This window comes from Cetorhinus maximus, chromosome 8 (genome assembly GCF_964194155.1).
Source record: "Cetorhinus maximus chromosome 8, sCetMax3.hap1.1, whole genome shotgun sequence".
In the NCBI taxonomy this organism is placed as follows: Eukaryota; Metazoa; Chordata; class Chondrichthyes; order Lamniformes; family Cetorhinidae; genus Cetorhinus; species Cetorhinus maximus.
Window position 1 is genome coordinate 3,279,116 of NC_135886.1, and position 64,224 is coordinate 3,343,339.

A 64,224-nucleotide genomic window follows, 5' to 3' on the forward strand; every position below is an offset into this window, starting at 1 on the left:
ATCACCTGATATAATTACTCTATTGTTAATGTTTTTACACACCTCCAAAAATTGTGCACATATTTGCTCCTCAATTTCCCACTGACTATCTCGGGGTCTATAATAAACACCTAACAATGTGGCTGCCCCTTTTTTATTCCTAAGCTCTACCCACATAGCTTCATTCGATGCCTCCTCCAAGATATCATCTTTCCTTACTGCAGTAACTGACTCCTTAACTAATAATGCAAAGCCTCCTCCACTTTTACTCCCTCCCCTGTCTCGCCTGAGCAGGGGGAGGTGCCAGGGGACTGAGAGCAGCTAATGTGGCTCCGCTGTTTAAGAAGGGTTATATTGATAAGCCAAGGAACTACAGACCAGTGATTCCCACGTCAGTGGTAGGGAAACTATTGGAGAAAATCCTGAAGGAGAGAATCTATCTCCACTTGGAGAGGCAAGGTTTGATCAGGGATAGCAGCATGGCTTTGTCAGAGGGAGGTCATGCCCCACCAATTTGATTGAATTTTTTGAGGAGGTGACCAGGTGTGTAGATGAGTCTAGTGCATTTGATGTAGTTTATATGGATTTTAGCAAAACCTTTGACAAGGTCCCACATGGGAGACTTATAAGGAAGGCAAATGCACAGGGGACACAGGGTAATTTGATAAGGTGGATTCAAAATTGGTTTCATTGTAGGAGACAGGGTGATGACAGAAGGTTGCTTTAGTGACTGGAGGCCAGTGTCCAGTGGTGTACCACAGGGATCTGTGCTGGGTCCCCTTTTATTTGTCATTTACATAAATGACATAGATGACTATGTGGAGGGTAGGGTTAGTAAGTTTGTGGATGACACAAAGATTGGCCGGGTGGTTAACAGTGAGGTTAAGTATCTTGGGCTACAGGAAGATATAGACGGGATGGTCAAATGGGCAGATAAATGGCAAATGGAATTTAACCCTGAAAAGTGTGAGGTGATACACTTTGGAAGGAGTAATTTGACAATGAAGTATTCAGTGAACGGCATGACACTAGGAAGTTCTGAGGAACAAAGGGACCTTGGTGTGTGTGTCCATAGATCTCTGAAGGTGGAGGGGCATGTTCGTGGGGTGATGAAAAAGGCATATGGGACACTTGCCTTTATCAATTGAGGCATAGATTACAAAAGTAGGGAGGTCATGTTGGAGTTGTATAGAACCTTGGTGAGGCCACAGCTGGAGTAGTGTGTGCAGTTCTGGTCGCCACATTACAGGAAGGATGTGATTGCACTGGAGGGGGTGCAGAGGAGATTCACCAGGATGTTGCCTGGGATGAAACATTTAAGTTATGAAGAGAGGTTGGGTAGACTTGGGTTGTTTTCAGTGAAGCAGATAAGACTGAGGGGCGACCTGATCGAGGTGTAGATGATTATGAGGAGCATGGACAGGGTGGATAGGGAGCAGCTGTTCCCCTTAGTTGAAGGATCAGTCACAAGGGGACATAAGTTCAAGGTGAGGGGCAGGAGGTTTAGGAGGGATGTGAGGAAACACTTTTTTACACAGAGGGTGGTGAAAGTCTGGAATGCATTGCCTGGAAGGGTGGTGGAATCAGGTTGCCTCACATCCTTTAAAAAGTATCTGGATGAGCACTTGGCATGTCATAACATTCCAGGTTATGGGCCAAGTGCTGGTAAATGGGATTAGGTAGGTAGCTCAGGTGTTTCTCACGTGTCGGTGTAGACTCGATGGGCCGAAGGACCTCTTCTGCACTGTGTGATTCTGTGATTCTGTGATTCTATCTCCCCCACTAATAGGCTGGGCTCCATCAGCAATAAGAATGTGAATGTTCATGGAGCCTCATCCTCCTGTTCAATATTTAGCTGCCCACCAGCATTCATGGCTGGATGTGGCAGGACTTCAAAACTTTGATCTCATATGCTGGTTGTGGTATTGCTTAGCCCTGGCCATGGCGTAGTTCTTCTGAGGTTTAGCATGTGTAAAATCCTGCCTTGTAGCTTCACCAGATTTGGCACTTTATTTAAGGCATGTCTGGTTCTGCAGGTGACATCCTATTCTACACTTCTTGTGTCAATTCTGGCAGTTATATCATTCTGGACTTGGCCAGCCCAGCCTGGAGCAGTGCTACAAGCCACTCTTGCTGATGGACATTGAAATCCCTCACCCAATGCCCGGTCTGAGTTCTTGCCACCATGAGTGCCTTTTTTTTCTGAAAGTGATTTTGATTTTCTTAAATTTGCTGAACTATGGGGAAAGAGCAGGGGAGTTGGCTCAACTAGACTCTGGGCGGGAGGGCTGACCACCACCTTCCCCATTGCTTTTGAAAATCCAGCACCAGCGCAATGAACGAAACAGCCCCTTTCTATGCTGTATGAGTCTATGGTACAGTTGAGTGGCTTTCTAGGCTACTTCAGAGGTCTATTAACAGTCAACCATATTAGTGTGGGACTGGAGTTACATATAACACAGAGAGGTTTCCTTCCCTAAGGGAGATTAGTGAACATGCTGAATTTTTGTGACAGTTCCATAACTTTGTGATCACTTTCACTGACACCAGCTTCTTATGTCCAGCTTCTTTTCAAATTGAATTCAAATTCTCAAACTTACAATGCTGGGATTTGAAAGCACACTCTCTGAATTATTAGTCTAGGCCTTTGTGTTACGAGTCCAGTCACACAGCACCACTGCACTTCAGTGCCCAATTATCCAGATGCTTTAAAACAGAAGCCAAAATTAACTTGTCCAGGTATTTTTATTTTTGTTTTGGGTTTCCAGCATCCGCAGTTTTTTGCTTTTATCTTAGCCAAAATGAAACTTGTCCAAGGTGTGAACTTATCACAAATGGGCACGTGCAGTAAAAATGATTATGAAATTAAGTTGAATTTAATTGGCCGGTTGAATTTTATTGCAAATTAGATCATTTTTTCAGCAAACAGTATATTGGGATACAGCATAGAAGCATTTTGAGTCATAACATGATAAGCGTAGAAATGTTGCACAGGAACAGGTGACTTTAGACTCATGAGAATAGAAATTAGGCCACATTACATCCACTTTACAGGCAAAAAATGGATGCAAAGAGGACTAATTTCAGCCACTAACATTCTGTGCCCCAAGGGGGTCTGAATAAATGTGCCGCCTGATATTGGGACTGGCCATTTATTCAGCTATTCCTGGTGGTCACTTAAAACAAGTGATAAGCTCCTTACATGTGAAAATGAGGTGGGACAAACTCACATTATTCAGACGAGGCCCGAGAACTAATGCGTTTGTAACTGAAGTGAAGTGCGGCCCACCATCAGATCGAGCAAAAACATTAACAACGGACAATAAGCTTGCAATGCATCAAAGTTTATTGTCATTATATTTGCTAATAAAGAAATAAAAGATTCTCAGTAAGGATAAAACAAGCCTGGCGTTCACCAACAAGATGCAACCTCACTGCATGATCTTAGTAAAATTCACAATGGTGATAATTGTCACAAGTTCGACTTAGGCAGTAAACCAGCAGGTTCTATAATGATGGGCAATGGCATGTGCCAATTTACCAAGCAATCTGTGTAGGTAAAGGCCATGAGAACATGTGGAGATGCTTCATCTACTACTTTAAGAATGGCTCACACTTCTGTTCATAATGGACAGAGACATTTCATACATTACGCATTTAAAGTCATGATGGTCTGGACAGAGTAGGTAGGCAGAAACTGTCCCCACATGTGAAAGGATCGAGAGTGAGAGGGCTCAGGTTAAAGTAATTGGCAAAAGAAACAAAAGCAACATGAGAAAAACTTCTTTATGCCGAAGTGGCTAAGATCTGGAATGCACTGCCTGAGACTGTGATGGGGGAATGTTCAATTGAAGCATTCAAAAGGGAAGCAGACTGTTATCTGAGAAGGAAGCATGGGCGAGGTCACAGGGAGAAGGCGGGAGAATGGCACTAAGGGAATTGCTCATCCAGAGAGCAGGTGCACAAAGGGGCTGAATGGCCTCCTTCTGTGCTCTAACAATTCTATGATTCTGTAATTTGTTTTACTAACTTCATCTAGCGTGCTTTCCATGCACAAGCCTAGATTAAGGCAAAACATTTCGACAGTTTAAGGCTCCGGAATAGATCATTGCACATACGATCTAATGTACATAGCAATTAATCCAAAGCACAGACAGGTCTTCATTTAGGATTATGGGCTACTGAAAGTAGAAGGAAAATCTTAGTGTATCCACAAAGCGGTTTATCATCCAAGGTTGACTTTGCAAGATTAAGCATTTAAAGCACATTTTATCAAGCCATTTTGTTGAAAGTGTGGGTCAGTGTGGTGAGGATTCGTCCAGATGTAATTAAAAGGTTCCAGCTCATTGACTTTATTTTAAAGTTCCTCCTTGCTGCATCTCATGCATAATCAGATGACCTTGAGCACTCATGAACTGGAGGCTTCCTAGGTTTTCACCTTGTGTTACCTTATGGCCCACTGCTTCAATCATTGCCAATGAATGAGCAAAACCTCAAAATGGGATCAGAATGTGCTTTAAATTAAATCCTGGAAGATTAAATTAGGTAGATTTGGCGAAGCCCATACGGTTGTTTCCTCTGTCAAAGATGGAATAATATGGTCCAATGAAGACATCTCCCAGAATCCAGAGCCCTCCAGAAGAGCTTGGAAGATACATGCCATCAAATCCACTTATGCATTCACCTTGTAACTGGAAGGAATGCAAAGTGTGAGAGTTAGTTCCCCAGAATACTTCATAGCAAATACTGATCCTTGTGTAAGTATAGTAATAAAAAATGAAAATACCTGCCATGTTTTACTCTTTTGTCATTACTCTATGTTTACTCAAATCAAACTAATGAACTGAAAACAATTTATCTCTGCTCTTGATTCTGCTTTGTCAGCCGTAACCAACTTTACCAGTCAATTATCACCCACTAACTTTCCAGGTTAAAGGAGTAAAATAAATTTCCATTAGAAACACTAGAAAAATAAATAAATTGGCAATGTTTCACCATCGAGAGTGAAGATTTGGTGAAACTTAATAATGGATGAATTATGTTTAATCACTGACGAATCAAAACTGGATAATTGAGAAACATTGTGTCTCACACAGGGATAATGGGCTGAAATAAAATTGGCTGATGTTTCTATTTAATGGAGCAAAGACAAATGTAAATCATTTGGTCCATCAGTCTCTGGTCCACTGCTGTGCTGCAGATACAATTCTACACTACACGTTTATAGATGCAGTTGTACACCAACAAGGATAAAGCAGTCCACATGATTGATAGCCCATCCACCCCCTTAGGCACTCACTCCCTCCGCCACCAGCGCACCATGACTGCAGTGTGCACCATCTACAAGATTTACTGCAGCAACTTGTCAAGTTATCTTCAATAAGGCGATTCAAAGCTGAAACCTCGGCCATCTAGAAGGACAAGAGTAGCAGGTGCATGAGAACACCATCACCTCCAAGTCACATGCCATCTGGCTCGGACATATATCACCATTCCTTCATCGCTGCTGGATCAAAATCTTGGAACTCCTTTCCCAACAACACTGTGGGAATACATTCACAACAGGTGCTGCAGTGGTTGAAGAAAGCAGCTCACCACCACCTTCCCAAGGGCAATTGAGGATGGGGCAATAAGTGCCGGCCTTGACAATGACACCCATCTCCAAAGAATTCATGAACAAAAGACCCTCCCTTGCATTATTAATTGATATGAACATTTATCTTTTTCACTAACTGTAATATATTTACTTCACCCTATCATTTTGTACATTTTCATTCATTTTCTGCTTAATTTCTCTTGAAGTGAGCTGACAAGCAATTTTACTGGATACTGAAGTCAGAGAACACAGCCAAGCTATTCAAACTCAGGTTTATCAAATTCATCCAATAACATACCTTGAGTGCGTATTCAGATGGAGAAAGGGGATAGTCAATTCCATTGATTGTGAAGACTACATCAGGCATGAAGGGCAAATTGTTACAGTTGATGGATGACTGTAAAACAGGCAAAGAATTTGAGAATGATTGTGAGCAGAGTGTTCTCGGAGAAGCACTTGCAAGAAATATTTGTATAACTTGTAAAATCAGAGATGCCATTATTGGACGTGCAGTTGGTCATGTTTAAAAGTAGGTGTGGTTTACATTGCAGCACACGTGCTGAGATGCTCCTGTTAGTGAACTTGCTGAGGTTATGGGAACTCCCTGCAACCTATTGACAGGAAACCTGACCACTAAGGGTTTGTCGATGAATCCTACTTGGCCCTGAAGACTGGAAAATTAGCTCTTAGTTGCTAGGCTTATGAAGGACGAGGCGCTGGGAAACCCAACCCCACCGCCTCCATATAGAAAACTTTCTTTAGGGTTTCAATGTTAATTGTAAAATAATGAATTCAATGTATTCAGGTGGTGGCTATAAACTGGGGAATTCACTTGTGCTCCTATATATAGGAGACTGAAACTGAGGTTGTCGGGTGTTGAGGTGCATGTTTATAATGTTTAAGCATGTTTAGTTCTATAAACAGAAGCTTGTAAAGTTTGTAATGGTAAGGTTCAGTTCTATCTTTCACCACATGGCTTCCTGCAGTGGAACAGGCAGGCTACCAACCAGGTCACGAGGTGGGACTCACACCCATCATTTACCAGATTGGTTTCTCCTGGTGTCCTAGCATTGCCGATCCATTTGCGAGGTTGGAATTACTGGATGCAAATGGACCCCTAGCATGGTGAATCTCCATCTCTCTTCAAAATCCTCCTATATCAATGTTCCGGTTTGAAATTGCTGGAAGATCCACATTCACAAGGTCCTGAGCACCAAATGGGGACCAGCCAAATTTGTAGCCTTACTGTTATACTTCCTCTGCCTTACAATGGAAATTCTATGGACCTTTGTCCTATGTATTAATTTCAATGGGTGTTAAACTGAAATCCTTTTGGAGCTTGCAGCTATCTACGGAAGTTGGATACCAGGGCACCACTGTAAATCTTTGATGTTAATAGTCATGCTTATTGAGATGAGAGATGTTAGTGTTGGGAAATGGGAGGTTTTCAGGTACCTGTCAGCATCCAAGCGCTCCATGGTCAGGAAGAGCAGAGTTAAAAGCCCCTCTACTCTACCCCAACAAGGTGCCTGAGCCCTAACCTCAGTAGAGCAGCAAATACTGCACTAATGTGGCACACACCAAATATCCTGTGGCCTCCCAGATTTATAATTTACAATTTATTTATAACTTACCAATTATTGCTAAATTAGAGCAAGGCTTGCGCTGACATGCAATGTCCATTAAGGAATTTGATCCAGACTGCCAAAACTCCTTTCACATAGGGTCCTTACAGCAAAGGCTGGAAATTTTTATCCCTTTAGTGTAGGCTACCTTCAAATGCAAATATGAAAGTGAAAGGCAGGAGGCAAATCCATATCATTACCCGTTCTCCCACTATTGTGCCTCTAAAGAGTGTTCTGTGATACTAAGGAATAATGGAAGAACAATATATCTATTTAGGTTTTCAAACTTTTTCAAAAAAATTGAACTCTTAAATAAAGCATCATCTTATAAATGCTACAAAATGAAAAGTATATCAATAGAATCTCCTTTGGTTGATTATAAAAGCTGATGTGTTCCAGGGAAGCTTACCAGGCCACTGTAACCTTGAGTTGCACCGATGAATAGCTGGATGATGCTGATGGCTTCTTTGGGGCCCATGAGCAGAGAAGTACCAGTGTCAACGATGGCCTGACAGCCTTCACTACAGGCCACAAGCTGCCCATTGATTGACACTCTGAAAGAGGAAAAGGCGGTTAGAATTAATTGAACCCAATCCATCCCTAAACCTCTACTTCTCTCGCCCCCTTTAACCTACTCCTGAAACTCTACCTTCTTGACCAAGGTTTTGATCACCTGTCCCACCTCCTTACAATGACATAAGACCATAAAAAATAGGAGCAGGAGTAGGCAGTACTACCCTTCGTAACTGCTCAGCCATTCAGTAAGATCATAGCAAATCTTTGACCTCAATTCCACCTTCTCACACTATTCCCACAACCATAATTCTCTTAGTATACAAAAACATACCAATCTCACTCTTCAATATACCCAATGACTGAGCATATGCAACTCTTTGGGTTAACGCCAAAGATCCTCCACTCTTCGAGTGAAGAAATTTCTCTTCCAGTCCAATTTGGCCGACTACTTATTCTGAGGCATTAACCTCTAATTTTGTACTTTCTAGAAGTACAGAAACATCTGCCTAGCATCGACTCTGCCAAGCCCCTTAAAAATTTTAGATGTTCCAATGACATCACGGGCAGGATTTTCCAGCCCCGCCTGCTGCCAGGATTGTCCGGTCCCACCGAAAATCATTGGGATTTTGGCTGGTTTGCTGCATCCCCCGATACAAATCGGACCATAGTGGGCACACAAAACCCTGGCCCACCTCTCCATCTGCCAAACTCTAGGAGGTATCAGCCCAGTCTACTCAATCACTCCTCAGAGGACAATCCTCTCTTATGTGGCTCCATCTGAAATCTGGTATGGTATCACTGCTGTGAAGTGTTTGGAATGCAAGTGACTGCCTTTTTAGCCCCCAACCTAACTTATTCATGAAACATGAGCAGAGCTGAACCAGGCAAGTGAATCTAAAATTAAATAAAACATCAGGGTTGGTCTCCTGAGACATTGGGCAGGATTTTCCGATTTGGTGATAAAGTCAATGGTGAACCTGCCCTCTGGTCCGACCGGTTGCCCCACAGGCATTTAACCCTCGGAGGGGTGTTAAATGACTCAGGGCAAGAGTTCCACCCCCTCACCGCACCCCCCCCCACTCCGCTATAGGCTTGTCTCCCAAGAACTGGTAGCCAATCAAATGGTCATCGGGAGCAGTGGTCACTGCTGGGACTGCATCTAGTTCCAAGTGGAGATCAGCAATGGGGCTAGAAGGGGAGACACGTTGCCTGTGTTTTGGGGGGGCTAGGATAGGTGGCCCCAGTGATGGGAAATGGGGGCTGGAGTGCGCAGAATGGAGGAGGGAGGAAACCTGAGAGTGTTTGGTTTGCGGGTGGTGGGGTGAGGTGGCATCTGATTTTAGGGGGAACCCCACCCCCCCCATGGACCCAAGCAGCTGGTAAAGGAGGAATGCCACCCGTCACCCCTTCCCTTCCAATAGCCTGAGGAGTGGGACCTGGTGACCTTCAAACTTCACTCAGACCTCCGCCCGCCCTGGGAAAATTTGCAGTGAGGTGGAAAGGGGCCCTTAATGAGGATTTCAATTGGCCCAAGGGTGGGTGGGTTACCCACTGCCTCCACTGATGTGTAAAATTACGGTGGGTTTGGGGGTGGGTAGGTGGGTGCCGGGAAAGGCAGCAATTTTACGCGCCCCTTCCCACCACCTCCCGCCCACCCCCCGCCCACCTGCCGGCCGGACCCCATCATTCAGCCCATTGTTTACATTCTTGTGAGGGGTTCAGCTTAAACTTTGTCACCTGGGTTATAACATGGCAGCAGGGACCAGCAGCTGACTGTAGAAAACACCAGGATATTTTCCTGACAGTTTGTACCCTCACACATGAATAGGCAGCAGACCCAATTCCCTGTTCCTTACTGTTAATCGATTCATTTTAATGGGCAGCAAATCATGCCGGTTCAATAATTGGCACATGATTTGCCAAGATCTCTGTGAGAGTGCGGTTTTGTAACGTTCTGCAATAAGTTTACCCTGAGATGCATTAAGATTTTGCTTGCTCAGGCTGGATTTAAACAATGGTCTAATTGTGATGTGGAAGTTATCCATTAGTTGGCTCGTTCCCTGTGTTTTTTCCTGAATGCTGAATGCTGTTACACAGTAACTCGACAACTACTCTGATATTTCCACATCAAAGACATGATTGGCAATGTTGAGTGCAATGTGATTGTTACAGAATCTATGCTAGTTGTAAAATGGATTGGTCATTTACCCGTCCAAGCTGATTTGCCAGTAGGTTTGATGAGTGACGGGCACCCAGTTAATTTGACCTGTGTAGTGGCTTGGATCGACTCCACCAAATACAACTTCACTTCCGAACCCACCAGGCTGTCTGTAAAACAATTCAACTAGAATGTTAATTTCTGCAAAGGCCTGTCTGACATTGAAATGAGCATAAACGGAACTTCCGAAAATCCTGAGCAGCGACATCTTTTCTTTCGAGGTTGCACAATGTGGTATCATTAACCATTGAGAATCAGAACAAAGTCAATATTTTCCTAAAGAAAAGAAAACACACACTTGATCTACAGTGTGTTGGTTGGAATTCAACATTGTTCTCTCCAAATTCCCTGAACGAGATTGCAATTATCCAGTTCCCATCTATAACTGGAAAGGAGTTGAATTTGCCCACTGGGATCGAGTTGGACATGCTCAGAACCTTGCTAGAAGACGAAGAGGCTGCCTGATATGAAAACGGTTCATTAGGTCACTGGAAAAATGCAAAGAAGGGTAGGGAAAGACCATTGTACTCATCAGCTTTAAAGAAAGAATGTTCTGTTGTGACCTTAAGTAAATCCCCCATACCATGCAGGGTGCTACTGAGATGGAAGTACCTGTAAGGTCAGAAAACCTACCTGGTCAAGTAAAAAGCAAACAGGTCCTGACTCACTAGGTCCTGAGACATCATGTTATCAAACACGGGTGTGACGCCAGATGATGCAATGCTTGGATAGGCCAGCCCCAGGATCCCATCAAATAGAGAATTGGCGAATGAGCGTCCAGGCTCAGTCTTACTTAACCCAAATTCCTGATGTCTGACTCTTATGCTTGATACCTAGAAGAAAGAGGAAAGTTAACTTGTTCTGAAGAATTATTCTAAAGAGAATCATCAATAAACCATGTTGTTAGCCAGCTCACACATGGGTTTAATTTAATGAATACAACAGTAATGAGAAAGTCTAACATGATGGGATGGTTGGTTTTCCTTGGACTGACACTTTACAAAGCTACAAAATTCAATTTTAACTGAGCAGCAGCTTTTATTGATATAAGGGTAGAAAATCCACAGCTGCTTCTGAAAACCCCTAACCTCACAGGAACCTGATGTATCTTTGGCTATGTAGCAAACAGTGCATGTGTACCCCACCTGGGGTCCCGGGTGAGTGTGAGACTCGAACCCTGAAAGATATTAGAATTAAAAAAAACTGTTGGTAACATCCTTGAAGCTATTGAAATCCTCCTGTAGTTTATCATGTTCATGTCATCGGAGACCACCATCTTCATTAGCCTTGTTATCATCTGCAATTTCATAAATGTTGAAAATGATAGGCCAATGGTTTTTAGCTCTTTGTTACAGGACATAGTACTGCTGGACAAAAGGAATTTTCTGTTTTTTTATTCATGGGTATCGCTGGCAAGGCCAGCATTCATTGGACACCCCTAATTGCCTTTGAGAAGCTCGTGTTGAGCTGCCTTCCCGAGCTGCTGCAGTCTTCATGGTGTAGGTACACCCATAGTGCAGTTTGGGAGGGAGTTAGGGAGGATTTTTACCCAACAACAGTGAAGGAACAGTGATGTAGCTCAAGCCAGGATGGCCTGTGACTTACAGGGGAACCTGCAGGTGATGATGTTCCCATGCGTCTGCGGATGGTAGAGGTTGAGGGTATGGAAGTTGCTGTTGAAGGAGCCTTGGTGAGTTGCTAAGAGTCATCTTATAGATGGTATGCATTATTGCCTCTGTGTACCAGTAGTGCGGGGAGTGAATGTTTAAGGTGACGAATGGGGAGCTGATAAATAGGCTTCAGTTTCTTGAGTGTTGCTGGAGCTGCACTCATCCAGGCAAGTGGACAGTATTCCATCACACTCCTGACTTGCGCCTTGTAGATGGTGGACAGGCTTTGGGGAGTCAGAGGGTGAGTTACTCACTGCAGAATTCCCAGTCTCTGACCTGCTCTTGTAGCCACAGTATTCATGTGGCTGGTTCAGTTAAGTTTCTGGTCAGTCTGAAGACTGGGATCTGATAGTAGAAGATATTAATATTCAGCGAACCCACACTTGAATGGGCAATTGAAGAATTTTGACATTGTTTTGTTATAACATTAATGGTAAAAGTTACAATGTACTTACAGTGACTGTGTCATAGCCCAGGATCCCAGTCATACTGCCTGAACCATACTGAATGGAAAGTGGTTGGTTTGTTGCCTGATAAGTTGATGATTTCCTTGGTGCAAATTCCCTGTGGTTTTCTGTAAAAATAGTATTCAATTTAATGGTTTGGTTATTTTATTCCACTACTGGGTCGAGCATAGATCCTACCAAAAATATTTTTTCTAATTCTTCGTTTGTAGTACTATTTGTTTCTGTTGAATTTTACACTCATTTACGTGAGGGATATTGGTGCTGGTGAATGAACCACGTTACATATCAGGCAACCAGCATTATCATCAAGTGCTCACAGGGTCAAGTTACACGGGTTAGCTGTAGAGGAAAGATACCAACAATGGGACTCTGCTGCAATGCGCTATTGTATCATTTTATATTTCTTGACACTGTCATCATATGGCTTCTCTGTGTGAGATTGCCAATTAATTTCATACTTGGGGAGTGTTATCCCGTGTGTTCATGATCACTAAGAAACTACTTAGACTAGCCAAGTTGATTTCATGTAGGAGGCTTTTGTCCCATCAATGCGAATTTATACAATGCCTTTCACAACCACAGGACATGCCAAATTGCTTTACAACCAATGAAGTATTTTTGAAATGTTGTCACTGTTGTAATGTAGGAAACACAACAGCCAATTTATACACAGCAAGCTCTCACATAATGCAATATGGTAATGACCTGATAATGACCTGATAATCTGTTTTGGTGGTTTTGGTTAAAGGTTTAATATTGAACAACACACTGGGAAGAACACCCTTGCTCTTCTTTGGAACACTGCTCTGTGATCTTTTACTTCTGCCTGAGAAGGGCGTATGAGGCCTCGTTTTAAGTCTCATCCAGAAGATGGCACCTCCAACACTGCAGCAATCCCTCAGGACTGCACTGGAGTGTCAGCCAGATTTTTCTGTTCAAATCCCTGGAATGGGACTTGAAGCCACAGCCTTTTGTTGTAGAAGAGCAAATGCTACGCGTTGATTATGGCTGATCCTGCGTGTGCTGTATTCAAACTCAATTCTCTGGGTGGATGCCCATGAGTCACATAATTCCAGAACATTTATTGAAGCATTAGTTTCTTTTATTAAGCATCCTTCGTAGGTGACATGCTGCTGCTGCTTGTTACTATTCCTACCAGGAGATCTGCTGTCATTGTATGTCACACTTGTCAAGTCTTGTACCATCCTCACACACACTATAGTTCATCTGCAATTGCCCTGTGATGCCTGATGTCCAACTGCACCTAGGTCAACCCCTGTTTCTTACGATTGGCGGGCAGGCGAAAAGGCCAAGCGGCCTTTGCACTTTTTAGGAAACTTCATCCACGGGCGGGATGAGGTTTCCAAAAGCAAATGAAAATAAAATAAAAATTGTCAAATTTAATTAATGACATGTCCCTGCTCGTGTGACAGAGTCACAGGAGGGGACATGTTTTATCACATTTTATGTGCCTTTATTTATTTGTCTGAAAAGTCTTCATCTCCCTGAGGCAGCTCTGTGCCTGAGCGAGATTTGCAAGTGCGCACTCGTGCACATGTGAGATGTTCGTGCTCGCAGTCCCTGCCCTGGCACACACAGGCAGCGCTGTGCACTGCCACTCACACTTCACACTGGGTGAGCCTTACTTGGCTCTGGCTTCCAGCCCTCTCCCACCCGCCCCCGCTGAGCCCACCCAACAAGGGCTAAATTCTGCCCTATGAATACTCACTGCATGATGGGCTGGTGCAGTAAACTGATGCGATCCAAAGATTGGATGAACCAGTGTCAAAGATGACGGTGAAGCTCTGTGGTGGGGTTCCAATGCTGATTGCTCCATAATAAGACATCTGTAGGAATATTTTAATACATGAAATAAGATAAGTTAGAATTGACTAAATTCTGCATTTCTGTACATGTAGACACATTGGGGAGATTTTCCCATTCCTGTGTTGAGGTGTATTGGAGAGTCTAGGTGAAGTTCATAGAAACAAATGAGTTTGGAAGGACCTTTGTGTGAACTGTATAGGAATCTGCCTGATTTTCCTCCCTATGCTGTATCTGGCAATCCTGGACACTCTGTCACAGGAACAAAAAGACCCGTGTAATTGAGGACGGGGGCAGTTTTGGTCCTCTGTATGAGCACAGCGTTAGTTTGCATGTGTACACCAATGACACCCATTGCTCTGGCACGATTACCCAGTTCAGGCTGTTGCTGTCTTGTGCAGCCACAGGCCCACCATCAGGCCTTGGATTTGGCAAAGTGATTTCTTCGATTCATGCTGTCAAATCTAACTCAAATCTTTCAGCTTTCTCAACTGTCCAGCCAGGCTGAATCAGGGGGTGTACAACTTCGAGTTATGCTCAACTTTGACCTGATTTTCTTATGCTTATCACCAAGACAGCTCATGGTTCCCACTTCACCCGGCCTGTCTCTCCCATAGGCACAAAATCCCTCATCAATGCCTTCATCACCTTAAGTATCCAATTCTCAAATGTCTCTATTGCCATCTTCACAAGCTTTAATTAATTTAGTGCTCTGTAGCTGAACTTTTGCTTCCAAGTTCCTGAATGCTCACATCTCTTGCCCTTGCCATAACTACACTGCCTCCCAGCTGACAGCTTCCCCATTCACATTTCCAAACCACTTCTATCTCGCCCCACCCTATCTGAGTGATCTTCACTAGTCGTATATCCCAGACCAGAATCTCCACTCCTTGGAACAAACGATGCTTCCAAATTCAGTGATGGGCGAGTGTTAGCTCTCCCTGGTTGATGGAGCAGCTAAAATGGAGTGGCTTTATTTGCCACTCTGTTCTCATTAATCTGCCATATTTGTTCTTTCATTCGCTGCCACCATTTAATATTGTTGGCATTGTTGTGCTAACAAAGAACATTTCGAGAGATTGACGAAGTAAGGAAAACACTGACTTTTATTGCAACACATCTTACTGTGACTACACTACACCTTATCACAAGGTTGCACAAGAGAGAGAATAAGATCATGTGATGTTACATCACTTTCTGTGATAATGTCTACAGTATCTGATTAATGTATTACACAGTTGGAATTAACCCCTTATACTCTGCCACCAACCTGTTGCTGCTTATTGCCAGAAATGGCTGAGAAGCTGTGCATCATCTAAATGTAAACCAGCAGTTCAAATTCGCCTGGCCCCCAATTCAAAAATTCATGCAGAACTGCTCTCTATCCCCACTGGTTTCCTGCTGAGAGTTAAAATCAGCCCTAAAGGCTCTTCTTTTGGTCATTTTACTCCAATTCTTTGATGTTCTTTGCCCACAAACCTCTTCGTCCCACTAACCTATCACCCGCGCCTCCCTCCATCCCCAACACACAGCCCGGAAAAGATCAGCTCTTCCATTGTGATTTGTGCTCCCCTGCTTAATCTATGCTGTTTCTCTCCCTAACTAAATTGTTCATCAATGTTCTTCTACATCTGGGGTGTTATATTAAAGAAAACTAATGTCACTGCATTGATTTTCCATTTCTAGAGAGAAATATATAGATATAGATTAAAGACCGCTTATCTCGTAGAAGCAGGACGTCTTCCAACAGAAATTAAAAGCTGTTTACCTACTTTTCTTATTTTCTTTAGGAATTTTTACAATGCCAACTATTAATTTCAATTATATTAACGTAGTGTTTTATCCATAATGACACATAACCTAAGCTCTGTGAGCATGGAGAGTCTCTCTATATTGACACATGCCTTGACTATCACATAATGTGGTGGTAGTCGGGTGGCTGAGTGGCAGGGGCAATAATTTTAACATTGGCTGATAGTCCCAATTTTAATTTCCATTGCCTTCAGCAGATTCAAAAATTAGAAGAGCTGTATAACCGGTCACCAATTTAATAGGTAAAAATAAACCCAATGCTTCGAATAACATGTGTAAAGCTATAGAGGCCTATTGACATGGGGAGTGGTGATCTGAAGTTAGGGCTAATACTTTGCAGCATTGAATCTCTAAGCTTCCTTTGATAAGATATGAACATACGAATTAGGAGCAGGAGTAGGCCATTCGGCACTTCAAGCCTGCTCTGCCGTTCAATAAGATCATGGCTGATCTGACTGTAACCTCAAATCCACATTCCTGCCTACCCCCGATAACCTTTCACCCCCTTGCTTGCCAAGAGTCCATCTACTTCTGCCTTCAATATATTCAAAGACTCTGCTTCCTCTGCCTCTTCAGAAAGAGAGTTCCAAAGACTCACAACCCTCTGAGGGAGAAAAAATCACCTCACCTCTGTCCTAAATGGGTGACTCCCTACTTTTAAACAGTGGCTCTAGTCTTAGATTCCCGCACAAGAGGAAATATCCTCTCCACATCCACCCTGTCAAGGCCCCTCAGGATCTTATATATCATATGACATGATCATATGTCATGTCCTATATGGTCTTGACTCCCACTGCAATTGATGAAGCTGTCGCTAGATTTCCCCCTGAATTTGTTCCTTTTGCTTCAGCAAAAATGAAAAAGATTACTTACGTCAAGGTAATTTATAAGAGGGTCCGTAGCCATGGACTGGGTGTTGAAGGGCGCTGCATATTTGGAATAGGGATTGTAATGGTTGTTCTTCAGAAATTCCTCGAGAAGCCCACGTTCTTGAAGGACTTGGCGGGTAGATTTATCTTTCCTCAAGGGAACCCTGTGAAGATAAACAGGTCACACAGTAAGAATTGAATCAACTTTGTGAACAACATGTCTAGGCCTTTTAATCAAACTAGAGGTTGTGAACCAGCATTGTAATAACGGTTAAAAATATCAGAGTTGCAAAATACTTGCTTCAAAACAGCTCGTCAACTGTAATGTTTGCATATGGAACAATAACTCGGTGTAGGTTCAGTGCATTGGATTGGGGGAACCTGTGGAGGGTGGCAAACTCACATGCCGAGGCCTGGAAAGATTCGAACTCTTGGGCCTCAGTTCCAAATTAAAACTCGGACTGCTATTCAACTCCAGCAGGAATCGCTTCCTGGCCAACAGCAGCAATTGGGGAGGCAGGAAGCTTTGCTAGGGGCCCGCAGGGATGCTCCCCGGAAGTCAGGTAGGCATTGTGTGGTGGGGGGATAGGGGTGGGGTAGTGGAGGGGCTGGGGGCAGCGATCGAGTAGTGATCACAATCTGGGGAAGGGGTTTGCAAAAGCCCAGCGCAAGGGTCAAGATTTCTTTGTGGGACCTGGAAGGGAAAGTATAGAAAATTTAGACTGACCAAGAAAATATGAAGTTGCTGTATTTGTTAGTCAAGTGCATGTCATACAATTCAAAGCTGAGGACGGTTTTGATTATTTCGTGCTGATGTTATATTATTCTCTGCAATATGCTTGGAAGGAGATTGTCAAGAGCAGGTAAACAATCACCAGATTAAAGGTATGTTGATAAAAATATGTTGAATTATCTAACAGAACATAACAACGCATAGGGAAATATTTCATCTAGAAATGTTTAAAAGGAAAGAGAACCAAATACCATCACCCACTGATCTAATATAAAATCAAAATACTGCAGATGCCGGAATTCTGAAATAAAATTGTTTGCGTAAAAATGTTTCTAGAAAATGCAGGACAAAGAAACAATACATAAGAATATAAATTTAGATGCAAGAAATGAGTGTTCAAAATCTTCCATTCTCCGGATTGTCAGAGTCAGAACATACGACCAAAGATGCACTTCGGGACTCTGTAGAAGTCCTCATGCGCTGAGCTAGTGGGAATTGCCTGGAAAGTTTCAACTTCCAATGTGAAATTCCCCTGCTCTCTGTGACTCTCCACGAATGTCTCCAACTCTGAGCTAGCGTTGAGACTCCGGACAGTTGCACGGAACATACCTGACCTTTCATCAGAACTGCCTATTGTCCTACCTGACTAAACATTCAGAGAGCTGAATGCAGGCGAGTGTAATGAGCAGCCACTTCATCTTGTCAGGCGCTTGTCAGGACGTCTGTGAGATTTGTGAATGCTCTGGGTGTTTTTATACTATTCTGTATCAGCCTATTTCATTGTTCAAAAAGTCAAATAATGTAGATTGTTAAAAATATCACCGTTATCATTGTAACTATGTCCTTATGGAAGGGCACACTCAGATTATACATGTTATTTAATAATCAGCTGATGTTTTCACAGTTAGACATTTGATATGTCAAGTTTAAAAAGTAAGACTTTAGAACTGATAAGAAGGCCACATGTATATTTTAAAAACAAGATCACTTTTAATTCTTGCGGTTTGAGCTTGTACCATTGGTTGGTCACGTTGAGTACTTGGAGCATTCTACGATTATAGAAACCTAGAACATCTTTCAAGCATAAAGAAGTTGGGTGGCAGGTGGTTCCTTTATAAGAGGTTTAGTAAAAGAAAAAGGCCTGCATTTTTATAGCACCAATTTGCCTCAAAAGTGCTTTACGGCCAATAAAGTACATTTAAGCATATTCACTATCGTAATACAGAAAACATCGCAGTCAATTTGTACACAGCAAGCTCCCAGAAAGAAATGTAAGAATGAGCAGATAATCTATTTTTGTGATGCTGATTGAGGGATGACTATTGGCCTGAACACCAGGGGTAACATACACTTTACATGCATGTTGTAGCCTGGAGCTATGGATAGTGATGGTTAGAGGCTCCAATTTCTTTCCACCACATGATTGACATAGAATCTCTCCCGCTCTTACCACCTGCCTTTGGCATGTGTCAGAAAGATTTACAAGTTGGTACTCAACCTGTTTGGCCATGTTATGAATGCACCTTTCTTGGCCATTAAGTCCTGTGTGGGCCTTAAACCCAGAGCTTCAGGCTCAGAAGCAGGGATACTATCCATTGCGTCACAAGACCTCCATCCCTCATCATTCACCAGGAGTTATTTCCAACTCTAAAGTTCCCCTAAAGGAGCAACTGATTTTTCATGAGGATGTGGGTGGATTATTCATGACCAAAATTGTCCTTCAACAGTTATTCCACCAATTATTCACTGACGTTTTCCTTGCACCTCGGGGTTCATCTTTGAGAATAATTCACAGTTCTCTTTTACATGTCCCCATTCTAATTAATTTTGTTCATTTTAATTTCACTTGGTAATCACTCATCTGTGTGAATTAAAGCAAATGGAGCCCAGAAAGGAAGGATTGATTATATCTATCAATAGACTTTTCAATGACATGTCAAACCAAAGTTCTATCCACCCATAAGTAAATTAAAGATATATGACAAGGTGTGAGAAGGGTATGATGTCCTCCTGGAGGCTTGACCAACATTCTTCCCTCAACCATCACTGCTAAAAGAAGATCGGTCATTCATTCTTTTGCTGTCTATGGGGCCTTCCTGTGGAGAGAGTCTGCAAGGCTGCAACTGGCATCCATGATAAACAACAGTTATAGCACTTTAAAAGGACATTAATAGCTGTGAAGCATTTTGCAATGTAATGAGCTTGTGAAAAGTGCTATACTATGGTGAATTCTTTCTTATAAATTTCTATGATTTGATGGTAGAAAATTACATTGAAATAATAAGATAAATCATTAAGCTGATATCATTATTGTTGGAAAGTGTTTTGTTTCCATTGTTGCTTTAACTCTCTCATGTCCCCATATGTCTCAATTTAAAATGTACAAACCTGCTAATGAAAAAGGTCATGCTTCATGCACAATGCCTTATCAAATAGAGAGGCGATAAGGAGTATTTATTAATGATTACAATTTGATGACTGATAAAGCATCCATTAATTGAACTTACAAAAACTTTTTGATTAGGCATTCCTAGTGGATTGAATACCCTTGAGACTGCGGTCAGTTTAAAATAATTAATTCTTTAGCTGACTCAGTATTAATTTGGATTTTCAAAAGCCTTGATTGGTTTAACGGAATTCTTTGAGGAAGGTAATGTGGTCAACTTTGGCTAAATTGGCATGGAAGGAGGACCAGAATTTGTGGAAGATGCTAAACTAAGGGGAGGGTTTCACCATGAGACTTGTAGAGAACAGTACATTTTATTGGGCATTCTGGGTTAGAGGCCACATAGTGACAAACTCGGGGCAACGCAGTTTCGAGGAAAGAAGCAGAAAATGGAAATACACCTTTAATTGTAAATTCTCATTGGAGTACAGGAACAGAAGGATTTCAGATAAATGGATCTTTAGAAACTAGCTCACAAGTGGAAAAACTGTCATGAGAGGAAATATGATTCTGAATTTTATACATATGGCAACATTGAATACAAAAGCAAGGAAATGACAAATCTGTCCAAAATATCAGTTAGGCGACAGTTGGGAAAAAGTTTTGAGATCTCCATTATAGAGAAGTATTTGGAGACATGGCTAAGATACAACATAGATCCAGGAGAATAGCACCAGAGATGAGAAGATCTCGGACAGAATTTTACAGGCCCTCACCAATGGGTTTTCAGGAGTGGGGTCTGTTAAATTCCCTGGGTAGCCTTTCCGCCACCTACCAGCCTGTCCCTGACCTGCCTGCAAATTTATGGTGCACGGATGAGGTCCTGGGTGGTCCTTATTCACTTTGCTCATCAGAATTGAAAAGCAGAATATTTTTTAAAAAGGCATCAATGTTGTAAATATTGATGTTCAGAGAGATTTGTGTGTGTGCGCACACAAGCAACACCTAATGTCAGCATGCAGGTACAAAGCAATTAAGAAGGGAGCACATGTTGGTCTTTATTGCAATGGGATTGGAGTATAAGAACCACAAAGTTTTGCTACAATTGTACTGGGTTTTGGTGAGACCAAACCTGGAAAACTGTGTGCAGTTGAATTCTCCATGTTTAAGGAGATGTATAGTTGTATTGGAGGCAGTGCAGCAAAGATTCACTAGATTGGTCCCTGGGATGAGAGGACTGTCGAATGATGAGAGGCTGAGTAAACTGGACCTATATTCCCTGGAGTTTAGAAGAACGAGAGGTGAAACATACAAAATTCTGAAGGGGCTTGTTAGGATAGTCAGTGAGAGGCTGTTTCCATTGGCTGGGGGATCTAAAACACAGGAAACAGTCTCAGGATAAAAGGTGGATCACTTAGGACTGAAATAAGGAGAAATTTTCACCTTTGAGGGTTGTGAATCTTTGCAATTCTCTACCCCAGAGAATTGTGGATGCTCCATCGTTGAATATATCTAAGGCTGAACTAGTTGGATTTTTGGCCTAGCAAAAAATCAAGGGATATGAGGAATGGCTGGGAAAATGGAGTTGAAGCCCAAGATCAGCCATGATCATATGGAATGGCGGAGCAGGCTCAATGGGCCATAAAGTCTACTCCTGCTCCTATCTGTTATTATCTAGGAAGATGGTAACTACACTCTGCAGCCAAAGCTGTCCGTGTGTCAACTATGGACAGAAGCATCATGCAGGTAAAGCGAAACATATGCTAAAGTCAGAATGATTAGAAAACATCACATGGCATCTTGAAACACCATGTCTGGACCAATCATCTCCCTCTCCGCAGAAAGACATTCTCCCTCTGATCACTCTCAATTAATTGGCCCTGGTGCATCACCATCTGATTAGGTATCGCTATCTGACTACATAATGGGTCTTGAAAATGAGGCGGGCCAAGTAGGTCAAGTGTCAGTGGGGGAGCATTTAAAGACAGTGATCATTTTATTGTATGTTTTAGAAATGATGATAGAAAAGGACGATAGACAATCCAGAATAAAAATAATTAACTGGACAAGAGCCAACTTCGATGGGGCAAGAATGGTGCTGGGCGAAATAGACTGGAACGAAAGATTGGCAGGAAAAACTGTAACTGAACAATGGGCTACCTTCAAAAAAAAATTGGTTCGGGCACAGGCAAGGTATATTCCATCGAAAGGGAAAGGTAGGGAAAAATAATCCAAAGCTCCCTGGATGAAAAAGGAGATTGAAATTAAGATAAAGAATAAAAAGTGTGCTTATGACAGATGTCAGGTAGAAAATACAATTGAGAAGGTTCAGGGTGGAGGTGAAAAAGCATATTAGAGAGGCGAAGAGGGATTATGAGAAAAGACTGGCAGCCAACATAATGGGGAATCCCAAAGTCTTCTATAGACATATAAATAGTAAAAGGGTGGTAAAAGGAGGAGTAGGGCCGATTAGGGGCCTAAAAGGGAATTTACACATGGACGAAGGGGCCATGGCTGAGATATTAAATGAATACTTTGCATCCTTTACCAAGGAGGTAGATGTTACCCAGACCATGGTGACAGATGAGGAAACTCTGTCACTAGAAGGGTTCAAAATTGATAAGGAGGAAGTGCTGAATGGACTGTCGGTACTTAAAGTTGACAAAGCACTGGGACCAGGTGAGATGCATTCAAGGATATTGATGGAAGTGAGAGTAGAAATTGCAGGGGCACGAACCATAATATTTCAGTCTTCCCTGGACTCAGGGGTGGTGCTAGAGGACTGGAGAATTACAAACATTATACCCTTGTTCTATACAGACCAGTCAGTTTAATTACAGTGGTGGGCAAGATTCTAGAACAATTACCTGGGATAGAATTAGGAGTCTCATGAAAAAATATGGGTTGATAAGGAAGAGCCAGCATGGATTTCTAAAGGGGAAATCGTGTTTAACTAACTTGCTGGAGTTTTTTGAAGAGGTAACAGAAAAGGTCGATGAGGGTAATTCTGTTGATGTGGTATACATGAACTTTCAAAAGGTATTTGACACAGTGCCACACAACAGACTTGTGAGAAAAGTTATTGCTTATGGAATAAAAGGGACAGTGGCAGTGTGGATACAAAATGGGCTGAAAAATAGGAAGTAGAGAGTAATGGTCAATGGATTTTTTTTGGGCTGGAGGAGAGTTTGTAGTGGAGTTTCTCAGGGGTCGGCATTGGGACCCTTGCTTTTCCTGATACATATTAATGATCTAGATCTTGATCTGCAGGAGATTATTTCAAAATTTGCGGATGATACAAAGCTTGGGAATGTTATGAACTGTGAGGAGGACGGTGTAGAATTTCGAGAGGTCCTAGATAAGTTGGTGGAGTGGGCAGATAGGTGGCAGATGAAGTTCAATGTGGAGAAATGTGAGTTGATGCATTTTGGTAGGAAGAACATGAACAGACAATATAAAATAAGGGCTGAAATTTTGAAGGGGGTGCAGGAGCAGAAAGACTTGGGTGCATATGTGCATAGATCATTGAAGGTGGCAGGACAGGTGGAGAGAGCAGTTAATAAAGCATAAAGTATCCTGGGCTTTATTAATAGGGGCATAGAGTACAAGAACAAGGAGGTTAAGCTGAATTTACATAAGACGCTCGTCAGACCTCAGCTGGAATATTGTGTACAGTTCTGGGCAACCTATTATAGGAAGGATGTGAACATATTGGAGAAAGTGCAGAAGAGGTTTACAAGAATGGTTCCAGGGATGAGAAACTTCAGCTTTGAGGATAGATTGGAAAGGATGGGACTGTTCTCCTTGGAGAGAAGGCAGCTGAGAGGAGATTTGATAGAGATGTTCAAAATCATGAGGGGGCTGGACAGAGTAGATCGGGAGAAGCTGTTCCCACTCATAAAAGGATCAAGAGCAAGAGGGCACAGATTTCAAGTGATTTGCAAAAGAAGCAAGTGTGACGTGAGAAAAAGCTTTTTCACACAACGAGTAGTTAGGGTTTGGAATGCACTGCCTGGAAGTGTAGTGGAGGCAGGTTCAATCGAGGCATTCAAGAGGGCATTAGATGATTATTTGAATAGAAATGATATGCAGGGGTACGGGGAAAAGGCAGGGCCATGGCACTAGGTCATAATGCTCATTTGGAGAGCTGGTGCAGGCATGGTGGGCTGAAAGGCCTCCTTCTGTGCTGTTAAGATTCGGTGATTCTGGGATAAGTCTCCTGCACCTTGGAAGGAAATTAGTGAGGGACCCATGCAGTTGAAATGGTCTTTTCTTTCCAGGGAGCTATTTCTGGACATTGGAAATGTTACAGATTTGATGTGAAAAGAAGTAATTTAATCATTCATGCAAATGAATGATGATGGAGGGTTGATCTTTGAAATTTAAAAGCCTTTTATATTTGTTTGAATTTTATCACACTATTGTTATTACCAATCTCTCCACTAGGTGGTGAGATCATTGGTCATACATTTTATCCATGAAATCTGCACTGACGCACATTATACAATATAAGTATTTACTCTTACCCTACGTATTCAAATGTCTGTACATCCAGTACTCTGAGATGTGTTGCAATAGTTTTGTATTTACTTGAATTTCTCCAAAATTATTCCTTGAATACATAATTTAACATCAGCAAACGTGTATCATTTCTATGAAGTATTATAGTGAATAATTGTTCTTATATTTTGTTCACTGGAGAAATTAGATAGCAGGCCTTCTACTGTAAATATAAAATGTTTTTTATTTATTTGTTCATAGGATTTGTGCATCTCTGGCTAGGCCAGCATTTATTGCCCATCCCTAATTACCCTTGAGAATATGGTGTGAACTGCTGCAGTCCCTGTGGTGTAGGTACACCCACAGTGCTGTTAGGAAGGGAGTTCCAGGATTTTGACACAGCGACAGTGAAGGAACGGCGATATATTTCCAAGTCATGACATTGTGTGGCTCGGGAGCGGGGAGGGGAGGGAACTTGCAGGTGGTGGAGTTCCCATGCACTGCTGCCCTATCCGTCTAGATGGTAGAGTTCATGGATTTGGAAGGTGCTGCCTAAGGAGCTTTGGCGAGTTGCTGCAGTGCATCTTGTAGTTGGTACACACTGCTGCCACTGAGTGCCAGTGGTGGAGGGTATGAATATTTAAGTTGGTAAATGGGGTGCTGATCAAGTGGGCTGCTTTGATCTGGATGGTTTGCTTCATCAAGTTGCGAGCTGCAGCACGAGCCTCATTATACCGTCGCTCTGCTGCAGTCTGAGGCCACTGCACAGGCGTCATCAGCCACGGCCTCTGTGGGTAGCCCTTGTCCCCGAGGAGCCATCCCTGCAGCCTCTGTGGTCCCTGGAAGATTCTAGGGATCTGTGATTCACTAAGAATGTAGGAGTGATGCACACTCCCTGGGAACTGTGTGCACACCTGCAGGATGCATTTGTGGTGGTCACACACCAGCTGTATATTCAGCGAATGGAATCCCTTGCGGTTGACATAGTTGACCATGTGTTATGATGGAGATCTGAGCGCCACGGGAGTGCAGTTGATCGCACCCTGCACCTTTGGGAAACCTGAGATCTGGGAAAATCCGATCGCTCTTGCATCCTGGCTGTCCTGGCCCCGGGAGAAATACACAAAGTGTGTGGCCCTCGCGAAGATGGCATTTGTGACCTCATGGGTGCATTTGTGGGTGGAAATTTGTGATATCCCACAGAAGTCACCCGTGGAGCCCTGAAATGGACCACTAGCATTGAAATTGAGCACCGCTGTCACTTTCACAGCCACTGACAGTGGATGCCCTCCATGTCCCCAGGGTTCCAAATCCTGCAGTAACTGGCAGATGTGACCGACCAGTCCCCTAGACATTTGAAGTCTTCGGCGACGCTGGTTGTTGGTCATCTGCAGGAATGAAAGGCAGAGTCTAAAGACCCAGCGACGATTCTCCGGTGGTTTGTGCCAGAGCCCCAGCCGCCCCTTTTTCCTGAGGCTGCTGCTCCTCGCTCTGCACAGCCAGACGCCTCAGTCACTCTCTCCTCCTTTGTCTTCACTCTCTGCATGCAACAAGGCATACAGCTAGTTCACCAGGCTCCATGATCCTGATGTGCTCCTCCTGCAGGACAAAAGAGAGAGGTAGGTATACTAACAACCTGTCTTGGTTAAGTCTGAAGGCCCCTTAATGCACCTCAGAGAGTGCTGGCCACCACTTTGAAGGACAGGGATTAGTGCACTGCATGGCTGCCTGAAATCCCACCCACCTCTGCCCCATTCCACCTGACCGATTGGCAGCAGCTTTGCTTATTGGACGGCAGGCTGTGCTCTCAGCTCAGGCACAGGCATTCTCCTAACCCACACTGCCAGGATGCACTGTTAGCTTGAACCATCGGGGAGGCTGGTCCAAACCGGGATGATGACATTGTAAGGTGCAATGAGCGCCTCCACCAGTGACTGCTCCATGGCCAGATTTAGCAAGGAGATTGTACAATGTGCCCGGTCATCCTAAAGGTTCTGCAGTTGACTAAAACACTCATTACTTTGCAGTCTGTGCCCGAGGAGTGAAAAGCTCTGGGGCACTTTGATGCCTCTGTGCTGCTTGACTGGGCAGATAAGCTAGAGGCCTGACTCCAACCATATCAATGTGGCTGCGCCTGAACTGTCTCAGCTGCAGAGGAATGGTCACTTTATACAAGGTGTCCCTAATGTGTGGCCGCTTCCCTCACCCACCCCACCCCCCCTCCCACCACCCACCCCTCCAACCCCAAATGATTATGCAAAACCTTCAACCACAGGGCAGCCTTTTCCCCCCCTCCCCACCAATGCTCCTCAACCTTGAAGTCCAACAGGAATCCCTCGCAAGTGCTCTGCAACGTTACTGTGCACTCACCTCCGAGTTCCTCTCAAAGTGCAGCCCACCAAATGCATGCTTTTTGTACGCTGTTGTGAAACATGTCTGCATGCAATCACACTGACGTGGGCGGACGATCCAGCAGTGGGAGGGTGAGTCCGGCGGGCTAGACTTATAATGACCTGCTGATGTATTACAATGAGTTCCCCGTGTCCGATGGCGGGAAATGCGGCCCACCGTCGACAGGCTGAGCGGACGGTTGCAAACTGGTTTCACGATGTCCTGCTCTGTTCTGGACGGTATTGAGCTTCTTGAGTGTTGCTGGAGCTGCACTCCCCAGGGCATGTAGAGAGTATTCCATCACACTCCTCACTTGTGCCATGTAGATGGTGGACAGGCTTTGGGGAGTCAGGGGGTGAGTTGCTCACTGCACAATTCCCAGCTTCTGACCTGCTGCTGTAGCCACAGTATTTATATGGCTGGTCCAGTTCAGTTTCTGGTCAATGGTAACACCCAGGATATTGATTGTGGAGGATTCAATGATGGTAATGCCATTGAAAGTCAAGGGGATATGGTTAGATTCTCACTCGTTTGAGATGGTCATTGCCTGGCATGTGTGTGGCACGAATGTTACTTGCTGCTTAACAGCCTAAGACTGAATATTGTCCAGGCCTTGCTGCATTTGGACATGGACGGCATTAAATGCTCCTGAACATTGTGCAATCATCGGTAAGTATCCCCACTTCTGACCTTATGATGCAAGGAAGGTTATTGATGAAGTAAGGATGGTTGGGCCTAGGACACTAGCCCAAGGACCTCCTGTAGCGATGTCCCAGGACTGAGATGACTGACCTCCAACAACCACAACCATCTTCTCTTGTGCTGGGTATGACTCCAACCAGCGGAGAGATTTCCACCTGATTCCCATTGACTCCAGTTTGGCTGGGACTTCTTGATGTCACACTTGGCGAAATGCTGCCTTCATGTCAAGGGCAGTTACTCTCACCTCGCCTCTTGAGTTCAGCTCTTTAGTCCATGTTTTGATCACGGCTGTAATAAGGTCAGGAGCTGAGTGGTCCTAGCAGAGCCCAAACTGAGGGCAGAATTTTGCCGTCGGCGAGCAGGGGGCGGGGCCCACTCGCCGACGCATAAAATGACGCAGGATGATGTCGGGTGGAACCCCCGATGTCATCCCGCCCCATTTAAATTTTCAGGAAGGCGGGAGCGCAGCAAAATCAGCTGTGGGCCCACCGACCTGTCAATGGCCAATTGAGGCCATTGACAAGATCATTGAAACAATTAAAGGACCTGCCCGTCCAACCTTAATGTTGGCGGGTCGGCCAGGAGCCCCAGCGGGCAATAGAGAAAACATCAAACCTCATCCAGCAGCGGGATGAGGCTTCATGTAGGGATTTAAAAAGTTTAATAAACTTATAATGTAAATTATGAACATGTCCCATCTCATGTAACATGGTCACCTGAGGGGAACATGTTAGGGAATTTTTTTTTCTTATTTTCACATTTTTAAAACTGTCAGCGATCTCCCTGAGGCTGCACTTAGCCTCGGGGAGATGTGCACTTTTTCGTGCACATGCGTAAAAGAGCGCACTCTCGCTTTTGGTGAATACCCCCCCCCGCCCGCATAGTGCTTCCCGGCGGACGTCACGCTGGGTGGGCCTTAATTGCCCCATCCATGTAAAATGGCGGCGGGGCCCACTTCTCCAGCGGGGATCGACTCCCCGCCCGCCGGAGATTGGGTCGGACCCGCCCGCCCGACAGGCAGTAAATTCTGCCCTGAGTGTCAGTGAGCAGGCTGTCGCTGAGTGAGTGCCACTGATCGCACTGTCTGTCACCTCTTCCATCATTTTGCTGATGATTGAGAGTGGACTGATGGGACGGTAACTGGCCTGGATTGGATTTGTCCTACTTTTTGTGGATGTTTTAAACTGTATCTATGCCCTTAGACTATGTTGCTTGATCCTATAATAAATTTGCTACATATTTTTTGAGCGTAAGGCAAGGTAACTCTAGCGAACTTTGCACTGTACATGCCCATCCATTCATAGCAGCTTTGAGAAGCCCTAAAGGAACCGGCTTGAGGACAGTCAGAAAATAGTCATTGTTTTAAGCGAAGTTGCTGTGCGACCTGGTGGGGTGGGAGGGCGATTGGTGTGGCACTTGGAGGTGATGCCATTCACATGCACCAACTGCACCCCACCTTTTAGATGGTGGGGGTCACGGGTTTGGAAGATGCTGTCGAGAAACCCCATTCTCTGCTGCTGCTCATATTTTTATTATTTTTCTATCAGATAGACTGGAATGGAAGTAATTTAACTCTTCCAATCACTCAGAAAACGTTACAAAAAATGAAGCAATGTTAAATTTCAAATGCAAAGTTTTATTTCTTAAACAATCATTGACAAGAGACATGCTCAGCAAACATTGCTGATATCCTAGATTTTCATAACGTATTAAAAAAAACTTGCACTTGGTGATCGAGGAGAGCGTATCCACATTTGCATGTGAGGTCTATTAATTGGTGAAGAAAAGAGCATAAAATTGCAAAAGAGCACAGATAGTTTATTTGAGTGTGTAGACAATGGCAGGTGCAGTTTAACGTATCAAAGTCTCTATGGCAATATTTTGGACATAAGAATATTAGATTGAAGTGTAATATGAATAAGAAAGCACTGGGACAAGGTTAAGGAATAAAAAGGTTTAGGGATCTAGGTTCTTATTTCTAAGTTATTCAGATGTTGTAAGAGTTTGTTGTATGTTTCAAAAACTGATCAAAGAGACCAATGCAATGCAGGGATATAAACATTTAAAAGAGTCTCACCTGCCCTCGCTAGTTTACAGTCAGCTGTAATCCTGGGCAATTGAGTTGCATGTTGCATCTCCAGGTTGATATGCATTAAAATAAATGGGAGAACCATGACCAGTCTCTCAGCCACTCCGCTTAGTCCAGAATATCTTCTATCCTGGAAAAGAGATCCACCATCTAGGATCAATGGGGGTTCTATTGGAAGTATTCAAATTCCTCAATCATAGCCAGAACTGGACTTCACCAGCTCTTGGTCCAGAAGCAATCACTTCTCATGTGATGTGCAAATTCCTTGCTTGTGTTTTGCAACTTTGCAATGAGTTATTTGCAGCTTACAGCAATGCAAATGTGAAATGACGCATAAAGTGAGCAAACATTTTCTGGTGATTGTAAGGTTTGGTCTGAGAATCACAGGTTACCCAAAAAAGGGACTCAAAATCACAAGTGGTTTAAAGCAGTTTATTAAGAAGCAACAGTTTAGATACATAAGTTAATTAGACAAAATAGACATATAACCAGTGACAGGCACTAACAGTTTACCTGTCCCAGAGGGACTATTGGACGGATGAAGTGAAGTAATGCTGATCTCCTCAGCTGGTGATGATCGTCTTTTCTGCTCTCAGCCCTGTTGAGATAACCAGGCGGGGCAAAGCCAGCATGGATCCACCTCAGAAAGCTCTTCTTTCTCCTACCTAACCTTTCCCTTCCCAGTGTCTGTTCTTATATATTATTTCTAGGATGCTGGTTGGTGACTCATCTTCCTGAAGTCCAGTGCCCAGCCCATGAGGTCACCCTTCCACTCATCTCTTGGTCAGACATTTTATTAACCTTACTCAGTCAATTTGTTTAGATCACAGGTATAAGATCCCACCTTATCAGGCTTAGGAACGTCTTGTATCAGGGCCTTTGCTATGTCTTTGACTAGATAATAGCCCTTGTAAAATCTAATCTATCTTGACTGCTGTGCTATCTCTAGTAGGCAGCCACAGAATCCCTTGAAGTGGGGGAAAGAGAAATCTATTGTTAAAAACCAGAGCCCCAACATTCCTTCCACAAATGCCATTTCTAGCAATTCTGTAATATTCTCATAATTGCCATTTCTTATAGAATTAAGATTGGCTACATCATAAGAAAGGTCAGTGATTTTGCACTCACGGGACCTTCCCACAATGAAGATTGTTGACTATTATTTACCAGGTTGCCATGCAGGTAATTATAACTGATCATGTTGTTTTAAATATTACTGATGTAAAACCATCTGTAGTTTCACAGTTAAAACTTTCAACAGTACTGAACATGGGTACTATTCTGCATCATTTTGAAAACCGTGGGTTCTGCCTATAACACTTCCCTGGTGACTTAGCATTTTATAAATCTCATTCCTTAGCTCTTTTTGTATCCTGGGAGTTGTTTGTTATCAGCAATTTAGGCCTGTGTAGAATTTCCATCGCATTAATGGTGATGTCCATCAGCATTATTGGATTATTGGGTTGGATGATATTGTACGATAAACAATTGTACAATATATATCAAGGAAGTATAAGTAACATTAATTTATTTTTCAGACATTGACCTACTTTATATTTCAAAACTATCCACCTTATTAAATTTAGTGACACATTAACCCTCAGAACATTTTAAGATCCAGGATGCGTCCATTAAAATACAATCTATTCTGGAAATGAGATCCACCATCTTGAATCAATGAGAGTTTCCACTGGAATTATTCAGAATCCTCAATTACAACCCAAACTAGACTTCATCAGCCCCGGTCCCAAATTTCAGAGAACATTATTCAGCAATCGCTTCTCATGTGAGCTGCAAATTCCTCGTCAGTGTTTTGCAACTGTTGCAGTGAGGTAACTGCCCATGTGAAATGAATGATGCTCCCAGTGTACACAGACATGAAAGGAACAAAAGATGGGAAAACTGGGAGTGTGCATTTCATGATTCTATTTTACTGAACAGTTTTAGGAAATATTGTATTGACGATATTCCAAAGAACAGAAAAAGCCGCTATGTGAGGTTAGGATCACATTTACATCAAATCTGTGCAGAGATCATCCAGCTTCAAGAGAAATGTGTATGTTTCTGAGGTGAATCACTGCACCGATAATGTGTCACGGCTGAATGTCAGAACCAAGCAATAACTGAGTGGAGCAGCTGCACAATCAGAGAGGGAATATAATTAGACTGGATCAACATTCTCATTTCCAATCCAGGACCAGTTTCTTAGTCTGTTCCTTTAAAAGCCCACCCTGACAAGGCATTTATTTTATTGTTCTTTTCATTTTCATCGCTTTTTATTGTAGCTCCATGCAAACCAATGCTGAGCACAAACCGCAGCCAGGCAGCCAATAGCATATCTTTGTTTATAGTCATTCAAGAGCCTTCATGTATCTGTGGGCGACGTACTGCTCATGTCACTGGACCAGATGCCCTAAATGCTTTGGGGGCATGGTTTTCAATCCTACCTCTGCTGGTGGAATTCAAATTCAATTAATTATCTCTTAAAAAATCTGGAATTGAAAGCTAGTCTTGGTAAGAGTGACCATGAAACTCTCATTAATGGTTATAAGAACCCATCTGGCTCATTAATGTCCTTTAGGGAAGGAAATCTGCCAACCTTACCTGGTCTGGCCTACTCGTGACTCCAGATTCACAGCAATGTGATTGACTCTTAACATTTCTGAAGGGCAATTAAAGATGGCAACAAATGCTGGCATTTCCAGTGATGCCTACATGTATTCTAGCACCCTATTGGTGTCCAATAACATACCTGTATTGTGTAAGTCTGTGCAGGAAGAGGAAAGTCAACTCGATTGATTGTGAAGACCACATGGGGCATGTTGTGCAGATTGTTACAGTTTACGTGGCGCTGCAAGAAAATAGAAACAATATTCAGCCACTGGCCGGAATTTTCCAGCCCCTCAGGTCAGTGGGATCTTCCATCGATGTGCACGGAGATTCCAATTGCTCTCCGGCCCCGCCATGGGGGAGCCCACTTCAGGGGGGCTGGAAAATTCCGGCCATTGTGTCAGAGGTGGGATTTGCAATAACCCTCACTTATAGTGCAATAGCATTACTAATTCATCATTACTGAAATTAATCTGAAGTGAAAGTGGAAAATACAAACAGGCTAGAAGGAAATGGTTATGGAGACACATTGACTATAGGTCAGTGTGTGGTTAATACCATCTTTTTAGATTTGTTCAAAGGATGTGAGTGTTGTTGGCACATCCAGCATTTACTGTCTAACCCTAATTACTCTTGTTGAGGTGGTGGAGGTGGTCATAGAGTCATAGAGTTCTACAGCACAGAAAAAGGCCCTTTGGCCCATCGAGTCTACGCCAGTCAAACAAGTACCTAAATATTCTAATCCCATTTTCCAGCACTAGGCCCATAGCCTTGTATGCCCTGGCATCACAAGTGCACATCCAAATACTCCTTAAATGTTATGAGGGTTTCTGCCTCTACCACCCCTTCAGGCAGTGAGTTCCAGATTCCCACCACCCTCTGGTTGGTGATGAGCCGCCTTCTTGAACTGCTGCAGTCCATGTGGTGCAGATATGCCCACGGTGCCATTAGGGAGGGAGTACCAGGACAGTAAAGGAATGATGAACATGTTCCAAATGAGGATGGTGTATAACTTTGAGGGGATCTTGAAAGTGTTGGTGTTCCCATGTGTCTGCTGCCCTTCTCCTTCTATGTGTTAGACATCACAGGTTTGGAAGGTGATGTTGAAGGAGCATTGGTGAGTTGCACAGCTCTTGCATGGCACACACTGCTGCCAGTGATGAAAGGAGCAAATTTTAAGTGGTGGTGCCCTGATCAAGTTGTCTGCTTTGTTCTGGAGGGTATAGAGTTTCTTGGGCATTGTTGGAGCCACGCTCGTCCAGGCATGCGGACAGTATTCTATCAAGCTCCTGGCTTGTGGCTTGTAGATGGTGGACCGGCTTTGGGAAGTCAGGAGGTGAGTGGCTCGTTGCAGAATTCCCAGCCTATGAGCTGCTCGTGTAGTCACAGTATTTATATGACTGGTTCAGTTAAGTTTCTGGCCAATGGCAACCCCTCAAGACATTGATAGTGGAGGATTCTGCAATGGTAAACGCATCGAACGTCAAGGGGAGAATGTTAGATTTTCCCTTGTTGATGATGGTCACTGCCTGGCACTTGTGTGGCACACATGTTACCTGCCACTTATCAGCCTAAGCCTAAATGTTGCTAAGGTCTTGCTGCTGTGAACATGAACTGCTTCAGTGTCTGAGGAGTTGAAGAATGTACTGAACACTGTGCATTCCATTGGTTGTTGTAAAAACCCATCCGGTTCACAGATATCTTTTAGGGAAGGAAATCTGCCATTCTTATCTGGTCTGACCTAAATGTGACTCCAGACCCACAGTAATGTGGTTTATTCTTAACTGCCCTCTGAAATGGCCTAGCAAGCCACTCAGTTCAAGGGCAATTAGGATCGGCAACAAATGCTGGCCTTGCCAGTGACACCCACACAAAGAAAAAGAAAATCATCAGCAAACATCTCCACTTCTGATGTTATGATGGTGGGAAGGTCATTGATGAAGCAGTTGAAGCTGGTTGGGCCTTGGACACTACCCTGAGGAACTCCTGCAGCAATGACCTGGGGTTGGGATGATTGGCCTCCATCAGTCACGGCCATCTTCCTTTGTGCTAGGTATGATCCAACCAGTTTAGAAACATCACACTAAAATATCTCTAAATATTGTTGCCCATCTAAATTTTAAAGCAAGAATGAAAGTGCAGTTTGTGCATTTCTTCTTCTGACACAGGCACCGATGTATTACATTTTGTCTTTGAATAAGGGAGTTCAGCAATATCAAGATTCTTCACCTTGAATTTGCTACTAATGGTGATGCAATTCCTATTATTTCTGGGGCAGTGTGTCCACACTGCACTCGTTGTTGCTTCACATTCATCGGATTTAATTTAACAAGTGAAGGGTTCTCAAAATTCCCACATTTTTCAAATCATCAGCAAGGATATGACTTTTGGACTTTTATGGCAGAGGACCCAACTGCTGAGTTAAGTGTAGAACCCGGCAGACAGGAGGCTACAATGAGAGAAGACAGAATGCACATTCTTCCCTTTAAAACAATCAACCCAGAGAAAGACTTCATCTTACATGAAACTAAAACCCATCAAAACCTTGCATAAATAATCGCTACTAACTATTAAGGCAGGAAGGCCGCAATCAATGCAATTATGCGAACCTATCAATACTCCACATATACAATGGCTTTCAGTTCAAGACTAGTTACGGGGACAGGAAGACAACGATAAACATCATGCTAACCCATTAAAAACAACGAGACAACAATCACCTGAAGAAGCCCAAATCAGACAAAGAACTAACCTTGATTTGGTTTCAGATAAGAAATTCAAAAAAACAGTATAACTGGGCCACCAGTTACAAAAGGGGGCAGATCTGAAAGGTGAGCAGTTTTTGGAGCGGTTGAAGCAGAGTTTAAGCAGGGAAGGTAGCTGAGCGAAGCAGAGGGAGGAGATCTGGAGGTTTGCAGGCCCGCAGGCAACATCACGGCGAGAGGCACGGGGTGGCAGGCTCAGCCGAAGACAACAAGGCCGCAACCACAGCCCTCCAAGAAGATCGACCACCCACAACTGCGCCCTCCACCCAAGTGAAGAATCTTCGCAGATTCCACAGATCAGGACCATGTGGGGACGGCAGGCACCAGGATCAAGAGCGTACCCCAAAACTGCAACCAGCTTACCTGCTGGATTTCGAACTGTCAAGGAACCCTGGTTGGTGAGCATGATCCCTGACCTCTCCCAGTTCAATTTAGTTAGGTTTTGGGGGTGGGACAAGGGTAAGGGGATTGGAGCGTGATTTTCCCTCGTTATGCCGTGTGTTCCCTATTCTTAGCTAAGTGTACTTTGTAGGTCTGTATAATCTCAGTGTAATCCTAATGTTATAAGTTCATTTGTGGCTTCAATAAACCCAGTTTTCTTTTTCTTGCACCAAAACCAGTTGTCTGCTGCACTTTGTCACAACCCCCAAATAAGTCCAAGGTCTAGGACCCAGGGAGTGGGAGCGATTTGAACCACTCAGAAGTCAGAGGTGAAGCTGACACACACATACCACCCCCTACACAAGTAAACAGATCCCCCAAAAATATGATCTCAGGGAATATTTACAATGAGAATTTGCAAAATTATTATGGATACCGTAAATCTTGGTGTATAAGTTGACCCGTTGTATAAGATGACCCAAAATATCCGGCCCCCAAAATCATACTTTTGCATATACACAGCATATAAATTGACCCCTTTTCAGCAACAACATGATATACTTATATTGGCAGTAAGGCTCACTTTTTCACCTCACAAATGAACAGTTTACTTACTGGTACCTTATAACTGGGTCGAAGGGATCAAGAGGGCGATACGGTCTGTGTTGTGAAGATGTGCGAGAGTTTAAGACATGCCCACTCTTTACATCGGATGCTGATAACATTTCAAAATGCCACCTACCACACCCTCACCAGTGGTTCACTTTTAATCTCGGTGTATAAGACAATCCCCTTTCGAGGGATTTTTCAAGGCTTCAAACATCGATTTCTAAGCCGAAATCTATGGACTATCTCTTTTCAATTTTTAATAACCTCAATGATCTGCTCTCAGCTTCATTGTGAATATATAATTGATGCACATCCTACACCCCTACACCACACCCGATATTGTAGCATGTTATCTATACCTGGCCTTAGTAACCTGGAGTTTACCACTGAATAATGTCAATGGGTGTGCTGGGACCAACAAGAAGAGAAGTGTCAGTATCAACAATGGCAGGACAACCTCCACTGCAGGCCACAAGCTCACCATTGATTGTCACTCTGATGGAGAAAAATGCATCGAGAGTGAGTCAAAGATTGAAAACTGCCTCAGGTATTGGACAATAAATAATATCGAGTTGGTTTTCCTAATTTGCTGAAACATTCCTAATATCTTGCTGATGCAACTGAGATCTTAAAAATAGGTTAACTTTTTATTCCCTTCTTTTCTTTTAGCCCGTATGTTTCAATATAATTTGGTAAAATCATTTTCTGGGTCTTCAGTAGAGAAGCACAAAATATCAATTCACTGGCACGAAAAGCTGTTGGTCCGGAGATGCCAGGAATTGGTTTCCCAATGGGAGAGGTCTGGAGGGTTATGGACTAGGTGCAGGTCAGTGGGACTAGCGGAATAATATTTTGGCACAGACTAGAAGGGCCGAATGACCTGTTTTCTGTGCTGTAGTGTTCTATGGTTCTATGGTTCTAATCCTCCTTTAGAACAGTATGATGGGAGACCTCATTCATGGGCACAGCTGTCAGCCAGCCAGAAGTGATTTGTAATGACTCCAACAGTTCCACAAATTGGTGACATACTTTTGTACTGAAAATTCCACAGCAACTTCAGGCCCTTTCTCCCAATCACACCAATAACCCAACAAAAATGCCGGTTATGTTTGGTCCAAGGCTACTTGCCTCATTGTGTGAATAGGATTTAAACAGAATCAGCATCAGCTAAGGCATTTCACTACCAAGAGTATTTTCATGTGCTTGCTATTGATGAAAAAGTCATGTCAAATATATTTACCAACGTTCATATAATTGGAGTTAAACACTGATTGTAAGACTGAAAGAAAGCAAATGAGATTTCTACTGTAATTAGGCTGCCTTAATTTTGTTTGCCAATAATTATAAAGAGCTGTATCATTAGCATATTGTCTTGACAAAAGCTGATCCTTTCCAAGTTGATTTGTCGAAAGCCACTTTCTGAACTAATCCTGTTCTAATGGGTAATCAATGACTTGTCAATGAGGATTTGCCAATAGGCATCGCGAGTGACGGGAACCCAGTGAATTTGGCCTGTGTAGCAACTTGAATCAACTGCACCGAATGGAACATCGCTTCCGGGCTGACCATCCTGTCTGTAAAACAAAAGATAATAAAATAAAGCACATAGACAAAGAAACAACATCATCAACATTGACATATTTCTGCTTTAGAGGTTTAGCTTGTGATTGCTGGATATCGTATCCAACTCATCAATTTTCCCAACCAAAAATTTGAAGATATTAATTGCAATATTATTATAAATGCTCCAGGAATCTCCTGCCAGCCAATTGGATGCTATTTGTTCAAATTGATCAATCATGCCTTTTAAATGAATTAAACATGATATGATCTGGGCTCGGGTGGATTCTATTTGGGCTGATAGCACCAGGAAAGATATTCAAGGTTTAAAAGCAAATAATTTTGAAGGAAAACACTTGCATTGATGTGGTGCACCATCCTCTGGGTGGCCCTATGTGCTTGTCAACTAATTAACATGTTTGAAGTGTAATTTATATTGCCGTGCAGAAAAATGTGCCAGGCAGTTAGTACACAGCAGAGGCCTACAAATTAGCTCAGGGAACTGAGTAGAAAGATACCAGGCATTAAGTGGATAGGCAGTCTAATTCCTCAGCAGGAGAATGCTACCATTGGTAACGCAGTCCATACTTAATGCTGCAGAGTATCTTCAACACAGAGACGCTCCCTCAATACCATCCTAAAGTATTCACTTGCACTCGATACTCAAGTTCTGCTTTATGTTTGAGCCCATCACATTCTGATATAAAAGCAGGAGTGTCACCAACTCAGGCAAGATGACTGTTTATGCTTTCGCTTGAATAAAGAGTTCCTGCTTCATTCAGGGACACAAGGTGGAGCAACAAATGCTAAAAGATGTTTACCCCGTTAGGTACACAAAAAAGACAGGCTCCTGCACCAGGTGCTGAGACATCATGTTGTCAAACACAGGCATGGCACCTGATGCTGCAAGAAATGGATAGGCCAAGTCCAGGATTCCATCAAACTTGGCATAGGTAAAGAAACTGCCAGGTTTGGCCACACTTAAACCAAATTCTTGACTGTGGATAGCAATGTTTGAAACCTAGAAAAATAAGATAAAGCGACAAACCAATTGGGCAGGATTTTCCGGTGATGGGGTCAGGAGCGGCCGGTAAACGGACTGCCACCTGCGAGCGGCCCCCTGACCACAGTTTCACTCTGTCTGGCCAATCAGCGGGCAGCCGACGTGAAACGCGTGCTGAGAACTTCAGCGCTGCCAGGGTCGGGGGGGTGGGAGCAGCGCGGCGCTAAAGTCTGTGGACGCGTGGGGGGAGCGCGCACTGAAGGCAGGGAGATGCCTCTGGGAGCTGAAGATTTGTAAACACAGAAATAAAGATTTTAAAATTGAGAGAAACATGTCCCCACATGTGACTCAGTCACATGAACAGAGACGTATTAAAAATGATCATTTTTACTCATCCGCTCAACTTCCTGACTTCTGAACTGGTGGGAATTATTGGGTGTTATTTAATGGAGGTGACTGGCTCTCGCCTGCTGGCTGGAGAAGCCCAATTCTCGCTGTCTGCGAAATTATGCACTAAATCCTGAACTTTAAATTTTTAATTTGTTAAAGAAAATCATGCTTTGCTATCTGATAAATCTAAGTTGTGCATGATCAAGAATGAACATCAAGCTGCCTGTTAGTAAAAAAGGACAGCTGATCATTTATGACATACTACTCAGGCACTTAACTGGACAGTGACTGGCCTTCCCCAGGATCAAGGACCCCCAGGACCGGGGGGGATGGGGGGGGGGGAGTGTGAATGCCACCTGTCAAGGGCTGTCAGCCAATCAGAGGCCAGCAGCTCTTTTGGACGGTAATGCCCCCTGTGAGGGGGTCTCTGCTGCTGGTACGACACTCACCCGAGGCCCAGGATTGTTGCTCAATCCCAGGCCACAAGTGAGCAATGGTGGGAGGGGGCTCGTGGGGTGAGTGTGAGGGTCTGGGTGGAAGCGGGTTCAGGAGTAAGGGCAGGGGCTGGCACTCAGAGGCCCCACTTCCTGATGCTGGGTCCATTGATAAAGCACTGAGTGTCTTTGCACAAGGGACCATCACTCCCCCGCCCCCACCCCAGCCGCCCCCTCACCCACCCCACCGCACCCCCCCACCACTACCCCCCCTCCAGCCCCACCCCCCTCCTCCCCTCCCCCCTCCTCCCCTCACCCCACCCCCCCACCGCCCCCCCACCACTAACCCCCCTCCACCACCACCCCCCTCCTCCCCTCCCACCTCCTCCCCTCCAACCCCCTCCCCTCCCCCCCACACTCCACCCCCACCCCTGCCGCACACCCCTACTCCCCCCACCCCCCTCCTCCCCCCACCCCCCTCCCCATCCACCCCCACCCCCTCCTCCCCTCCCCTCCACACTCCACCCCCACCCCCTCCTCCCCTCCACACTCCCCCCTCCCTGCTCCCCTCCACACTCCCCCTCCCCCTCCCACACCTCCCCCCTCCCCCCTCCCACACTCCACCCCCTCCCCCTCCCCCCTCCCCCCTCCCCTCCCCCTCCCCTCCCCCTCCCCCTCGCCTCCCCCCCTCCCCTCCCCCTCCCCCCTCCCCTCCCCCTCCCCTCCCACCTCCCCTCCCCCCTCCCCCTCCCCCCTCCCCCTCCCCCCTCTCCCCCCTCCCCCCTCCCGCACTCCACCGCTCCCCCCTCCCCTCCCCTCCCCCCCTCTCCTCCCCCCTCTCCTCCTCTCCTCCCTCCTCCCCCCTCTCCCCCTCTCCTCCCCCCCTCTCCTCCCCCTCCCACACTCCACCCCCCCTCCCCCCCTTTCTGGTTTTCAATCTGCTTTGCTGCTTCAAAGTCTGAATCTGTGCCTGGAACCATCCTGCACAGGAATGAGGGTTGTGCATATGCACCTACACAGAATTTTCTTTTCTGCCAGCTAAAATTTTTAAAGAATTACGGATTTAAAGAATTTAGAGAATTTTTAGAGAACAGACAAGGTGAATAATATCGATTTTAAAACAGATCTAACATTGCACCTATGTTTGAATCTACATTGGATGTAAGTTTCATCGATCATTAATCAAAGTGATTTGAGGCTACTCTCTTCAAGGTGCTTCACTCCAGAGTCAAATGGGGCCTTAGCTACAAGTTTGCACTGTGAAGGTCTTATGACGCAGTGGGTTGTGTTCGCTACTTCTGAATCAGAGGCTCTGAGTACAAGTCCAACTGCAGCATTTAATAACCAAGGAAGGTGTGTTCATAATTTGACCAAACAGACTGATTATCAGCAAATCCTTTCAATGCATGCCAATGTCAGGCAGTAAGAGTGGCAGAGGTTCCTGGTCAGCCATGTGATGGAAAGAATGTTGGCGCCTCTCCCATCACTATCAATAGCTCCAGATTACAACATGCATGGAAAAGTACATGTTGCTGCAGCAATTCTGCCTCTCTGATCTGGAGCACACCATTACAGGTTTCGTATTGGAGCTAGTTTTACACTATTGTTAAATTTGCAGTGTGAATCCACCCTAAGATTCACCCATCATCAGAGGGAGACAAACACTACAGCCAAAACCTCCAAGAAATCAAAACTCTGTAAATTTCTTTCCAAACCCAGGGATAACCAAATGAAATTTTAGGGTTTCATCCAACCTGACAGAGCACATTATCCAGCTGTGACCAGTCCAGAAATATTATTCTCTTCCAGTTCCAGTTGCACAATTGTCCTTAACAATAAGAAAAACCAAGAGGAGAAGCATGTTTAACTGCAGCCTTAAATTTACTGACCACATGGTCATTGGGAACAGTAAACTGATGGGACCCAGAGATTGGATGAGCCAGTGTTAAAGATGACGGTGAAGCTCTGTGGCGGATTCCCCAATGCTGATTGTTTTAAAGGATGACAACTGTCAGCAAAAACAAAAAGACCAAAATATACCAACTGGGAATATATCAGTGCAACTTGTGTTGTTGGGATCATATTCCTCAACACTCATCAGCAAATATAAATCTCCCGATCCCTCCTTTTCAAATCACGTGATATGGGAGCAGAAGTCTGCAGCCATTAAATGTCAGAGAGACGATGGGCAGAGTTTAATTGACCCCAGCAGAGTGGGCATGTCAGCGGGGTGGGGTGGGGGGCTGCGGTGCAGGAGAATCGGGCAGGAGTACTCGCATCATGGAAGTGATGCCGGGTTCCTGCGAGTTCCCCCACTGGAGGGAGTGGGGAGACTCCCATCACAGGAACTAAATCCTGGACAATGAGTGAGAATAAATGATCACTCTTCTGTTTCTATGTATTATACTGAATAATAAATTTTATGTTGAGATGGTTTTGAGATTTTTGACCATTAGCTCTCTGGATTACAGGCGGTATATCGTCTCTAGCTGGTGTTAACAGTGCTGCAGGCATTGTCAAAAGCTCATCTTGCAACACAAGACATTGAGGCTGCCCAGAAATATAGACCCAGTAACTGTCAGCGTTGATCAGGCAAGAAGCTGCAAGTCAGTAGGTCTACCAGAAACCATCAGTAATTTCTAACATTGGCCGGAATTTTCTGGCCCATTGGCGTGGGGCATTATGGCAGGCGGAGGGGGGCAATATGGCGAGAAGACCAAAAATCAGTTTCACGAGGTCGTGAAGCCAGTTAGCGATCGTCTGCCCTGCCCGTCAATGGGGGGGCCACATTTCCCACCACCCCACGTCAGGAATGTCATTTTAATACATCTGAACATCATCGTAAGCCCTGCTCACCGGAATCATCTCCCCACTTTGGATCATCTGGGCATGTCGGTGTGATTACATGACAACGTGTTTCACAACTGTACATAAGCGACATGCACCCAGCAACCTGCACTCCGCTCGGGACTTCGAGGTTTATTTGCCTACCTTGCTGTGGGCAACACTCGCGGTCATCAGCACCAGGATTCACAGGCAGCACTTCATCACTTTTAGGGGGGGCTCACGAGCAGGTCTCTACCTACCAGGCCAGCCATAGGCCCGGGTGGCTTTTCAAAGGCTGCAGGGTGAGGACTTGCTTGGGGAATGGGGAGAAGCAGCCTCAGGAAAGGGAAGAGGCTGCAGGGTGAGGGCTGTATTGGGGAAGGGGGGGTGTGGGGCACATTTTGATCTGTGCAAGTGGCTTCAAGAGGGTGAGGGCTGAGGAGGCAGTCTCCAGAGGAGATGAGGCCGAATGGAGATGTGAGGGTGTGTTCATGAGAGAGTGAGTGGTAATGTCCCTTGATCTGGCAGTGAGTGAGATGCCAGTGCATGGGTGATGGCCTAGTCAGTATGAGGTTAGAGTGATAAGATGGTTGCCTTACTCTGGCAGCACTAATGAGATCATTCGTCTGTTTTCTGCACTGGATGGCCGACCTGTTGTGTGCAGCATTGGCACTGACCACCTCTGCCACTGCCTCCCAAGCGGAATTGGTGAGACTGATTGGCCTCCTGCGGCCAGAGGAGGGGTAGAGCCAGGCTTCCATGGCATCCAGAAGGTGCCCCAGTGATGTGTCATTAAATCAGGGGGCTGCACACTCCTTGGCATTTGGGGCCATGTCTTAACCAGAGCAGTCCTGGTCTACAAGCAATGAGTAGCGTGTACTTGGCTGCAGTTTAAATATGGCGCCCTGTGTGAGGATGCAACGAAGTAACTGCGTGCCAGGCAAATCGGAGGTCCCGCACCAACAAGGCGTCTTGTTTCCTGTGGCTGTATAATTAATGAGGCAGGAATGCGTCGATACGGTACGAAAAACCCACCATTGCGGCCGGCAGGTAAATGACTTTTTCCCTGCCCCCTACTGCATTATGCGAATCTGGGATGGTTCCACCCATTGAATCAAAACCCCCATCTCCAGATCAAAAGGGTGGACGGTTCAATGCCAATGAGCACAAATCCACAGCTCAAACTAGAACAGCTGAACTTCACCCATTGACCTATCTGTGTAAGTTATAGCAGGTTAAAGACCTATGGCATATGGTCTACTAGAACTGTCTCCCTCTGCTATTGAATTATTACACACGAATAACAACTAACCCAGAGAATAATATAAATTACCGGCGGAAGTTGGAATAAAAGTAAGAAAGATGTGAGATGGTACATCTTAGAAAGAATAGAGAGGTCACTTATTAATTGGAAGGTTCAAGTCTAGATGGCGTAGAGGAACAAAGGGATCAGGGTACAAATTCATCAACCTAGTGTTGTCACAGGTTAACGAGGCCATTGACAAAGCAAAGCAAACAATAATCTTTATTTCGATAGGTTAAACTTGTATTGAGCATTGGTTAGAGCACAGTGTCCAATTCTGCTCACAATATTACAAAAAGGATGAAGAGACACTGGAGAGGGTTTACAGCAGATTTACAAGGGTGATGCCAGGAACGTGTGGGTATACACATCAGAAAAGGATTGACAGGCTGGGTCTCTTTTCTCTTGAAAAAAGAAAGCTGAGGGCTGAACTAACAGAGGTCTTTAAAATAATGAAAGGTTTCGATAGAGTGGATACGGAGAGAATGTTTCCCCTTGAGGGGAAGATCATGACCAGAGACCATCAATATAAGATAGTCACCAAAAAATCCAATAGGGAACTCTGAAGAACTTTTTATTATCCAAAGAGCGGTGAGAATGTGGACCTCACTACCACAGGGAGTGGTTGGAGCAAATAGTTTAGATGCATTTAAGAGGAAAATAGAAAAGCACATGAGGAAGAAGGGAATAAAAGATGACAATGATAGATTTAAATGAGGAATGGCGGGAGGAAGTTCGAGAGGAGCATAAATGCCAGCGTGGACTCGTTAGGCCAAATGGCCTGTTTCTGTGCCGTATTTCCGATGTGGTTCCATGTGATGTAAATTTGTTTTGCATTCTTCTCTTTTGTTTAGAAAACTGACAGATTATTTATATTCAGTTTGTTAATCATTGGTTCTGATGCATCCAGTGATTGGGTGAATGAGGATCCTTCAAACTTTGAGCAGGGATCATATGGATGATTCTTCAGGAAGTCTTCCAGCAACCCTTTCTCCTTAAGAACATCACGGCCAGATTTACCCTTATACAAGGGCACTCTGTAAAGGAATAAAATAAGTTGCAAATGTCATCACATTTTCTGTTCCTTGCTGACATATTATTTGTTTCCTCTCCTGTTTTGTGATGATCTCCTACTTGATCACACATTCAGAAAGCTGACTGCAAGCGAGGGTGATGGGCAGCCACTTCATTTTGCCAGTTGGGTTGGTTTGGAGACTCTACAGAAGCTAAAGTTTGGGGTCAGAGCAGGAACGTCTATACTTGCTCTGCCCAAACTATTCCATTGGCACAAGGCTTCAGATACGATCATTCAGTATGAAAAGTAAATATTAATGTACTCATGAGTACATGATTAGTTTATGTCAAACTTAATCTCTTTTAGAAAGGACAATAAACTACTTAAGTGGTAACCGATTGAGAACATTTGGATTATAATAAAACATATTAATCATTGTAGCATTAAATGTTAACCTTATGACCAATAAAACAATCATAAATACATTTGCAAATCAGGCTATAAACAGTCCTGTCAGAACCACAAAGCAATGTCACAAGTGTACCAGAGGATAAATTAACTGTTTCACTGATGGATGCAACATTTAACAATTTAGCCACTACGGAGTCTGAAACACCTCTGCTGAATTTCCTGGAGTGTACTATGGCCAGAATTTTCCCTTTGGTGTGTGGGCGCACGTCCGACACGCCCGAACATAATATGACATGCGATGATGTCGGGCGTGCACCTGCGCGATGTTTCATTCGGCGGGGTGCATGCCGGAGTTAGCTGCACGCCCGCTGGTAATTGAAAGGCCTATTAAGGCCATTAACAAGGTAATTAATTTGAAATTTACATTGCCCGTCCAACCTAACAGTTGACGGGCAGGCGAAAAGGCCAAGCGGCCTTTACATCTTTTAGGAATCCACGAGCGGGATGAGTTTTCCTAAAGCTAAATACACATTACATAAAAACTTTATTTTGAAATTAAAAACATGCCCTATCTCATGTGACAGTCACATGAGCTGACATGTTTTATTAAATTTTTATTGTTTTTATTCGTTCTTTTAAAATAGCGCTTTAATCTCCCTGAGGCAGCTCCGTGCCTCAGGGAGATTGAAGCGCTCTTTCACGCACATGTGTGAACTGCAAGCCAGGCCCACTCTCCCTCCTCCCCCCACCTGCACAGGCAGCGTTCAGCACTACCACTCGCGATCCACGCTTAATTGGCTCGCCTGCATGAAATCACAGAGCGGAGCCGATCGCGGGCGGCGGCCGACAGCCGGCTTCCCGACCACCCCTGCCCACTCCCAGCCGAGTCCACCCAACGAGGGGAAAATTCTGGCCCATGATACTTTAATTGAGGGTTCATCAACAGGAAGAGCAATGTTCTGCTGACTTAGAAAACCCTTTTGACTGCAAATGTGTTTGACTGCCAAGTGTAGCTTTTGGTTTCGAGTCATGACTGGCTTTAAAAACCTCAATCCAGGGCTTGAATACATAATCTAGGCTTACACTTCAGTGCAGTATTGAGGGAGTGCAGCATTGAGGGAAGGATGTCTTTCAGGTGCTATACTAATCCATGGACCTTCTGCCTGTTCAGGTAAACATTCATAAAAAGAAGAGCAGAGATTCTCCAAGTGCTCTCTCCAACATTCACGCTAAAATCAAAATCACCAGAAGTGATTAACTGGTTATTCATCTCATTGTTGTTTGTGGGACTTTTCAATGTGCAAACTGGCTGCTGTATACGCCTACCATACAATCATGTCTACACTTGAATTTTAACTGATTTCAACCATAGTTGCAGCATTTTCCAGCCTTCATGACAGAAAAGGCTGGGGTTCCCACTCCCGGTTATTATCCAGTGGACTCTGTTGTAAGGTTGTACCAGTGGATGTTGGGTAAGGGCAGGGTGTGACTCCGTTCTGAATGCCCATTTGCTTTCATTGTAAAAGCTCAAGCCAAGAATGGCCACTTGGGTGAATTCATCAGTTGCCAACTGAAGCAAAACCCAAAATTTGTTGACACACTCTTGAGGTTTAAAGGGAAAGTGTGTTTATTGCACATAAAACCATGGGGGATCAGTTGGTATCTCCCATCCTGTCCTGCTAAGGCAAATCAACAGATGTAGCAAAGTCTAAATCCCCGTTTTCCTACGATTTTTGTCACATAAACCAACCACTCTGGGAGCAATTGATTACCTTGTATGATTCTGTTGTCCAAGATGTGCTAGCAGTTTTTCTTCCACTTAGGAGGAATGATCGCCCTTACTCATGTCTATCAACTGTTTCTTTGCTTGATAACCTGTTGCTCCATTATGGAGTGTATATTATTTAACTGACTATTTCTTGCTCTAATGCATGTAGGGTCATTTATCTAGTCCAACAAGGGCAGAGAAATGCTTCAGATCAGCTCTTGGAAGCAGAGTCTATTCTACCAGAGATGGTTGTTTTATCCAATAGAAACAGAACATTCTGGAAATACTGAGCAGGTCAGACAGCATCATACAGAGTTAATGCTTATCTCGAGGTTTCATCAATGTTTCTTTTTTATGTGGGTTATTTGTATATCCTACATGTTCCCAATTTTGATCCCCCCCCCACCCAAATTAGATTCTGGATATTCTGTGAGATGGTGATGCAAAATGTAGTGAGACAAAAGCTGAGTGAACCAGTCAATCAGATTTAGACACCACAAAGACCTGGCATGGACAAAGACATTTAATTCTTTAAGTGGAGATTTCTTCTTTAAGCCCGGAATTGAATCTTTTGTGCAATAATCATTGAAATGCTTTTGCTATCTCTAAACCAAGACTCTGGTAGTTGTGGGGCACAATATTCCCTGACCAACCCCCATCCCCCCAACCCCACCACTAAAAGGTCAGTAGGGAGTCTGCCTACCAAAAAGCCAGCTGCCCCATAGCCATTTTGCACTTGAAGCAACTTTAGTTGCCTAAGGTCTATCCCCAACTGGGAAAAAAGTCCCACCTTCGAGAGATGCCAGCCAATCAGATTGGCTGGTGGGTCTGTAGTCTCAGCAGCACCAGGCACAAGCGGTGGCCACTGCTGGGACTACAGGCTGTCCCCGAAGAAGAGGAGGTTATGGAGCTGGTTCCAAAGGAAAACGTTAAGCTTCACAAATCATTTTTCATTGATTAACTAAACAAGTGAAAATAAATGTGGGAAATATGTATGAATTATTTTTCTTCACTTTTTCTTATAGAAAAGCCCCTACTGGGGCTTGTGTATTTCAATAAGATCACCTCACAGTTATGTAGGCGAAGACTTGCCTGAAAGATCTCGCCACGCGTGTGGTGTTGGCTGTCAGAGTTGCCTTGGCATTCACACTTTATGACCATTATTATTGGAAGTTCAATGGAGAGCTGAGTGGTGCCTCTACTTTGACGATACAAAGCTAGGTGCAAAGGTAAGCTGTGAGGAAGGCATGGAGAGGCTGCAAAAGGATATAGGCAGGTTAAGTGAGTGGGCAACATGCTGACAGATGGAGTAAAATGTGTGGAAGTGTGGACTCAAAACATTAGCTCTGTTTCTCTCTCCATAGATGCTGCCAGACTGTTGAGGTTCCCCAGCACTCTCTGCCTGCGGTACTCAATTCCTCCTCCATTCTTACAGGTTCATCAATTTCTACAACCATTCTCTATATAACCTCTCAAGTCCTTTTCAAAGTGTTAAATCCTTTAACCTTCTTCTTACCATTACTATGGGTGGGATTTTTGGCCACCCCACCAACAAAAAAGGACCACGGGCAACCTGTGGATCACAGCAGCCCTGCAGCTGTTTAACACTCCATTGGAGCATTAATTGGCTGGAGGTGAGTCTTCTGCCCATTCACCCAGCAATCTGATTGGCTGGCAACTCTGTATTCCCAGTAATGGCACTAGAAGCAGCAGCCGTGTGCAGTCCCTCCAGTCAAAGTGCCGGAGCTCTCAGGACCAGGTAAGTCTGGGGTCTCTCAGCAAGGACATGAGGGGCAGCCCTGGTTGAGGGGAAGTCATGATGGCAAGGTCCAGGCAGGAAGGGAGCACCCAGAAGGGACTTGTGATTCTTTCTTTCCTTATCCTCTACCTTGAAGAAGTTTTTTTTTAATTTGTTCATGGGATGTGGGTGTCATTGGCTAGGCCAGCATTTATTGCCCATCACTAATTGCCCTTGTGCAAAGGGCATTTTTAAGAGTCAACCACATTACTGTGGGTCTGGAGTCACATGTAGGTTACAGGTGGATTTTTTTTTTGCAACAACAATTCATGGTCATCAACAGACTTTTAATTCCAGATTTGTATTGGATTCAAATTTCACCATCTGCCATTGTGGGACTCAAACCCAGGTCCCCAGAAAATTACCCTGGGCCTCTGGAGTACTAGTCTAGTGACAATACCATTATGCCACCGCTTCTACCTATTGCTGTAGAAACAGGCAGCAGTGAGATATCCAACAACTCACGTGCCAAGGTTGGTTTGCCAACAGCACTCCTGCATCAGGATCATAAAATTGTATGTCCAAGCCCCAGTCCAGCGATTTGTACAAATAATCCAGGCTGTTGCTCCAGTGCAGGACTGAGAGAGTCCTGCACTGTTGCAGGTGCTAACTTTAGGTTGAGATGCTCAGTGGAGACATCTTTTGCTAATTGTATATTGATTGGGGGTTAATTGTATTTATCAGGTGGGCATTAAATGGGGATTCACCTGTCCTCATATATGTCTATATATCTATAAAGCAACAGACTGGAAGTGTGGGTATTGGTTGCTGGTGCACGAAATGTAATGTGTGCCTTTGTAAATATAAGTTTGTAATTGTATGAAGACTGGGCTCCAGTTCTTTTCATCACCTTCTGGCTATCTGAGTTCTAACACTCCTCTCTGGCTTTGAGAGAAAGATCTCATGGTACTAGCTGAAGAGCAGGGGAACTCTCCTGGCATGCTAGCCAAATATCTTCCGCCAACAAACACCCCCAGAACAGCTTTTTGGTCACTTATCTCATTGCTGTATATCAGACCTTGCTGTGTGCAAACAAGCTGCTGTGTGTCCCTGCATTATAACAGTGACTACAGTTTCAAAGTTTTTCAGATTCGTGAAGCACCTGTGATTGTGAAATGTGCTTTAAAATGCATATAAATGCGAGTTATCTCTTTGCTGTCACACAAATTAGCTATTTCTTCAGAAAATGTAACCAGAATTTAATCCATGAATAAAATAGCATAGCTCAATGTCAAATTGGAAATGCAAGTATTTCCAGGGTTTTTTGCCCTCAAAAACTTTTGTAATGCAAAATTTAGCTTTAACTTAGTGATGTGAAATGAATACCATTTGAATAATATAGTGATTTGCTTAACAAAAATCGTAATTGTGTGCTAGGGCTTACACTGATAACCAATTTAAGATTGTCAGTTGGGCTTGCTGTGTGGCACATGTGTGTGTACTGGAAGCTACATATATTAATACACAGGGCCCTGTTCTTTGCAGACAGAAAGAACATGTACACACATTGCGCTTGTTTCAGCTAAACAAAATAAGTGACAGCCATTTGCTGACTCATTCTTCCGTGACCAATCAGTGTCAAGCTGCCTGGTTTAAATTTCAAACAATGTTTGGCAGTTAACTGCCAGTCACCATCACCTTTCTCCATGGCAACGCCTTTACAAATCACAGTCCGCTTGCCAACCAATTAGCACTCTTTTCACATACAGTATAAATTGTTGTTTTCCCTTTATATCGGTATTCTTGCGACTGTCCTGATGAGTGCAAGATGAAAAGCTTCGACATGTCTCTTTCTTGTGCAATACTCAAATTGTTAAACCAAATGACCTAACCAATTAAAAGGGAAGATCACTCACAGTATTTCCAAACAAAATAACAGAATCACAGAATTGTTACGGTGTAGAGTAGAAGGAGGCTATTTGGCCCATTGTGTCTGCAATGACTCTCTGAGCATTTTAACTTAATGCCAATCCCCTGCCTTTTCCTCATAACCCTGCACATTGTTTCTATTTAGATAATCATCCAATGCCCTCTTGAGTGCCTCAGTTGAACCTGCCTCCACCACACTTCCAGGCAGTGCATTCCAAACCCTAACTACTCACTGTGTGAAAAACTTTTTCTTCACCTCGCATTTGCTCCTTATGCAAAACACTTTAAAACTGTGCTCTCTGGTTCTCGATCTGTTTATGAGCAGGAACAGTTTCTCCCAACTACTCTGTCCAGGCCCCTCATTATTTTGAAAACTTCTATCAAGTCTCCTCTCAGCCTTCTCCTCTCCAATGGGAAAACAGTCCCAACTTCTCTAATCTTTCCTCATAACTGAAGTGTCTCATCCCTGGAACCATTCTCATGAACTACATCAGAAAATAAATGCTGAGGATCATACTGGGTAGATGTTACACAATCATAAACTGCTGGAGGAATTGGTGAACTTTGATTCTCAAATATCCTTATTGGTCTTGAGCAGGGAACCTCCAGGTTTATTAGGTCATGTTAAATCAATTGAAACAACTATTTTAAGCATTATGATGCATTTTTAAGAAAAGTTCTTGCAAATTCCCACATTTATTTCCATTTGTGGGTTCTTCACCATGTTCAGTTAATCAACGAAAAACAATACGCGATCCTTTTTTCCCTAGTCAGTGACCATTTGAAAGTATCATGTGTGCAAAAGTTACTGCACTAAGAACTCCAGCCTTCAATAACAACTCCTTGAAAACGACAGTTGGCAGTAAATGGAGAACAGCTGTTTGAGAATTTCTACTTGCGATTTTAGTGCGCATGTGTTGATGTTAATCCAGTTAGATCTCTGTAGAAAAAAAAGTCCACTATCTTTGAACACAGCCAGTGTGTAGAATTGTACAGAAATATAATGAAGTGCATGTAACTACTAAAGTCTTGGCATGGACATAACAAGGGCATTTCAAGGATAACACACCACATGATGATTGCACAGGAGATTGCGTGCAGGACTTAAAAAAGTTATCTCAACCTTAAAGAATTAAAGGTTATTGTGTCACTGGTGGAATAGACTAAATCTGATGCATTCATCTGTTGGCTCACTACATTTTGCATTACCACCTCACAGAAAGTATAATAATGTAACTTGGGGAAAAGAAAATTGGTAACATGGAGGGCATATAAATTACCCACATTTAAGAAACAACTTTGGTAAGAACATCTTCTCCTAATATGTGCTGCTCTGAACTATGTCTCTGTCCTTGTTGGATCAGTGCACATAAGAGATATGCATTGGAGCAAGAAATAAGAAGTTAATTATTATACATTGCAGAGGGGAGACAGTTGATAGTTATGTGTAAAGGCAATTATTCCTCCTGAATGGAAAATTAAAACCTTCTAGAATGTCTTGGCAACAGGTACAAGGTGACCGATCGTAATCCAAGTGGTTGGTTTCTATAACAAGAATCAGCGTGAAAACTGGAACAAAAGGCTGTGTCACATCTATTCATTAGCCACAGCTGAGCATGATGAGGATTGTTATGATCCTGTTAGGGACCATTAACCTTTAAAGAAAGATTTGAACGCCCAGTGATTAACTGGAAGAGCTACAAATTTCATGTTTTTAAACAAAAGTGAACTATACTGTATATAAAAAGAAATTAAACAAAGTCAACAATACTGAATTAACACCTTAGTTTATAAAGGCTTGTGCTATAAACTCAGCTCTACTTGACATTCCCCCAAGAATTCCTTATACTTCATAAGAACCTCGAAGGTTAATTCACTTCTTTTCCTAGAACCAACCCAAAGATATGCCGCAGCTCTCCAGAATTCACTTTAATTCTCCTCAGTATTCCATGTATTCTCCAAAGTGCAAGATTTATGGGGATCCTTCCATTAGCTTTTGACTAAGTGACCCTCCAACTTTCCCTTAAGGCCTCAAAACTGTAGACTCCTTAGTTCCAGCGTAGGCTTCATTCACATTCCTTTTTTATTCTGTCACAGGACATGGCGCTGGCTAGGCTAGCATTTATTGCCCATCCCTAATTGCCCTTGAGAAGATGGTGGTGAGCTGCCTTTTTGAACTGCTGCAGCTCATGTGGTGTAGGTGCACCTACAGTGCTGTTAGGGAGCAGGATTGTGACCCAGCGACAGTGAAAGAACAGTGATATAGTCCCAAGTCAGGATGGTGTGTCGCTTGGAGGGGAACCTGCAGGTGGTGGTGTTCCCGTGTGTCTGTCGCCCTTGTCCTTCTAGGTAGTAGAGGTCATGGGTTTGCAAGGTACTTAGCGATTTCAAAATCAGGAAGCCGTCTGATTCCTAATGGTCTTCTCTGCTCCTAGTCTCATAGCTGGTTCACAGCTCTTGGCTTTCTCTCTGCTTATTCCAAGCTGACTGCTTCCAAGCTAACTGACTGTCTCTGTGAGTAAACGCACAGATAAATTAAACTAAGAAATCCCCCTAACCCCACAGCCCATCTCTATATCAATGTGGCATGCTTTGCCATGTCCCAAACAGAAATGTAAGCTAATTATCTTTCACCTCCAAAACACCTCTTTGATTTTGTGACCCACATGAATAATTTCGATCTCTAATTGGTATGATCACCCTTTCTCCAGGTCTGCTGAGTGCAACAAGAAATCCCTTTTTTTACAAACTGGTTTTAGTTCCTTTTCACCTGTGACCTACATTTTTTTATTTATTTGTTCACGGACTGTGGGCATCATTGGCTAGGCCAGCATTTATTGCCCATCCCTAGTTGCCCTTGAGAAAGCGCTTTTAGGGATGGGCAATAAATGCCCCACCATTTCCCATGAACAAATGAATGTAAAAAAATGCAGATCTCAAATGAAACGAAGCTAAAACAAATTTGTAAACATGAATAACTTAAATCCCTTATTGAAATAACTATAAACGTCGTGGCTGACCAAAACTCAAAGATGGGTCATCCATTGTTTAAAGTTTATCACTATCAACTTTGACCTTATTGAAACATAGGTTATCTTTTAACTGTAATTAACTTAGACGCGTTCCATTTGCAATTAAATCAGTTTTCACCAGTTTCTCAATCAAGTGTTTCCATTTACCTACTCTTACGGACAAAATGTATTTTTATTTGCCCATGGTCAATATGTTTGTATGTAAGGGGCTTGTATTTTCTTACCCTCAGAGTGATAATCCCAATTAAATAATTCACAGCAGCAAGCGATTTGTGAGTTTTAAAATAAAGAAGGGTGTTTATTATCACGCACTCACCCCGGATGTTTAAGACGCAATATCTCACTCACTTGCTTCACACACGCTATCATCCACACAAAGATTAGATACCGGTGAAGATAAAATAATGCAATTACAATGTATGATTGTCTCAGTCTCTTTTGTGGCAGGTCTGTAGTTTCTTGGATAGGTTGATGCTATATGTTGCAGTGAAGGGCTTGGAGAGCAGAGGGTTCTCAGTAAGCTGTGAGGCCTTTTGTAGTCAAATTGCCAGGAAGTTGGTTCTCAGGTGAACTTGAAGCTGGAACAGGTTGGGTGGAATCTTTCTTCCACTTTCAAGCACGTTTATTACCTTGGCTGCTTTGTTGACTTACAGCTGGTTGGGTCGCTTTCTGACCGAACTTTGTCTCAACAGAACATCTTCCGCTGTTATATTAAAAACATACAACAAAATGGAACCCTTATCATGTGAGTTGTATGAGCTCAAAGCCTTTTTCCACGAAAGCCGGCGTGTTGATTACACATCCTGTGTTGTTGTTTGAGGCTTTGAGACGCAGCCAACCTAGTTTGGATGAGGCCCAGCCTAGTTTGGATGAGGCCCAGCCTAGTTTGGATGAGGCCAGCCTAGTTTGGATGAGGCCCAGCCTAGTTTGGATGAGGCCAGCCTAGTTTGGATGAGGCCCAGCCTAGTTTGGATGAGCCCAGCAGTGGGAGTTACGGAAATGAAATTTTCTCCAGTAATGAGCAGCGTCAGGCCTTCACGAAAAGGAGCCAAAGTTTCAAGTCAGTTCCTTTCTTTATGCGGTAGGTCCAGTAGCAGATGACCTTCTCCTAAAGCAGGGAGTGCAGGAGTCCACTGTGGACTCTGAGTCCATTCTTAAAGCCTTTCTCGCTTATTTTAGCCTGAAGCAAAATATAGGAATTGAACATGCACGTTTTAATCAGCAGTTGCAACAACCTGGAGAATCGATTGCATTATCTCTAAACGACCTATATCGCCTAGCTAGTTCTTGTGGATATGGGGCTCTAAGGGAAGGGTTAATCCATAGTTATGGGTGTCTGAGACGAAAAACCTCTCTGATCTTCTGCAGACCAAAGGTGATCTTACCTTGGATCAAGTGATCCAGTACATGAGGCAGGCTGAGCTTAGAGCATTTCATTGGCTGATAATTTGGCATGACTCCAAAGCTTCATATGACCCCGTAGACTAGGTAGCCCCCACCCGTACAAGAGCCGGAAAAACCGGGCAAAAGAGTGGGAAACACCATGCCAGCAGCTATTTTGAGACGCTTGCATCATGGCACAAAAACCCAGCATAGACGCCGGAACTGCCCAGCAACCCAGTGGAATGCTCCCAGTGTGGCAAAACTGGACATTTCAATCATTCCTGAAAATCCAACAATTTTAATCAAAGTAAACGACAAAAAAGTATTTATGAGGCACATCCCATCTAAGAAATGGAAAGCCAAGAAAAAGAGGAGGTTACAGAATTCCTAATTTTAGTTGATAGTCTTAGTCCAGAATATTGGTCAGTCACATTATAAGTTCAAGTCTTCAACACTACTTTTAAAATTGATACTAGAGCTGCTGTTAACATATTAGCGATGACCTCGACTGGCTTCAATCAATGACCCTTTATCCATCAGACATCATGTTACAAGTTTCAGGCAACAAAGACCTTCCAATCAGAGGCAGAATTATTGCTCCTCTTAGCTACAAGGGGTGACAGATCATTGATTCTCTCTATCTTCTTCACAATCAACATACATCCTTATTGAGTGGCAATATTGGCATACTTCTAGGAATCCTAGACAAACAGATGATGCTCATCATTTAAATAGCTCATTGTCTTTATGCAAAAATCTTCAACCCTTTATTTAGAAGCAGTGGGGACTTCAGCCTTCAGAAGCTGAGCAAATTTATACAATCAGCATTAAGTTCCGTCCTTTAACAGAGACACCACCTACTGGACCCTGGACAGAGATTGAAGTTAGGAATCTCTCAGTTCTTCATGAAGTAAAGCCAGACGTGGTGACACAGAAGGCACAGCGCCAGATGGTGACCTTGACGACCTGCTGGACATGAATTAGTTCTTTCTAGAGAGTGATGAGGAAGAATCCCTTGCTGCACTGAGTGATCTGTTGGAGATTGAGGTCATCTTTCCAGTTGATGGACGCACCATATTACGTCCCTGTTGCCTTTTTAGAGAAGTCCGCTGTCGGTGGCTGAGCAGCATTCAAATCTTGGTTCCACTGAACCTACCATTGTATTGCCCTGCCTCTCCCCTGTTGTTCATGAAGAGTCTTCCAAAGAGAATGCTTTGCCTGAGTCCTTGTCAGAGTCCATGGAGGATCACACTGTGAAAGAGCTGGTACCTTCCAGGGGTGAAAATCAATTGGCATCTATACTTCAGCCCCAGTTGAAAGTCTCCTTCCCTCCAGAGCTGGATGTCAGCACAGAAGCTATGGCAGAATCTCTGGCACAGAAGCTGCAGAATCCTACACAGCAATCTTGTCTTGAATTGATTGTCTACAGGAAACGTGTCTCATTACAGAAGACTGGGGTCGTCTCACCTCCATATCCTCAGCATTTATTCCCATTGCCCATAGTGGAGGAGCCTCACACAGAGAAGTGTGCCTATGAGGCTTGCCACTGCCTACAGGAAATGAACAGTCCTCCCAAAATATTATTGGGAATCATTTCTTCTTCTTTTTCTGACAGTCTTACGGGAATTCAGTTGCTTTTTCCTTTGTCATCTAAGTTCATTGAAATCTCAGGTCTTCAATGACTTTTCAGTCTTCTACACAGTGATGGATGATCCAGCTGTGACAGTCTTCCCTGCAACTGAAGATCATTCCTCTTCTTAAGCTCATTCACTATCTGCTTCGAGGGAGTAACAAGTTCCTCAGAGTGTCCTGAGTTCTTCTCTTCTGGTCCCAACGGGTCCAAAGGTTGATGCTCTTCAGTCTTCTCTCTTGGATCCATCTTTTGTTGAAAAGTATTTGTTGTCCTTACAGTTAAGTCATTCCGAAACCTGCATTCAGTTTCCCAACTATACTGACAGCAATGCTGATAAATTGCTGTCCTATTCTGCAGATGATGATGTCCTACCAGATGCAGAAAAAAACCTTTATGTCTCCAAGATGTCTTCCTTAAGGGCCGAGAATTCTGTGGGAGATTGAATCCCCAGGACTGTGACTTGGGGAGGGGAATAGTAGGAGTTAGGCGTGGATTGAATCTTTAGTTGTAAAAAGGGAGTTACAGAAATGCAGTGTAAATAGCTAAAGATATAGCTTCATGTTGTTGTTGTAGGATAGTATACTTGGGGGAGGTGTAGTATAAAGGATTAACAGATGGGATATGCTGATGTATGACACAGATGGCGATGTACCACTGACATCAGTCAGTCTTGTGTTAAACCCTTGAAAGCGAGGTTGGAACCATGCCTAGGACTGACGTGCCTACTCTGTAACCTGTTTAGATGTACTACTAGTAATCAAGTGTTGAGCAGATACCAGAGTATGGCTGCAGTCTGTCTACTAAGCAAGTCTCACGTCTAAAGTCCACAATAGAAGGACACATCTCAGAGCTGCTGTAAATGTCCATATTTAATTAGGCATTTGCTAGAGACGCAGGACTGTCTGGAGCTCAAAATGCAAATGGTCATATGGTTGGTAGAGGTTTTAAGTTTGTTTGTATCCAAAATTTTAAAGTAGTGACTGAAAGCTCATAATATACTGGAAGATGACACACTTCCACCTCAATGTACACATTTACTTCTTCATACACACTCGGACAATCTGGTGCAGGTCAAAGAGCCCCTGTGGCACCTTCTCAAAAAGGGCCAGAAATGGTATTGGGATGCGCACCAGGAGCAAGCATTCTGTCAGATCAAAGACATACTGCTCTCACCAGATATCCTGGCTCAGTACAACCCATCCCTGCCCGCTAGGATAGCAGCAGATGCCTTGTTGACAGGCCTAGGGGCAGTTTTGTTCCAAGAGCAACTGGGTGGATGCTGCTGACCAGTGTATTACGCATGTAGGGGTCTGTCAGACAGAGAGAAGCATTATGCCGGTATTGAAAAGGGGGCTTCCACAGTCACGTGAGCTTGTGGGAAGTTCTCTGGCTACATTGTCGGCTGAAAGTCTCCATCAAGACACATCATAAACCACTGGTCTCACATTAGACGAGAGGGAACTTGTGAAGATGCCCCCACAGAATTCAGGGATTCCGCTTGTGTCTCATGCACTTTGCATACAATGCTATGTATGTTCAGGGGCAATGATTGCAGACACACTAACCAGGGCCGCATTCAACCTTCCTGCCACACAAGATGTCAACCTGATCAACAAGCATGAGTCATATCCCCAATTGGTGTCAAAGCAGCTGTCGGCGAGCTCCGGAAAACTTCAACAGGTACGCCAGGAGAAGCTGTGAGGTGGAGTGCGTCCGCATCCACCGATACTGTTTACTAGGGTGGCCACAACAGCGTCCAGGTGGCAATGTCTTGAAATTTTGTCTCGAACAGCAAAAACACTTCACCCTGATGGACGATCTGCTAGCGTATAATGAGTGGTTGGTCATTCCAGTCCCTTTTTGGCTGGAGATCCTGCAACAAATCCATCCTAGACTCTTGGGCATCACATAGTGCAAAGCACAGGCCAAGTCTGCCGTGTGGTGGTCGGGAACATCAAGGGCAATCAAAGCGACGATCTCAAACTGTCAGCTGTGTGCACTGTGCAAACCAGTCCAGAGGGAGGCCCTTCTCCCCACACAGTTCCCTATCAGACTGTGGGAATGTTTGGGAATGGATTTATTTATGTATGATGGAAATTGTTTTCTCATCCTGGCTGCCTACTTTTTTTGGCAGGCTACTTCTCTCGGTGAATCAAAGTCAGGTGGTTACACACAATGGTCACAGAGTTGGTCAATAGGTTGTTGAAAGAAATCTTTGCGTGCCATAGCATCCCGGACCAGGTGGTGTCAATTTGCTATCAGTTATGATTTCAACACCTTACCAGCTCCCCGAGGTACCCACAATCTAACAGTGAGGCGGAAAGGGGCATCTCTACACTTAAAACCCTTTTGAGGAAAAATGAGGACTTCCCAACAGCGCTTATAACATACAGATCCCCCCGCTGCATAGTGGTTTGACCCATCCTGATAGGCAGAAAACTTCACACTCAATGTCCCATGCTGCCGAAGAAATTAATCCCTGAGTTGGCAGTCAAGGACTGTCAGGATCGAGAACAGTCTTACAGACAGAGACAAGCTTCTGCTTACAATGGGAGGTACTGCACTAGGAACCTGCCCCAGTTACACAAAGTTGACAAGGTTTGGGTCAGCCACCTCGATAGAACAGGAGTTATTGCCTGGAGGGATGAAGATCAACCACAGTCTTACCTGATATATACCCCAGAAAGTACGATCAGGCAGAGCAGGAGGAGACTTCTCATCCCTCGAGGCGAACCTCCTACAATACAGTTAAGCGAAACAGATAGAGACATCCAAGCACCTGAAACATTGAATACTGCAATTTAAACCCTGAGCCAACAAAGTCTGCCCAGAGCAACTAAGACCCCTTCAACCGTGACAAGTACAAGAGCTGAAAGAATTGTCAAGCCTCCAAACCATCTGAATTTACAAAGTCAGAGATTTGTTGGAGGGGGAGAAGGGGTAGCATGTAAAGAAAGATTGCATAGGAAATATGTTGGGTAAAGACTTGGGGGAAAGTGTAGTATAAGAGTGTTTGGCATAGCAGGAGTTAGGATGGGACTGGGGAGACAGTACCACCCACATTATGATGTAGAGAGTCACAAGGTAGTGGACTGAGTGTGGAGAGAGTTTAGTAGAAGTTAACATGAAGTTAGCTCCTAGTCTGGGCTATACTTTGTACATATGTATATCATTATGTATTACCAATAAACACTTAGGGCGGAATTTTACAGCCCCTTCCGCCAGCAGGATTTTCCAGTCCCGCCAAAGTCACTGCATTTTATGGCCCCACCCTCACTGCGGCAGGGCCATAAAATTCCCCCCTTAATGTGCAACCTTACAAGCCTCTGAACTTCTTCTTGAGACGTCCTAACAACCCTTACAACAATGATGCGGGTTGTATTGTTTTTCGATGCCCGTGAGGTGTCCGGGTCGTCTCCCTGCATTTTATCATCAATGGCCCTGGAAATTAAACTGTTGGGTTCAGGTGGACTTAAGTATTGAATCTGATCCTGTGATGGCTTTGTGGTCACTTCCACATTAGTTGCGCTAAGACTTCCCTTCTGGCTTTAATAAGTACGATTTATCTTAAATGGTACTGACAGGTGAGGTGGTGGTGTAGTGGTATTGTCAGTGGACTAGCAGCCCATGGTACTGCTCTGAGAACCTGGGTTCAAATCCCATCATGGTAGATGGTGGAATTTAAATTCAACAAAAAATCTGGAATTAAAGGTCTAATAATGACTATGAAACCATTGCTGACCCATCTGGGACACTAATGTCCCTTCTTCTCCCTATATGTGGTTCCAGACCCATGGCAATATGGTTGACTCTTAAAATGCCCTCTAAACCAAGGGATGGGCAATTGCCATCATACCTTGACTGAACATAAAAAAAAACCTTTCTGTTACTTTGGGAATGGTTTGGTCACCAAAATGCCCCATGTCCTTTGGGATGCTACTGCCCACAGGTGGCTGGCCTGTGGCTCTTTGACTGGCTGAGGTGTTTCCCTCACTGTCTGTCTGCTACCTTGGGAAGTTTCTCTCTCCCTATTTAAATCCTGAAAGAAGGTGCCTATTAACCAGGCTTTTTTTTTTCTTTTAAATTCTATGGGCTCTTCCTTGGCCTCTTTAAACTCTACTGGCCTGTTTTTGGCCTGTTTAGCTTTGATGGGTTCCATCTTGACCCTTTCTACCTCGGTAGGCTCTCAGCTGGTCTCTGGAAAGTTCTCTGGCTTTCCTGTTATTTCCCTAATTCATGTTGTCTCCATCAGGACATTAAGAATTTATTCAACTCTCTGCAGCTGAACAAGGTCCACTCCCTTTACAGATAATTATGGCACAACCCTAACTGTCACTACCTAGGTGACCCACTTCCTTTGCAGGTGAATATTTACTAGGAGAACCTTTAAACAGGTGCCAGTAAGCTGTTTTACTAGCATTGTGATACTTGCCCTGCTTTTGGGTAGCAACTCAGCAGCCTTCACTACAAGCAGTGTTTGAAAATACCCTGTACCTCTAAAAATGTATTTCCTTTCTTGGAGCTTGTGATACAAAATGAGTCCTTGTTCCTTTAAGTATGAAGCCTTTGTAGGTATCTTGTCCTATCTACATCCCATTTAAGTCTGGGCTTGGTACTTTCAAGAATATAGACAGGGTCCTGACCGCAGCTCCTTCTGCTAGTTTCTTGACAAACCAACAGTTTTCTTTTCTCTGTCCTGGCTTGGCACCTTGGAAGGTGGGGCCTTGCTGATTTACAGTCCAGCTTCTTTCTTTTAAAAGTTGGAGATTGATCCGCACGGTCTTTCCTATTCTCCTTTCTTCTGGAGTCTACTTCTGTTCCATCTAACTCGTTTCCATCTCTCCCTTGCTGGTAAGAGCTACTAGATCTAACTTTGTTTTGGTTTACAAGTTTATGGGTTAAATCATAGTCATCAACCATGAAAGCTGCACCTCTGACTTGGAAACATTTTGTTCCTCTATATGAGTTATAAGGCTGTATAGGAGGAAGATTTTAAACTCCTCCAGCAGTATTTCTCGTAAGCCTTTGTAGGCGCGGACAATTTTTAGGGCTCAGACCCAACAGTCAAATGCTAAGTGTTTAGTTCTCTCGAATTCCAGAAATGTCTGTGGGGGCTTTTTACGGGAGTTCTGGAATAGTTAGTGATATGCCTCTGGTACAAGATCGTGGGTACTGAGAATAGCAGCGTTTGCCTAGTCGTAACTGGCAGAAATCTCAGCCGGCAGCATGGAATAAGCCTCACAGGCCTTTCCTACTAGCTGACTTTGTTTCAGTTAGTGTCCAAACTCTGCTGGCCATTTTAATTGAGCTGCCAGTTTCTCGAAGGCTGCGAAGAAAGTTTACACATCCTCCTCTTCAAACTTGGGGCCAAATCGGGAATATTTCAGGAAATCGAAATTTGTCTCTGGGCTGAGGGTATTTAAATTACCTCTAGGTAAGGGCAGGTTCTCCCTAGCTGCTGCAATCTGTCTCAGTTCCCTATCGGTCTCTGCCTGTTACCCCCTCTCAAGTTTCTCTGGCTGGAAAGAACACATTCTCTCTCTCTCTCTCTCTCTCTCTCTCTCCCCTTGGAATTCCCTTTCTTTCTGTTTTTGCTGGAATTCTTTCTCCTCCCTCTCCTCTCAGGATTCTGTTTCTCTCTCTTTTGCCTGAAGATCTGACTCTAGTTTTCACTCCTCTAGCTGAGTTTTGGCTAAGGTGACCTGATCCGTTACAGGCTTTGTATTTTCTACCTGTTCCAAGTCTGGACTGAGTCCTAAATGCTCGGCCAGCGTTTTTAGTACTTTGGGTTGTGTAGGTACACTCACAGTGCTGTTAGAGTGGGAGTTCCAGGGTTTTGACCTAGCGACAGTGAAGGAACGGCGATATATTTCCAAGTTAGGATGGTGAGTGGCTTGAAGGGGAACTTCCAGGTGGTGATATCCGCATGCACCTGCTGCCCTTGTCCTCCTCAATGGTAGCAGTTGGGGGTTTGGAAGCCGCTGTCTAAGGAAGCTTGCTGAGTTGCTGCAGTGCATCTTGTAGAGGGTACACACTGCTGCTACTGTGCGTTGGTGGCGGAGGGAGTGAATGTTTGTGGATGTGGTGCCAATCAAACGGGCTGCTTTGTCCTGGATGGTGCCAAGCTTCTTCAGTGTTGTGGGAGCTGCACTCTTCCAGGCAAGTGGAGAGTATTCCATCACACTCCTGACTTGTGCCTTGTAGATGGTGGACAGGCTTTGGGGGGTCAGGAGATGTGTTTAAAAGTTTAAAGCAATGACTGAAAGTTCATAATATAATGGAACAAGTCACTACATTTTTAAAAAAATTCCAATTCCCAACCCACAAGTTATTTTTTAAAGACACACGGTTTATCAAATCATCTATTTACAAATGATTGCCCAGAATTCTTCAGTATGGCTTCAATTCCCAAAGATTATCAGCAAATGTTGAGTTTCTCTTCTATTGGCAATTGCTGAATTCACCCCAATCACCTTTCACGACTTGAGAATTTATAATGAATGCAAGTGGGCTGTTGGACACAATGATGGTTATCGCAGTTTGTAATCTTGCCTTTTTGCAATGTCCAGGGATACAACAATCCACAGAGTCCAGTGGATAATAAACAGGAGCAGGAACCTTGGTTTTTTCTATTTCTTGGGCTGGAAAATGCTGGATTCAATTGCAATGCCATGGAGGAACAAGTTAATACTCAAGCATGGGCCTAATTGCTTTGTACATATAGGCAGCAGCCAGTCGTACACAGGAAAATCCGACTTGCAACAATGGGATGGAAATGCAAGGATGGGGTGGTCAGTGGCGCGACCTAGCAATACATCCAAGTCATGAGTTCAAATCCGACCAGGGAAGTTGCTCAATTTAAATTCAATTAATTAATAAATCTGGAATAAAATGCTAGTCTAATTAAAAATGATCATGTAACTACTGGATTATTGTGTAAAACCCACCTGAATTACTAATGCCCTTCAGGGGTGGGAATCTGCCATCCTTACTTGGTCTGGACTATATGTGACTCCAGACGCACAGCAACATGGTTGACTCTCAACAACCATCTGAGGCTTTTCAAGCATCTGAAATGGCCTAGCAAGCCACTCAGTTCTATCATTCCACTACAGAAAAGTTGATAAGGGGGTTCACCATCACCTGCTCAAGGGCAATTATGGGTGGGCAATAAACGCTGGCCTTGCAGTAACACACATACACCAAGAAGAAATTTTTTAAAAAGTTAATCTCTTTCGGTGGTGTTGGATAAATATTGGATCGAACACTCGGTGAATCCATCTGGTCTTCCTTCATAAAGTTCACCTGAACACGGAGAAGATCCATATTTTAAGATGGCATAAAATGTGTAAGCCTAGATTACATATTCAAGTCCCAGATTGGGGCTTTTAAAGCAGCACATCATAAATCTGAAGTGAAATTTCTACCCCTAAAGAGTACATTTCAAAATTTCAAATGCAAAACTTATCTTGTTGGAGTCAGATGATTTTTCTAAATCAACAGGGCATCACTGTTGCAGCTGATGTTGTCAATTGAGCCCCCTCAATGCAAGCATGATAAATTAGTACCCTCCAGGAAATTCAACATCAGAGATGCTTCAAACTCCACAGTGGCAAACTTTGTTTTAATCAAACATGAGATGTGGGCGCCGCTGGCTAGGCCATCATTTCTTGCCCATCCCTAATTACCCTTGAGAAGGTGGTGGTGAGCTGCCTTCTTGTACCGCTGCAGTCTATATGGTGTAGGTACACCCACAGTGCCATTAGGGATGGAGTTCCAGCATTTTGACCCAGCAACAGTGAAGGAACAGCGATATATTTCCAAGTCAGTATGATGAGTGGCTTGGAGGGGAACTTCCAGTTTGTGGTGCTCCCATGTGTCTGCTGCCCTTGTCTTTATGATGGTAGATTTAATGCTTTTAGAAGGTGCTGTCTAAGGAGCCTTGGTGAGTTCCTGCAGTGCATCTTGCAGATGGTACACACAGCTGCTACTGTGCATTTGTGGTGGAGGGAGTGAATGTTGGTGGATGTGCTGCCTCAAACATGAACTGGTTAAAT

At 43.9% G+C, this 64,224-nt stretch overlaps 1 protein-coding gene across 1 annotated transcript; it reads right to left on the minus strand.

Moving 5' to 3' along the window:
- Nucleotides 1-4,520: 4,520 nt before the first annotated feature.
- Nucleotides 4,521-18,037, minus strand: LOC144684053 (pepsin A-like). Its single transcript, XM_078547768.1, has 9 exons — nucleotides 17,952-18,037; nucleotides 16,581-16,740; nucleotides 13,801-13,918; nucleotides 12,060-12,178; nucleotides 10,568-10,767; nucleotides 9,925-10,044; nucleotides 7,610-7,754; nucleotides 5,874-5,972; nucleotides 4,521-4,670 (listed from the first exon to the last, which is right to left on the minus strand). The coding sequence occupies exons 1-9, from the start codon at nucleotides 18,005-18,007 to the stop codon at nucleotides 4,521-4,523; spliced, it is 1,167 nt and encodes a 388-aa protein (XP_078403894.1). The 5' UTR covers nucleotides 18,008-18,037.
- Nucleotides 18,038-64,224: the final 46,187 nt, after the last annotated feature.

Bases quoted from the DNA above. Each gene is read 5' to 3' on its own strand.
- LOC144684053 (XM_078547768.1), bottom strand. From the start codon at position 18,007: ATGAAGTGGCTGCTCATTACACTCGCCTGCATTCAGCTCTCTGAATGT. The intron at 13,919-16,580 runs GTAAGTAATCTT...ATATTCCTACAG, and splicing joins CTCTTATAAATTACCTTGAC to ATGTCTTATTATGGAGCAAT. The intron at 7,755-9,924 runs GTAAATGACCAA...TTCCTCTTTCAG, and splicing joins TGGCAAATCAGCTTGGACGG to AGTGTCAATCAATGGGCAGC.